Source organism: Cetorhinus maximus, chromosome 8, assembly GCF_964194155.1.
Source record: "Cetorhinus maximus chromosome 8, sCetMax3.hap1.1, whole genome shotgun sequence".
Lineage (NCBI taxonomy): Eukaryota > Metazoa > Chordata > Chondrichthyes > Lamniformes > Cetorhinidae > Cetorhinus > Cetorhinus maximus.
The window spans coordinates 17774004-17846092 of NC_135886.1; the positions used below are offsets into that span (position 1 = coordinate 17774004).

The 72089-nt window shown below is 44.2% G+C and overlaps 1 protein-coding gene and 1 pseudogene across 2 annotated transcripts; both read right to left on the reverse strand.

Annotated features, from left to right (window-relative positions):
* Positions 1-9388: 9388 nt before the first annotated feature.
* On the reverse strand, positions 9389-53242 carry LOC144683472 (acidic mammalian chitinase-like). 2 transcript variants are annotated; one of them, XM_078546520.1, is made up of 7 exons: positions 53092-53242; positions 27761-27885; positions 25668-25794; positions 25366-25551; positions 24260-24376; positions 22600-22738; positions 9389-9523 (listed from the first exon to the last, which is right to left on the reverse strand). In XM_078546520.1, the coding sequence occupies exons 1-7, from the start codon at positions 53230-53232 to the stop codon at positions 9462-9464; spliced, it is 897 nt and encodes a 298-aa protein (XP_078402646.1). In that variant the 5' UTR covers positions 53233-53242; the 3' UTR covers positions 9389-9461. The 2 variants fall into 2 exon arrangements, with proteins under 2 accessions (XP_078402646.1, XP_078402645.1); XM_078546519.1 differs by lacking the exon at positions 9389-9523 and adding an exon at positions 20219-20304 and having other exon boundaries at positions 53092-53232.
* LOC144684033 (acidic mammalian chitinase-like) lies at positions 10229-16534 on the reverse strand (annotated as a pseudogene).
* Positions 53243-72089: the final 18847 nt, after the last annotated feature.

A 72089-nucleotide genomic window follows, 5' to 3' on the forward strand; every position in this document is an offset into this window, starting at 1 on the left:
AATTGATCTTAAAGGGATGGTCTCTGCAAATTGAGTTGTCATATCCATAACAGTATGGACATACTGGTGTCCGGCTTTTGTTTTTGGTAAGGGCCCCACACAGTCTACTATCATCCTACTAAATGGTCCCTCAAAAACTATTACGGGAATTAGAGGTGCTGGTTTGATTGCATGTTGTGGTTTTCCCGCCATCTGGCAGGTATGGCACATTTTACGAAACTGCACCACGTCCTTGTGAAGACCCAGCCAGTAAAATTGCCAGTTTATCTGCTCTTTAAGGGACAGTGTCTTTTTAACATAATTCCTTCCAGAATGTCCTTAGTCCTTGAAGATGCACCATTTCCTGCGTTTTAAGTGTGCATGACATCACCAACCACAATCTTCAGTAGAATTTTCCGCTCCGGTACAAAGTCCTGTGGCAGGAGTGGGAAGGTGAAGGGACTTCTGCTGAAGAGCAAGGCAGGTAAGCTTGCTGAATCGCGCATGTTTAGCTCATTAAGTCGAGTCTTGTGGCAGGGCGGACAGGAACTCAGCCACCTTGCCATCATGTCTGGCACCATCTTTAAAAGGTATGCGGACAGCCCTTCATTAGATGCGCCAGGACACTTGCAGAAAGATGTGCAGCAGAAGGAAGCAACCTTCAGCCTCATGATTCAGCTTTGCCTCCCTGGAGACACTTCTCCAGGCCATCAAGGAAAAAGGCAGGACATCCTCTTTCCAAAGGATGGCAGCAGGAGGCACATCCAACTGACCAGGGTAGCCTGATAGCTGGTCGCCAGGGTGGTCAGTGTCCATGGGGTTCACAGGAAGACCACCCTGCAGTGCAGGGAAAGGGTCAATAATCTACTCTGCTCCGCTAGGATAAGTGGGCCTTCTACTCACTCCAAACTCACATCACTGTCATGAAGCTATTAATGTATTAATATTATTGGAAATTATTTTTCCTTATAAAATAGAGGTTTAGTCTGTGGGTGTGTCTTAATTGGATTAAAGCCAGCTAGTCTGGGTGCTTTGATATATACAAGTTTTGAGATGTAAGAGAGGTAGAGCACATTTGCATTTTATTGAATAAAACATTCAGGAAAGCGAGTGAAATCTGGCACCTAGCTAGCAGACACCAAGAAATATGTTTATATTACTAATAAAATTGACACTATGAAAGGGATTTTATTGTTGGAAGAGGTGAAGTTCAAAGGGGCTGGCGATACAATGAGAAGTTACATTCAATAAGCTGTTTTGGGTATAACAGTCAGCAGTTTTGTGTGTGCAGGGGCACAGGCAATGTAAGATCAAAGCAGCTGTAAGCCTCCAACTGTCTCCACAGGAACCAAAGTGAAAGGAACCTAATTTTGAATTTGTAAGGTAAAAATGCTTTGCCTGGTGTCTGCTGGAAGTCTATGGGTTGCTGTTGCCTTAATGGAGATTAGTTTGGGAATTTGTTATAAATTATGATAGTAGTAATTTGTAGCCATGTGTATATATTTAACTTGTGTAAATTAATAAATGTCTCATGTATTTTGACGTAAAACCTCTCGAGAACTGATGGCCTGATTTCTGAATTTACAGCTGCATCTCAAATATACCACTTAAAGTTATAGGTTATGACAGTTGTTTAAAGTTTCCCTCTGGGATTTTTAAATAACTCAGCTTTACCAACAGCTATGTCATAACATCACCACTCATTTTGTGATTCTGTCATGGGGCATAGGCGTCACTGTCAAGGCCAGTATTTTTTATGCCCATAACTAAGTGCCATGAGAAGGTGGTGGGGTGCTGCGTTTGTGAACTGCTGCTGCCCATGTGCTGTGCTGTTAGGGAGGCAATAGCAGGATTTTGACCCAGCCACAGTGAAGCCACAGCCATGGGGTGTGGAGCGGACGACAACTTGCAGGTGCTGCTGTCCCTATGCGCCTGCTGCCATTGCCCATTTAGCTGGTTGAACTCATTGGTTTGGAAGGCGATATCAAAGGAGCCTTGATGAGTTACTGCAATGCATCTTGTGCATGGCACACACTGCTGTCACTCTGTGTTGGTGGTGGAGGGACTGAATGTTGAAGGTAGTGGAAGGGGTGCCAATCCAGCATGCTGCTTTGCCCTAGATGCTGTCTAGCTTGTTATGACTTTCTGCAGCTGCACTCATGCAGGCAGCTGGAATGCACTCCATCACCCTCCTGACTTGTGCCTTGCACATGGTGGTCAGACTTCAGGGAGTCAGGGGGTCAGTTAGTAGCCACAGAATGAGCAGCCTGTGACCTGGTCTTTCATTAAACTTGCTCACCATCCATCTTTATGCAGGAGAAGACAGCCCACACTGGGAGGGAGGGAGAGCAGACGGGTGGTGGGATGTAAGAGCCGCAATCCTCACTGCATTCGCGCAGCAAGCTGCAGAGCTGGAAGGGGAGGATAGGAACCGTGCCTGTGCCGAGGGCGAGGTCGGCCTCACCCAACAATCCAGTGAGCAAGCATGCATTATTCTGAGACCTACGAAAATTCAAGGTGATCGATACGTGCAATGTTTGAGCCAGTCCAGCCAGCCACTCATTCTCTTTTCTCCGTTTCAGGTTCAATGAAGAAGAGGGGGAAGCCAGTCTCCTCCAGTGAAAAAAGCCCAAGCTCCTGTTGTATGATGTTGTATGTGCCAGCATGTCATTGTAATGGAAAGGTGCTCGGTAGAGCAAGAGTTAATGTGGGACTGGAGCATAACACTGCCCATGGTAGGATGCATAGAGTTACATGGTAACAGACTGAGAGAACAGTCCAGAAAGAACACTCTAGAAGCAACCGACCTACATGGCAGCAGCACCATGCATGACAGTAACCCAAGATCTGTACATAGTTAACGATTGACAATAAATGGTTCATGTTTGAACATCCAAGTCTCAAGATCTCATAATTGAGACACCACAACACAACATGGTAATCAGCGGTGATATACAACACCCCCAGGCCTATGAGGAGGAAAAAGAATTCTCAGCTGTAGAGCAATCACATCATCCACCTGCACTCTCTTCCAGCCCAGAGACACACACCTCGGTGGGTCTTAGATCTATTGTAGGCTGGGGTTCACACTCTGGGTGGTCATTTCACAGGCATGGGTCCGCAGCAGGCAGAGGCAGGAGCAGCCATGGTCTCTGGCACACAGAGGACTGCTAGAGATCAGAAACCTGTTAAATCCAAGCCTGATGATGAGCCTCTGGAATCGGCCATAGAGAAAATGTTGGAGGTACAAAGGGAAGCACGGGGACATAAATTAGAAGTGTTAGAGGCCCTCAACAGAGCAGCATGAGAAATGGAGGAGTCTGCCTGCATGGTCTCTGGTGTCAGGGCTGTGGCATGTGAGCACATTGAAGTCTCCATGGGGAGGGCCGTGGACACCATGGAGTTGCAGGTCCAGCACAAACTCTATCAGGAGTGCACTCAGACCTGCACTCTATCACTGTAGCCATGACTGCGTTCCAGCAGTGTCTAGGTGAGAGGGGGGACAGGGCACCTCGATCTTCCTCCAGCTGCCCGTTCTCCTCAAAGAATCAGCGAGAGGCCCTCAGGTACCCAAAGGGAGGAAGAGCATCAGCCGGACATCCCAGGGGCATCCAGCCAGGATACTCCAAGGATGTTCAGACATTCTCAATCCCCTCTGCCTGTGACCCAATCAGCTCCAGCCGCTCAGGCCAAGAAGGGTGCACCTGCCCCTGAGCAGGAGACCATAAGCAGCCCTCGGACCTCCAGACAACACCCGCCAAAGTCATCACAGACAGGAAGGCCAAATAGTCAACTGACTGCCTCCACCTGTGCTGCGGATGTCAGGGATGTACCTAGACGTGGCCGTAGAGTTGGAAAGCTTAATAAGTCCTGAATGCATACTGGTTGCATGGGTATATAATCATTGTATGTCGTTTGGGCACTTGTAAATATATGTCTACTTGCTCTGTTTGGAGATTTCCTGCATTCATTCTTGCTGCTAGTTGCTTTAATGTTCACGTACACTTCCTCCCTTCCAGGTGAAGGACATCCATGCGGACCAAGGATGGGTGCCCTGCCCCTTAATGCGTGACTGCACGTGGAACCATTACTCTTTGACAAGGGTGAATGCAGCCATGTGTGAGAAGCCTCCCTCGCACACTATTCCGCTTGCCTCCACCTCCCTTGAGACTATTAGAGAAATCTTTGCCTTGCCATAATAGAAAGGCTAACCACGAGCCTTTGTCGGACATGACAATGAAGTCGGGAGGATGGAGGTTTGCAGTTGCAAGTTAGCAGCCATTCACCAGCTTGCCCCTTGTGGGCATCCACCTCCCTCTCTCCCTTCATCCCTCACTCTGACTGCAGCCGAGGGCTAATGGATCAGAATGAGCAGCAGCCCAACACCTTGCTGCGATCTTATTGCTTTGAGACGTCTCTGGGCCTGACCTGCTGCCTTGTGGGCTTCATCGTGCCATTAGGATTTCAGATGACCACAGCAATCATAGCCATGCCTTCTATTCTTATTAGGGTATTCCTCTAATTGTCCAGTTGTGCTGACCTTGACCTCCACTCATCCAAGAAGACCCTTCTCCCTCTATCACTTCCCCCCAGACTTCATCTTCCAAACCCCCACCCACGTTCCCCATGCCTTCAAACTACCCACACCTCCCCCTGCCCCCCTTCCTTCAAGCACATGACATCTGCTGACAAGAGACTGCTGGCACCAGGGAGAAGAGCAGTCTGAATGAGAAGGCAGCATCTGGTAGCATGTATGTCCAAGGGGTATCCCTTGCCGGGCGTTTGCCAAGTCAGGTAATTCATGCTATCGGAGTGGAAGATTTCACAGCGGCACAAGGTACTGGTTTGTTGCCCAGCCAGTGAGCAAGCATGAGATGTAAAATATGTTCTTGACATTCACTAGGTGGAAAGGCCATCCACGATGAACCCACCTGGAAAATCAGGTGAGGAAGATTCCAACCTGATTTCCCAACGTCAAGAAACTGATTTTTAGCCTCCCGTCAGATATTCTACCCCCACCCACCATGATTCCTGCCACTGTTGGCACCGGAAAATTCCACCAATGATTCTCAATAACAGTTCACTAAACAGCAGTATGACAACAATTATTTTTGTAGTCCACGAATTTCCTCAAAGCTAGACTGATGGGTCATATGCTGACCCAGCTGATCTGAGAAAATATTACCATTGTCACAGCTTTTTTTCATTAGCGTCACTGGCTAGGCCAGTATTTATTGCCAATCCCTAATTGCCCTTGAGAAGGTGGTGGTGAGTTGCCTTCTTGAACCCCTGCAGCCAATGTGCTGTTAGGGAGGGAGTTGCAGGATTTTGACCCAATAACAATGAAGGAATGGCGATATATTTCCAAGTCAGGATGGTGAGTGACTTGGAGAACTTGCAGGTGGTGGTGTTCCCATATACCTGCTGCCCTTGTGCTTCTAGATGGCAGTAGTTGTGGGTTTGGAAGGTGCTGTCTAAGGAGTCTTGGTGAGTTCCTACAGTGCACCTTGTAGATGGTACTACATTGTTGCCACTATGCACTGGCAGTGGAGAGAATGAAAGTTTGTGGATGTGGTGCCAATCAAGCGGGCTGCTTTGTCCTGGTGGATGAAATTACCATATGATTTGTGCTGAAAGCCTGACCTTTGATGAAAATTGTAGTTGTTGCAATTGGCCTTAATTAACATAACATTGATAAATACATTTGCTTGCAATATACTGCCTCAAGGCATACATGAACAATGAAAGCGTGCAACATGAAAATGAATTTGTTAATGTGCTTCAAAACAAAATAAAAACAGAATTACCTGGAAAAACTCAGCAAGTCTGGCAGCATCGGCGGAGAAGAAATCAGTCAACGTTTCGAGCCCTCATGGCCCTTCAGCAGAACTGAAGCATAGTTTCAACAAGGCACTTCGTTCATTTCTTCAGGCAACTGATGTTGGAGGGACGCAAACTGGGCGACCGTTTTGCGGAACACCTGCGGTCTGTCCGCAAGAAAGACCCAAACCTCCCTGTCGCTTGCCATTTTAACACTCCACCCTGTTCTCTTGCCCACATGTCTGTCCTTGGCTTGCTGCATTGTTCCAGTGAAGCCCAACGCAAACTGGAGGAACAGCACCTCATCTTCCGACTAGGCACTTTACAGCCTTCTGGGCTGAATATTGAATTCAACAACTTTAGATCTTAAACTCCCCCTCCCCCCATCCCCACCCCGTTTCTTTTCCCCCCCACCCGCCTTTTTTTTCAATAATTTATATAGATTCTTCTTTCCCCACCTATTTCCATTATTTTTAAATCTAAAACTAAAACCTTTAGTCTTTCCACCCCACCCCCACTAGACCTGTACTTTGAATATCCTGTCTTGCATTCTTAATTAGCACTTTTCTCAGACAAAGACCACCACCTTCAACACCTCTTTGACCCTTTTGTCTCTGACATCTTTTAATTATCTGCTCACACCACACCCTCAATGTGTCTCTTCCCCCCCACCCACCTTAAACCAATTTATATTTCTCCCTTGTTGAAACTATGCTTCAGTTCTGCTGAAGGGCCATGAGGGCTCGAAACGTTGACTGATTTCTTCTCCGCCGATGCTGCCAGACTTGCTGAGTTTTTCCAGGTAATTCTGTTTTTATTTTGTTTTGGATTTCCAGCATCCGCAGTAGCTTTTAGCTTTTTGTTTTTATCTTGTTAATGTGCTTGTTTGTCATTATATTTACCAGAACTCAGTGTGATAATATAAGATAATGGGCGGAATCGTCCCAGATTTGTACTAAGCGTATTAGCAGGTGTGAAAAAAGACCTTTTACCCTCTGGCTGCAATGGCAGTTTTTCACGCCGTATCATCTGCTTCCCGCATGATTAATTATGCAGTCACAGGAAACACACTGTCGCACTGGCGGGCCACCACTAAATCGCCCTCCATACTATTACCTTACCCTTTCCTCACATCAGGATTGCAGCCCAGGGCTGCTCCAGTGAATGCCAAGAAGAGTTCAATAGCCCGTCACTGGAATGCCTTTGGAGGCCCACCGTGATGTCCTCCATGTCTGCTCTGGCTGCAGGACATCCAGCAATTGCCACTCCAGTTTGGGTGGTGGTGGTAGTGATGGTCAGTGCCAATGCCGTGCAGAAGATGTTGGCCACCCAGTGCAGAAAGAGGATCTCATCTGTGCCGCCAGGATAAGGCAACAATCTCATCATTGTAAACTTTCACAATCACAAGCCCATCAAACAAAAACTCACCAAGGCTCCTTAGACAGCAATTTCCAAACCCACGACCACTACCAGCTAGAATGACAAGGGCAGCAGATATATGGGAACACCAACACTTGGAAGTTCCACTCCAAGCCACTCACTATCCTGATTTGGAATTATATAGCCTGTCCTTCACTGTCGTTGGGTCGAAATCCTTGAACTCCCTCCCCTAACAGCACCGTGGGTGCACCTACACTACATGGACTGCAGCGGTTCAAAAAGTCAGTTCATCACCACCTTCTCAAGGGCAGTTAGGGATGGGCAATAAATGCTGGCCTAGCTAGTGAAGCCTACATCCCTTGAATGGATAAAAAAAAATTCACTGGCATCTCACTCCCTGTCAGCTCAAGGGACATCACCACTCACTCTCTCACACAGACACACACCCCCTTACATCTCCACCTGGGCTCATCTCCTCTGGAGGCTGCCGCTTCAGCCCTCACCATTTTGAGGCCACCTCCACAAATCAATATGTGCCCCCACACACACTCTGGGATACCCCCCTTCCCCAGTACTGCCCTTGCCCTGAAGCCCCTTCCCCTGCCTGAGGCCACTTCTTCCCCTTCTCCAAGCAAGTCCTTGCCCTGCAGCCGTTGAAAAGCCACCCCAGCCTTATGGCTGATCTGATATGTAGAGACCTGCCTGTGAGCCCCCTTAAAAGTGATGTGGTGCTGTCTGCAACGCCAGGCAATGATGACCAGAAGTGCTGCCCGGAGCAATCGCACCGACGTGCTTGGATGATCCAGCATGGGATTACGGGACCAGAAGATTCCGCCCTGTGTCTTAGGATCCACAGCTGTATTTTAATGTTATTAAACCAATTGTATTGATAAATGACTTGTTTATGAGCAAGCTTGTTTTACATTTAATAAACAAACTAGCAGAGAATCACACAAATGAATTCCTCAATAGAAACTGGTGCAAAGGTATCAACAAAGCACCTGAGCATGATAATTGTGTGATTTTGGAATCAGCCCCTAACACAGTAAACAATGACACTGCTTGGTATGTTAAAGCTGTCATCTTTTCCTTGGATTCCTTTGTTCTCTCTGTAACAATTTTTTCTTTCAGCAAACAAAATAAATTGCAAGATAATTGAAAAGAATAATGGATTGGACATTTTCGGCTGTTTTGTTTTGGGTTTTTAATTCCCTTTGTCTCATATTTGGTTGCACTCATGCAAAAACATTCAGGTGCTGGGGGGATGAATGCATAAGAACAATACTCTGAAGGTTAGGCCAATATTCCACCCACACAGGAGAAAGCAGAATCAAAATAATGTTGAAACCCAAAACACTCCAGAAACTCTGCACATTTCAGGAAAAGCAGCTCTTTTGATCAGTGCCCCATTCACCAGCCACATGTACCATCTACAAGATGCACCACAGCAACTTGTCAACCTCCTTTGACCTCTGCCAGCTAGAAGGAACAAGGACAGCAGATGCATGGGGACACCACCACCTGCAAGTTCCTCTCCAAGTCACACATCATCCTGACTTAGATCTAAATCGTCATTCCTTCACTATCACTAGGTCAAAATTCTGGAACTCCCGCCCTAATAGCACCTTGGGTGTACTTCCACTACATGGAAGTTCAAGAAGGCTGCTCACCACCACATTCTCACGAGCAGTTTGGGATGGGCAACAAGTAGTCACCTTGTCAATGACACTCACATCCAAAGAAAGAAAAAGAACAAACATTAGCAAACCCCTCAGGCAGGTGGGAATCTAACTGTAAAAAGCATTTTCCCATCAGAAATGAACTGCCAATTAAAAATTCTCCACCACCCCATATCTGCCCCACAGGCAATTAATTAACCTGCTATATAAATGATTAGTACCATTTTATCTTGTGATAAATATATTGGTAGGATGCGAGATATCAAAACTCAGTTGGTTCCACTCTCCTTCCTGTGTTGAAACCAAAATGCTTTCCCTGTGAACTGCTGGAATGACTGTAGATATCAGCGTGCTGTGCTTTGAGTTTGTGTCAAAGATTCAAATGTCTATTTATTCCTTAAACTGTTGGAAATGAATTCATGCAGGTGAATTCCTTTCAACTGAAATTGTTGGATATCATTCATTAACAGAAAATACCAAGTGAACTGTATTCTTGATGAATCAATGATTTTTATTTTGCTGTTTAAATGGCATTTTATACCTTCAGTTGAGACAAATTAGATGTGGTACATTAATGGTCTTTATCCACAATGATGCATCACCTCAGTAATTAAACTGAAGACCAGTTACAGCTTCACTGGTGCCCAACGAAGATTTATGGCAGGCTGGAAAAATAAAGACTATTTTAGTGTTCTCTTATTCAATGATAATATTTCAATATCACATCAGCAGCATAAAAATAAACAACTGATATATTGGGTATTTTTTAAATTATAATTATTTTCTTGTTTCCTCGCCTTTCTTCTTCCCCAACAACACATCTTCGCTCAACAGAACTGACCAGGACCACACGCAAAGACTTCCCCAATTCCACAACCAGGTTCTGAAACATTCATGCAAAAGCAGCTTAGGCTGAAATAAAACTCAGTAACCTTGTTTTGTGAAAATGTCATTGCAGATCTCTATGATACCAGAGCACTGCTGTGGGGACTGCAACAGTTCAAGAAGGCAGCTCACGAAGGGTAATGGAAGGGCAATAAAAGCTGGGCATGACAGCCCTACACCCAATGAACCAATAAAAATAACACCAATGTGAAAGCATTCCATCCATTTCAACCAAAACGAAACTAGGAAAATTAACCTAGATTCATTTGACATGCACATTGTGAGGATTTGTCGAAATTGTACACCCAGTGAGCTGAGTTTTGTTAAATTTTACACGTATATTTTGAACTCCTGATGCATTCCTTTAGGACTTCTAATAAAAGCTACATTGGTATTTTACACTACCTTAACGTTATTGTTTTCACAGAAAGCCTGCTTTAAACTGTTACTTAGGTTAGTAAGCAAGTCTACCTTCTGCTTTCTCATTATGCCCAGTTGCAACAGGCACATGAAGAATCAAAGACTAATCCAGCAGCACAATTTTTCAGGTAGGTCACTCCATTGTCACATTCATAAAATTTGCTCTTGTCCTTTGGATCAGCGTAGATGCCATTAGCTCTGCCGGCGCAGAAACCACTTCCGCCACTGCTGCCGCCACCAGGGGCCTGACTGGGAGGAACAGCTGGTGCCAGTGTTGTTTTAGATGGAACACAAGCTAGAAGGAAACAAAATCCACTAATTCATTGCTTGCTTCAAAATTAGTTGCAAACAAAGATAAACGTTGCAAAGACAAGGGCTGTCGCTGCATTGAAAATCATCAGCTCGAACTCAATTCCTTACGGTGTCAGGAACGAGCTGTTTGGAAATTCCGTTCAATAAGGGCTACTGAGAAAATCTTGTGACATGGCCAATTCTGTCTGGAGCCTATTTGCTTGAGCGAAAATTTTGAAGTGCAATTTAATTATAGATTTATTTTAAGTCAAGTTACACAAAATGTTATTGAACCCCCTCTGATTAAAAAATTGATAAATTTGGATCACAATACGTTTTCCTTTTAAATGACATTATAATACAATGCACATCTTTAATTTATTTAACTATCATCGGCAGACTGGATGCAACAACCAATACAGATTCATGACTTAGCCTGTTAATATTGTTACGAAGATGTGATATTTAAAATATTAATTTACAATGCCTTCAGCTGGATATTTATTAATTTATAATGTCGTCGGGTGGACAATCATGTGTATTAACCTTTTTTGAAATGGACATTTTTTTCTAAGCTAAGGACACTGGCTTACAGCAACTACTATATTGCATTTGAGAAGGACACAAGTTGCTTTTTATGGAGACCTGGAGATCTCAGAGAGAGGTCACATAATCCAGCTCTTGGGTGAAAAGATACTGAATTTTGAAGGTTCAAAGTGAGACTGCCTCAGGGGCAACAGCCTTACCCCATCTGTCTTTCTTCTGTTACCTCTCTCATCAAAGATGATCTGTTTATGATTTGAAATACCCATCAGAAGATTTTATTGCTGCAAACCAAAAGCTCCAAAAGGAGAATTCTGAATCAAAGCCACAGTCTCCAGGGAAAAACACCAGGAACTATTGTGGACCAGGGCCCTTCAGCTGCAAACAGACATCTGGTCAGCCAGTGATTTTTTTTTTCTCTGATTCTATTTGTTACTTGGCCAAATTTTTAATACCTGATATTCTGCAGAGTCTTACTTCCTTTTCCTTGCTTGTTGTGCGGAGGAGGGGGTGATGGCTTGCGCGTGTTGTATGTTGGTTGGAATGGCTGAGGAATGATCGCTGAGACATTGCTATGTCTAAACAGTAACTGGTTTATTAGATTTAATGAACTATATACAGATACACATAGCTAGGTGTTAGTCTGCTTGAAACTTTCTCACTCTCGACTCTTGGTCATGTGTATCTTGCATCATCGTTATGGGCAGTGCTGTTTATACAGTCCCACTCATTAAACCTAACAACGCTAATGCTACAGTGTGTGTTGTTTTTGCATTAGTGAGTACTTAGGCATTTTTTTCATTTTAAACCTTTTTTTAGTAATTTCTGCATCTTTACCTGAGTGAGTTTTAGCAATAAAGCTAATTCTTAATTCTGCAATTAAATATATATAAATTGGCAATAACATTTCTTCATTAAATTCAGACTCTGTTATAATCAAGTCAGGAATGGGACAAAGAGCAATCAGTTCATCCCAGCAACCTGGGTCGTAATGTTTATACATGTTTCAGTACTTTACTGCATGGCTCATCCTGTTTTAGGAATTTTATGATTGTAGACACTTAGCAATATTGCAGTAGTCAGTTTTCTGTGGCTCTAACAATGTTGAAATAGAAATACCTTTAGATACCCCAAATAATTGCTAAGTTATATTAGTTATTAGTGGTTGCCCCTGCTTACTTTGTGGTAGCAACAAGTAATCAGTCCAAGCCTAAGCCATCCTGACATTTACCTGCAGAAATTCCAAGCCCAGAGTGCAAGGCATTAATAAGAGGATAAGGCCCTTGGTTGCAGAAAGCACCAGAGAAATCATCCATAGCAAGAGTCCACACCATAGCTCCTCCAAAGTTGTTCTTTGTTAACCACTCAGCCTGAAAGACATTGTTCACAATTTTAATTCACAAATCCTTGTTTGCAAGTAATTTTTACCCAAAATATAACTTATGCTCCCTAGGGGTCAGTGTTGGGACCTTTGCTTTTCCTCATAAATAATAATGACCTGAACCTTGGTGTACAGGGCACAATTTCAAAGTTTACAGATGATACAAAAATTGAAAGCATTGTGCACTGTGAGGAGGATAGAGTTGGGCTTCAAAAAGACATAGGCAAGTTGGTGGAATGGGCAGACAGGTGGCAGATAAGGTAAAATGCAAAGAAACATGAAGTAATATATTTTGATAGGAAGAACTTGGAAAGACAGTGTAAAGTAAAGGGTATAAATACAATAGGGGTGCTGGAACAGAAGGACATGAGTGACATATGTATATGTAATTTAATGTGGCAGCACACGTTGAGAGAGCAGTTACTAAAGCATACAGTACCCTGGGCTTTATTAATAGTGGCATAGAGCACAAGAGCAAGGAGGTTATGTTGAACTTTTATAAGTCACTAGTTCAGTCTTAGCTGTAGTATTGCATCCAGTTCTGGGTACTGCACTTTAGGAAGGACACAAAGGCATTAGAGGGTGCAGAAAAGATTCACGAGAATGATAACAGGGAAGAGGAACTTCAGCTATGAAGATAGATTGGACAATATAGGACTATATTTTTTCGAGAAAAGAATACTGAGAGGAAATTTGATTGAGGCATTCAAAATCGTGACAGCTCTGGACAAAGTAGATAGGGAGAAATTGTTCCCACTTGTGAAAGGATTGACAATGCGAGGTCACAGATTTAAAGCAATTCGTAAAAGAAGCACGAGTGATTTGAGGAAAATAATTTCCGTGCAGCAAGTGGTTAGGGTCTGGAATGCACTGCTATCTCGGTTACAAAGAGGTGAGTTGACAGAAATATGAACTTTTCCCAACACTCTTGCACAAGGGACTGAATCAGAAATAAAAATGATGGTTAAAACACCATGAAACAAGATATATCATCTATAACGCAGGCTCCAACAATCCTATGTGTAATGGTGTCATGTTCCAGTTATTCAACTGATCGCTACAACAACATTATTCTAATGATGATTGCAACAAACTAGCTGTAAATTACAACAAATATTGCACCAAACCACCAAATAAAAAGTGTAGGACATCAGTTTATCCTTGTCTCCAAAGCTTTTCACATTGTCATATCCAACCCATACATCTCCTTTATGACCATATGGAACCACCTGTGGAGCATCCCATTCGGAAGTGCCAGTTTTCAACAATGTGCAGATCTGTGAGAAGAGTGAGACATTAGCATTCAAGTCATCAGCGGTCACAAATGATCAGTGATTTGCAATGCTCTCAACGTACATTGGCAATCATTTGCACATCACTTTCCATTAATGATTTATTCAACCATCATTTTCTCTCAATTACAATCCTCAAACTGGGAGCACGGTTCTTATTTGCTGTTGAAAAAATATTTTTATTCATAAAAAGCAAGTGATGACTAATATTACCCTTTATTAAAAGAGAACCAATGCTTCCTCATGCTGCACGTTTCCAATCCGGGGCACTGGAGGATCCAAAGAAGTATCTGGACTTAAATCAATCTCTTTAACCTGTGTAAAGTAGTAGCGTCAACACCAGCTTCTTACCATTCCAACAATGTGGAAATAAGGCATAGGTTGGCACACAAGCTGCTGAGGATTGACTGTAATCTTTGTACAAAAAACCCTGGAGCTTCCTGGGGGGAGGTTAAAGATGTAAAAGGTTATATCCTCCACTTTACCTCCTGGTGTATTTTCCAAAACTAACAACAATGGCCTGAGTGAGACAGTCAAATACCTTCCGATGATGGAGGGTGTGGCACCAAGTCTCTGTTCATCAGAGTATGATGACACATGTTTCAGCTCCAGTTCCTTTGGTACCTAAGCTGAGCCAGGCCATGTGTTGTGATGCTGGCAGAGGTAGCAGGATCTTCATACACGGGACAGATGATCACATGGGGGTGTCTTTGGTAAGGATGTCAGAATGAACTGCCTGTCTTTAAATCGGGCCATCCTGGATACTTTCATCACTTGAACTGCACAAGGGGAGCACATGCTTTTAAGATACATTTTAACATGTCACTTAATCTGCCTGAGGAAGTTTGTATGATTGAGATAATGCAGATGTTCTCACAGTAAAGCTTGAGTTGTTTTGGAGGATAGAATTCAGTACTTGGTTAGTATTTTCAAATATAAAATCTTATGGAATAAAGAAGCTGCATCAGTAGCAACACCTCATAATAGGCCAAGGTTCCAGTCTCTCTGGTGTACGGCCCAGCTGGTCCAGGACCTCCTGATGGGGCTCCAATCCCAGTGTCGGATGAGGTCAGTCTGAAGGTATGGCCATATGTAGCGAATCCAATGTTCAGTTTCTCTGCAGGAGCTCCCTGATCTTTCCAGTAATTCATTGTAAAATTCTACAGGAAAAAAACAAAAAGTATATGTTAGAAGGACTTTGAAAACCATCTGGCTGAAGATAGTTATCCACTAGAAATAATAAATATGATTGCATTCTATTTTAATGAACACTTACCACATTAAAGTGAATGTTGGTTTGTGTTTGTTATTTGGGAGAGGGTAAAGAGGGCTATTTTCTCCAGTGACGCTATTCCCGGATCCATGGTAATCGTATGTCATCACATTGAAAAAGTCCAAGGTTCCGTATAAGAGATCTGAGTTACACTGATATTTTGTTTACTAAATTAAATGGTAATTATCTAACTCATGAAAGAAATTAGCTCTGACAGTTAAAATTATACGAAACAAACAAGGGCCTTGCATTTAAACAGGACCTTTTATGGCCTCAGGATATCCCAAAGCAGCTCACAGTTGATGAATGACATTCAAACTCTTTCGAGTTATCAACAGTCACAGATTGCAACTCTTTCGAGTACAATCACAGTTCTTGGTTTCCGGGAGTGGGACATGAACCCACAACCCTCTGATTCAAAGGCAAGGGTGCTATGAACTGAGCCACAGCTGACACCTCTGAATGACATTCAACATGCACTCACTGTCACATTCAGGTAAATGACCAATTAGAGTGATTTAGTGCCGTTGACTGAGGAATAAATGTTAGCCAGAACACAGGGAGAACACTTACTCGAATAATTCCATGGGGGCTTTTACATCTATTTTGGAGCTCAGACTGGACTTCAGTTTAACATCACATCCGAAAGGCGGCAATGCAGCACTCCCTGAGCATGGCATTGGAGTGTCAACTGAGACACTCCAATTGAGTTGTGTCGTGAACCCACATTTGACTGATTCAGATGCAAGAGTGCTACCACCGAGCCACCTTGTGTGTTTCTATAGCATATTAAAACATTTGAGTTTATTTTAAAACCTGCCACCCAGCTTTTGCTGAAAAATGGAGACTAATGAAATGTCCGGGCCATTGACAGCCAGAAGCCTGCCCAACTCGATGTTCGAGCAAGCTTTGAAGCACACGGCCAACACTCATCTGAAACAAACAAGAGCCTTATTTAGATTCCTAAATGGGCACACACCCATCGTCGAACCCAAATGGAATCATTATGGATCAATGATGGAACCATTGACACTCAGGTTCAACCATGCGACTCTCTATTACACTGTCCCGAATGCTTGAGTGTCTCCTGAATGCAGCAGTGACCATAAATGGCCATGGTAAGTATGGTCTGCCCGGAGCACAATGCAGCAGAACTGTAATATATAACTTATACATCACAGCCCAACTGATGAGAGCAGGGCCTTTATATTCAGGGATCTAAATGAGAAAACAAAGAGTAACAAACTACAAGATGATCGAAGAGGAGGATTCAAAATGCATGGATACTTCTTATATAACTTAGAAATATATTTTACAGAAAAGAAAAGAATATGATGTTCTCCTTGTTTCCTGAAATACATTTATCTTTCAATCATAACCAGGAGAAAAATTTCAGAATATCTGGTCATCATCTCATTGCTGTTTCTGGGGTTTTGCTGTGAGCTTGTTGGTTGCTGCATTTTCAGGCATTACAACAGTGTCCACAGTACTCCAAAATACTATTGACTGGGAATATATTTGGGATGCCATGAAGCTGTAAAAGGAGGTACATAATTCAAATTCATTTTTCCATTACTCACCTACTTTTCATGTTTTACTACTCATTGAAAGAAAGAAGCATTTGTACAGCTTTCCCAGAATTTCCCAAATTGTGAATATAGCACAGTCAATAAACAAACTATCAAACCCAAACCATGGGGGCAAGAGTTCCTAGATTGTGTTCAGGAGAATTTTCTACAGCAGTACGTGTCCAGTCCAACAAGAAGGATGTATTGTTGGACCTGATTCTTGGAAATGAGGTGGGCTAAGTAGATCAAGTGTCAGTGGGGGAACATTTAGGAGACAGTGATCATTGTATCGGAAGGTTTAGGATGATGGTAGAAAAGGACAATGTGCAATCCAGAGTAAAAATAATTAACTGGGGAAGAGCCAACTTCAATGGGGCAAGAATGGAGATGGGCCGGATGGACAGGAACCAAAGGTTGGAAGCAGAAACTGTAGCTGAACAATGGGCTACCTTCAAAGAAGAAATGGTTCGGGCACGGTCAAGGTATATTCCCCAAAGTGAAAGATAGGACAAACAAATCCAGAGCTCCCTGGATGAAGAAGGAGATACAAGTTAAGATAAAGAAGAAAAAGTGTGCTTATGACAGGTGTCAGTTAGAAAATACAACTGAGAACCAAACGGAATACAGAAGGTGTCAGAGGGGAGGTGAAAAAGCAAATAAGAGAAGCAAAGAGGGATAATGAGAAAAGACCGGCGGCCAAAATAAAGGGGGATCCCAAAGTCTTCTATAGGCACATAAATAATAAGAGGGTGGTAAAAGGAGGAGTAGGGCCACTTAGGGACCACAAAGGGGATTTGCATATGAAGGCAAGGGGCATGGCTGAGGTGTTAAATGAATACTTTGCATCTGTCTTTACCAAGGAAGCAGATGCTACCTAGGCCACGGTGTCAGAGGAGGAAACTCTGTCACTAGAAGGGTTCAAAATTTATAAGGAGGAAGTGTTGGATAAACTGTTGGTGCTTAAAGTTGACAAGGCACTGGGACCGGATGAGATGCATCCAAGGATACTGAAGGAAGTAAGAGTGGAAATTGCAGTGCCACAGGCCATAATCATTCAGTCTTTCCTAGACTCAGGGGAGGTGGCAGAGGACTGGAAAATTGTAAACATTATGTCCTTGTTCAAAATAGGTTGTAAGGATAAGCCCAGCAATTATAGACTAATCAGATTAACTTCAGTGGTGTGGAAATTTCTAGAGAAAATTATTTGGTATAGAATTAGTCACATGGAAAAATGTGGGTTGATTAGGAGGATTCAGCATGGATTTATAAAGGGGAAATTGTGTTTAACTTGGTTGCTGGAGATTTTTGAAGAGGTAACAGAATGGGTTGATGAGGGTAATGCTGTTGATGTGGTGCACATTGACTTTCAAAAGGCAATGCCACACAACAGACTTGTGAGAAAAGTTATAGCTCATGGAATAAAAGGGACAGTAGCAATATTGGTACAAAATTGGCTGAGTAATAGGAAACAGAGGGTAATGGCCAATGGATATTTTTCAGGCTGGAGGAAGGTTTGTAGTGGAGTTCCCCAGTGGTTGATACTAGGATCCATGCTTTTCCTGATATGATCTTGTTCTTGGTGTACAGAGGACAATTTCAAAGTTTGCAGATGATACAAAGCTTGGAAGCATTGCAAAATGTGAGGAAGACAGTGTAGAACTTCAAAAGGACATACACAATTTGGTGGAGTGGGCAGATAAGTGGCAGATGAAGTTCAATGCGGAGAAGTGTGAGGTGATTCATTTTGGTAGGAAGAACATGGAGAGACAATATCAAATAAGGGGCACAATTCTTAAGGGTGTGCAGGAGCAGAGAGACCTAGGTGTATATGTGCATAGATCATTAAAGGTGGCAGGAGGGATGGAAAGAGTAGTTAATAAAGCATTTATTAATAGGGGCAAGAGCAGGGAGGTTTTGTTGAGCTTATATAAGATGCTAGTTAGACCTCAGTTGGAGTATTGTGTACAGTTCTGGGCGCCACACTATAGGAAGGATGTGTTCGCACTGGAGAGAGTGCAGAAGAGGTTTACAAGAATGGTTCCAAGGATGAGAAACTTGAGCTATGAAGATAGATTGGAGAGGTTGGGACTGACCACCTTGGAGAGGAGAAGGCTAAGAGAAAATTTGATAGAGGTATTCAAAATCATGAGGGGGCTGGATAGAGTAGATAGGGAGAAGCTGTTCCTACTTGTCAAGGAATTGAGAATGAGACGGCACAGATTTAAAGTGATTTGCAAAAGAAGCAAATGTGATGTGCGAAAAAACTTTTTCACACAGCGTGCGGCACGAGTCTGGAATGCTGTGCCTGGAAGTGTGGTGGAGGCAGGTTCATTCGAGGCATTGAGGCAATAGATGATTATTTGAATAGAAACAATGTGCAAGGATACGGTGAAAAACAGGAGAATGGCACTAATTCATGATACTCATTTAGAGAGCTTTTCAGAAATGAAGGGCTGAATGGCCTGCTTCTGCGCCGTAACAATTCTGTGATTCTGTGATATTGGCAAGTTCTATAATTGGAAAGGGCAAAAGAAATATCTGCTTTTGTGACCCCAGATGGTCTATATCAAAGTCAGGTGATGCCTATTGGTATGAAAATGCCCCAGCCACATTTCAACCACTGACAAACAAGGTGATTGAAGGAATCTGCAATTGTGCGGTCTATATTGGTGATTTGGCTGTGTTCAGTCAGATGTGGGAAGAATACCTAAAGCAGTTGGAGAAACTATTCAACCGACTACAGGAGGCTTATTTGGTTATGAATTTGGCTAAAAGTGAATTTGCAAAGGCAAAAGTCACGTATTTAGGCGACACTGTTAAAGATGATCAAGTGGCCTCACGGGATACAAAAATGAAAGCTATTGTGGAGTTGTACCATCTACAAGATGCACTACAGAAACTCATCAGCCTCCTTAGGCAGCATCTTCTAAATCCACCTGACCTCTACCAGCCAGAAGAACAAGGGCAGCAGACACGTGGAGACACCACTACCTCCAAGTTGGTTTCCAAGTCACACATCATCGCAACTTAGAACTAAATTGTCATTCTTTCACTATCACTAGATCAAAATCCTGGAATCCTTCCCTAAAAGCACTTTGGGTGCACCTCCACTACATGGACTGCAGCAGTTCAAGAGGGCTGCTCAGCCCCACCTTCTCAAGGGCAATTCAGAATGGGCAACAAGTCTTGTCAACAACACTCACATCCAAAGAAAGAAAGAAAAACAAACAAAAGTAATCCCCTTAGGCAAGTGTGAATTTTTCCATCAGAAAAGAACTGCCCATTAAAATCTCTGACCAATCCCATATCTGCCTCACGGACAATTAATTAATCCGCTATATAAATTATTAGTTTCATTTTTTTATGGGAAAACAAATGTCGGTAGAATGTGGGATACCAAAACTCAGTTGATTCTATTTTCCTTCCTGTGTTGAACCCAAAATGCTTTCCCTGTGAAGTGCTGGAATGATTGTAGATATCAGGGTGCTGTGCTTTGAGTTTGTGTCAAAGTTTCAAATGCCAGTTTCTGCCTTGAACTGTGTTGGAAATGAATTCATGTGGGTGAACTCCTTTCAACTGAAATTGTTGAATTTCATTCATTAAAAAAAAAACAAGCAAACTGTTTTCTTAATGAATCAATGATTTTATTTTGCTGTTCAAACTGCAATTTATATCTTCAGTTGAGACAAATGTGGTACATGAATGGTCTTTATCCACAAAGTAGTGTCACCTCAGTAATTGAACTGAAGACCAGTTACAGCTTCACTGGTGCCCAACGAAGATTAATAGCAGGCTGGAAAAATAAAGACTATTTTAGTGTTCTCTTATTAAACCATAATGTTTCAATATCACATCAGTAGCATAAAAAACTTCTATATTGTGTCCTTTTTAAATTATAATTATTTTCTTGTTTCCTCGTCTTTCTTCTTCCCCAGCAACACATCTCCACCCAACAGAACTGATTAGGAGCACACGCAAAGACTTCCGCAATTCCACAACCAGGTTCTGGAACATTTATGTAAAAGCAGCTTAGGCTGAAATAAAACTCAGTAACCTTGTATTGTGAAGCTGTCATTGCAGATCTCTATGATGCCAGGGGACTACTGTGGGGACTGCAATGGTTTAAGAGGGTGGCAAATCAAGGGTAAAAAAAGAATGGGCAATAAAAGTTGGACTTTCCTGTGACCCACATCCATGAACCAATAAAAATTACACCAATATGAGAACATACCATCCATTTCAACGCAACCAAAACTGGGAAAATGAAACGACATTCATTTGACATGCACATTGTTAGCATTTGTTGAAATTGTACACCCAGCGAACTGCATTTTGTTAAATTTTACCCATATACTTTGAACTCCTGATGCATTTCTTTAGAACTTATAATAAAGGCTGCATTGGTATTTTACACCACTTCAACATTATTATTCTTGACAGAATGCCTGCTTTGAACTGCTACTTAGGTTAATAAGCAAGCCTACCTTCTGCTTTCTCATTACGGCCAGTTGCAGCAGGTACAGGAAGGATCAAAGACTAATCCAGGAGCACAATGCTCCACATAGGTCACTCCATTGACACATTCATAAAATTTGTTCTTGTCCTTCAGATCAGGGTAGGTACCATTAGCTTTGCCAGCGCAGAACCCACTTCCGCCACTGCTGCCGCCACCACTGGCACCGCCTCCACCACTGCCGCCACTGCCACCACCACTAGGGGCATGAGTAGGAGGAACAGCTGGTGCCAGTGTTGTTTTAGATGGAACACAAGCTAGATGGAAATAAATTTCATTAATTCATTGTTCGTTTGCAAATTAGTAGCAAACAAAAGATAAACATTGCAAAGTCAAGGGCTGCTGCTGCATTGCAAATCTTCAGGTAGAACTCAATTGCTTATGGCATCAGGAACAAGCTTCTCAGAAATTCAGTTCAATAAGGGCTACTGAGAACATTTTGTGACATAACCAATTCTGCCTGGAGACTGTTTGTTGGGAGTGCAAATTTTGAAGTGTGATTTAATTATAGCTTTATTTTATGTCAAATTACATAAAATGTGTGGCAGATGTTACTGAACCCTGTCTGATAAAAAAAACTTTTTAAATGACAAGCCAAGAGTTCTAGAAGGACATTCTGAATCAAAACCACTGTCTCCAGGTAAAAAGACCAAGAACCAGCAGCTACTGTGGACCAGGACCCTTCAGATGCAAACAAACATCTAGTCAACCCGTGAATTTTTTTCTCTGACTCTACTTGTTACTTGGACAAGTTTTTAAAATGTGATACTCTTGCACTGCTTTTAGAGTTTTACTTCCTGTGTGTTGGGCAGGGGAGGGTGCTGCTGGGTTGTGTGTGCTGTATGTTGATTGGACTGGCTGAGGAATGATTGCTGAGACATTGGTATGTCTAGACAATAACTGGTTTATTAGGTTTAATGGACTATATACAAATATACATAAGTAGGTTTTACTTTGCTTAAGCTAGGAACATCCTCAATCTCAACTCTTGTCATGTGTCTCTTGTATCATCATTATGGACAGTGCAGTTGAGATAGTCCCAAACAGGAAAAACTTACAACCCTAACAAAGTTTTTGTCTTATTGGGTACTTGGCCATATTTGTTCATTTTAAACCTTTTGTTTGTCATTTCTGCATCTTTACCTGAGTGAGTTTTAGCAATAAAGCTAACTCTTTACTTCATAACTTAAGGAGCCTGGCTGGCCTATTTCTTGCACCAAGCTATACACAGTTAAATATATATTAAATTGGCAACAGTGCCTCTATTTTAAATTCAAACTCAGGAGTGAGACGAAGAGAGTAAACAGTTCACCCCTGCAACCTGGGTCGAAACAACATATTTACATGTTTCAGTATTTTACTGAATGGCTCATCCTGTTTTAGGAATTTTATGCTTGTAGACACTTAGCAATATTCTAACAATCAGATTTCTGTGTCTCTAACAATGTTGAAATTGAATTAAATTTGGGTACTCCAAACAATTGCTAAGTTATTTTAGTTATTAGCTGATGTCCATGCTGACTTTGTGGTAGGAACAAGTCATCAGCTCCAAGTATAAAGGATCCTGACATTTACCTGTAGAAATTCCAAGCCCAGTGTGCAGTGTATTAATGAGAGGATAAGGCCCTTGGTTGCAGAAAGTACCAGAGAAATCATCCATAGCAAGATCCCACACCATAGCTCCTCCAAAGTTGTTCTTTTTCAGCCACTCAGCCTGAAAGGCATTGTTCACAATTTTAATTCACAGACTCTTATTTGCAAGCAATTATTACCCCAAACATACCTTATGCTCCCCAGGGGTCAGTGTGAGACCCTTGCTTTTCCTGATATATATTAATGACCCAGACCTTGGTGTACAGGGCGCAATTTCAACATCTGTGGATGATGCAAAACTTGAAAGCATTGTGAACTGTGAGGAGGACAGTGTAGGGTTTCCAAAGGACATAGGCAAGTTGGTGGAATGGGCAGATGAGGTTCAATGCAAAGACACGTGAAGTAATTCATTTTGATAGGAAGGACATAGAGAGACAATATAAAACAAAGGGTACATCTTTAAAAGCGGTGCAAGAGCAGAGGTACCTGGGTGTATATGTGCATAAGTCATTGAATGTGGCAGGACAGGTTGAGAGCGCAGTTAGAAAGCATACAGTATCTTGGGATTTATTTGCAGGGGCATAGAGTACAAGAGCAAGGACATTCTGTTTAACTTGTATGAGTCACTAGTTCGGCCATAGATATAGTATTGCATCCAGTTCTGGGCACCACACTTTAGGAGAGACATGAAGGCATTAGAGTGTGCAGAAAGGATTCACGAGAATGGTTCCAAAGATAAAGAACTTTAGTTATGAAAATTATGAAGGTAGATTGGAGAATTTGAGACTGTTTTCCTGAGAGAAAAGAATGCCTAGAGGAGATTTGAAACAGGTATTTAAAATCATGAGCAGTCTGGACGGAGGAGGTAAGAAGAAACTTCCCACTCATGAAAGGATCAAAAAGGATAGGGCACAGATTTAAAGTAACTAGTAAAAGAAGCAAAAGTAGTATGAAGAAAAAGTTTTTCATGCAGCAAGTGGAATGCACTGCCTGAGAGTGGGTGAAGGCAGGTTCAATTGGAGCATATAAAAACTGTTACCTGAAAAGGAAGAATGTTCAGGGTTACAGAGAGAAGGCGGGGGAATGGCATAGGGTTAACTGCTCATTTGGAGAGCCAGTGCTACACAACTGGTCAAATAGCCTCCTGCTCCATAACAGTTCTGTGATTCAGTTATTCTGTGAAGATTTACAACACAACTGAATAAAAAAAGTGACTTCCAAAGTTTGGAAATGCCCAAAGGTCCTCTGCTACCTTTGTGTGTACACTGTTTCATTCAGCAGATATTCCAAATATCATTGATAATGCTATATTAGTATGTGGGAAGTGAGTTTGTTTCTGTCATTGAGCGTATCTTGGTTACAAAGACATGAGTTGACAACAATATGAACTTCACCCAAAACTCTTGGCTAAGAGGCTAAATCAGAAATAAAAATGGTGGTTAAAACACATAAAACAAGATATAGCATCCATAACGCATACTCGAAAAGTCATATGTGTAATGGTGTAATGTTCTAGTTATTCAACTGATCGATATAACAAGATAATTCTAATGCTGATTGTAACAAACTAGCTGTATATCACAACAAATATTGCACCAAATGACCAAATAAAATGTATAAGACATCAGTTTATCAAAGATACCTTGTCTCCAAAGCTTTTCGTGTTGTCATATCCAACCCATTCCCTCCCTTTATAACCATATGGAACCACCTGTAGAGCATCCCATTCGGAAGTGCCAGTTTTCAGAAATGTGCAGATCTGTGAGAAGAGTGAGACATTAGCCTTCAAATCATCAGTGCTCACAAATGATCAATCATTTGCAATGCTCACAATGTACACTGACAAGCTGTTTCATGTCACTTTCCCTTAATGATTTATTCAGCTTTTAATTTTCTCTCAAAGAAGGCCTTGTTCTTTTTTGCTGTTGAAAAAATATTTCTATTCATAAATAGCAAATGTTGAACAATATTACGCTTAATTAAAAGATAATCAATGATCCCTCACACTGCATGATTCCAATCTGAGGAACTGAAGGAGTCAAAGAAGCATCTAGAATTTACTCACACATATGAAAAAGAGATTGATTTAAGTAATAGCATCAACACCATCTTCTTTACCCTTCCAAAAATATGGAAATAAAGCAAGGGTTGGCAAACAAACTGCTAAGGATTGACTGTAATCTTTGTACAAAAAACCCTGGAATTTCGTGTGGGGAGGGAGGTTGAGGATGTAAGAGATTATATCCTCCACTTTACCTCCTGCTGTATTTTACAAGACTGATAACAATGGCCAGAGTTGGACAGTCAAACACCTTCCGATGATGGAGGGTGTGGCATTATGTCTCTGTTCATCAGAGTATGATGACACATGTTTCAGCTCCTGTTCCTTTGGTACCTATGCTGAGCCAGGCCTTGTGTTGTGATGCTGGCAGAGGCAGCAGGATCTTCATACATGGGACAGATGTTCAGATGGGAGTGTCCTTGGTGAGGATGTCAGAATGAACTGCCTGTCTTAAAATTGGGCCATCCTGGATACTTTCATCACTTGAGCTGCACAAGGGGAGGAAGCACATGCTTTTATGATACATTTTAACATGTTACTTAATCTGTTTGAGGAAGTTCATATGATTGAGGTAATTTCTCACAGTGAAGCTTGAGTTTTTTGGAGTGTAGAATTCAGTATTTGGTTGGTTCATATTATTAAATAAAAGATCTTATGGAATAAATAAGCTGCATCGGTATCAATACCTCATAATAAGCCAAGATTCCAGCCTGTTTGGTGTAGGGCCCAGCTGGTCCAGCACCTGATGTAAAGGCTCCAACCCCATGAGAGCTGGATGAGATCAGATGGAAGGTATGGCCATATGTAGGGAATCCAACGTTCAGTTTCTCTGCAGGGGCTCCCTGATCTTTCCAGTATTTCATTGTGTAGTTCTACAGACAAAAACATGGAAGTATATGCTAGAAGTGCTTTGCAAACCATCTGGTTAAAAACAGTTACCCGCTGGAAATAATAAATATGATTGGATTTTATTTACATGAACACTTACCACATTAAAGTAAAGGTTGGTATAGCCTCTGTTATTTGGGAGAGGATAAAGAGGGCTATTTTCTCCAGTGACACTATTCCAGGATCCAAAGAAATCGTATGTCATCACATTGAAAAAGTCCAAGGTTCTGTATGAGAAGAGATCTGAGTGGCACTGATATCTTGATTACTAACATAAATGGTAATTAAAAAAATATGCTCTGACGATTAATACTATCGAAAATAAACAGGGACTTGCACTTATATTGGACCGTTTATGGCCTCAGGATATCCCAAAGCAGCTCACAGATGATGAATGACATTCAACATGCACTCACTGTCACATTCAAATAATTGACCAATTAGAGTGATTTCGTGCTGTTGGCTGAGGAATAAATGTTAGCCAGAACACTGGGAGAACTCTTCCCTGAATAATTCCATGGGGACTTTCACATCTATTTAGGAGATCATACTGGACTTCAGTTTAACATCACACCTGAAAGACGGCAGTGCAGCACTCCCTGAGCATGGCATTGGAGTGTCAACTGAGACACTCCAATTGAGTTGTAGCTTGAATCCACAACTGTCTGACTTAGAGCCAAGAGTGCTTCCATTGAGGCACCACTAAGACCTCCGTGTGTTTCTATAGTATATTAAAATATTTATTGACTGGGAATATTTTTGGGATGTCCTGATGCTGCAAAAGGAGGTACATAATTCAAAATATTTCTTCTGTTACTCACCTTCTGCTTTTCCTATTTTACTATTCATTGAAAGAAAGACACATTTGTACAACTTTCTCAACATCACCCAACTTCTGAATAGAGCATAACTGGGATATTCCCAGCCAAGAACCAAACAATTAAGCCCAAACCATGCAAGAAGCTAAGCTCAGATTCGAGTAGGCAAATTCAACCTCTCTCTCTCTCTTCATCTCCCCTAAACTCTGTCTCTCTCTCTCTCTCTCTCTCTTTCACCCTGTCACTCCCTCCTCTCTCCCCTCTCCCTGCATTCACCCTCCTCTCCATCACCTTGCTTTAAAAACTGGCAGAATTAGATAAGTATTTTTTGGACAATTTCCTATCTCTTTTTCGAAATGCATTTCTACAGACACCACATGATGAACCAATCGTTATTGATGTCTAACTTTGAAATTGCAAACTGATAGGTAGTTTACTGTGTAGAGATTCAAAGCAGAGCCCAATTGTATCCTCACCTGATGACCAGGTGGGTGCACTTTAAGGCCTTAATTTTGTGCTCATCGGACGCGCTTGATTGGTGGGCCCGGGAGCAGACGGGAAATAGTCCCCCGACCGCAATCGGCCTCTGACTGCGGTTTCATGTTGACTGACCAATTAGTGCCCAGCCAGTGTGAAATGAGCCCAGAGAAAGGCTCAACACTGCTGGTGAACACTTCCAGTAAGCTCCCTGAAGGCAAACAGATGACCCGGGGAGCTACAGATCCCCAAATAATAAAAGACAGCACAAAAGTCCTGCTAAAACTGTCCATGCAGTACAATCAAGCACCTGAAAGCATACCTCATAAAAATGCTGTCCCCAGATTTTTCTTTTATTTGAAATCCTAACAGAGATGTCATCCCGCTCTTGGATGAGGTTTCATCAAAAATGCAAAGGCCGTCTGGCCGATTGGCCCATCCGCCACCCGTAAGGTTAGACGGGCCACAAAAAATCGCGTACAATTGGGCCGTTAATGAGCTTAATTGCCCGTTTAATACTCAGTGAGCGTTCTTCCAACCCGCCGCGCACGCCCGTGGATGAAAAATCACGCAAATGCGCGATGCCGCCAGGACACTTGCCTTACGTCATCTCGCACGATTTTATGCCCGTTCGGGTCAGGCCCAAGCCCACCCGGGGACGTAAAATTCAGGCCTAACTCAAGGGTTACAGGACAGAATGGCAACACCAAGGACAGACTTGGCACCTCTAACATTACTTCAGCTGGATACAGCCAACTCAACACCAACTGGAGATTGCACGGAGGACTTTCCAGGCCTGGGTGGTTCAGCTGCTAACTAGCAAAACCTGCTGAACTAACAAAGAAGTACAAAAAAATTCTCTATATACAAAGTCATGTGCAACTAACATGGTACTTACTGTCCAAGCTGAGGAACCTCATATCTGAGATTAACATAACCAGGGGCAGCAGAAACTGCAGCTGAGAGCAACATTCTTGGTTTTCCAGAGCTTTTCGCCTCAGCTTCAAAGGCTGCCACAATTTCCTAGAAGTTGAAAATGAATAAGATTTCTCTTAACAACAGATCCTCAACAAATTCAGGGTTTCAAACACAGACTGAAGGATCTTCCGGCTTCACAAAATATACCCCTGGCCAAGTATCACACAATAATTTATCTAATCCCGGGTATAGTCCGAGGTAGGACCAGATTTAAATGGTGCCTAGATCGATAACTGCTATTGCACACTAGCCAGAACAGCGATTAATGAGGATGCTATTGAATTATTTTGCTCTGTGAACTCATATGTTTCACGTTTGAACATTCCATTTTCATGTGTCAGAAATTCTGTGGGAAACTGTCTTTTAAAACTGTATCTCTAAGTAATTGGTTAGGTTGGAGATCAACCATGATCTCACTGAATCGTGAAACAAGCTGGAAGAGCTCAAAGGCCTACGCATGTCCCCAGGTTCGGTGCTCTTGGTGAGGACCTTGAAAGGAAATTTAAATTTACAAAAAGATGCTTTATTTTAGCTAGTAGACTAAACATCTTATTAAGTACATTTGGTCCCACCTGTGCCAACACGGTGAAGAGATGTTTGTCTGCAGGATATTCCCAGTCAATATCCAAACCATCAAACCCATAACCGCGCAGGAAGCTAATCACAGACTTTATGAAAATTTGTCGAGTTCCTGCTGAGGAAGCCATAGCGGAGAATCTAGAGGAGAGTAGAATGTTAAACAAGGTCAGAACACGTGTATTTTCGTTTCAGTAATTACCAACTGAACCTTTAAGAAGTTTGAATCTTTTACAATTTCAAAATATACCAGGAAACCGAGTATAATTTACAAGAATATGATTATGACATGGTGTTGCATTGATGCTCCTCTTGATAATCAGATGAGTCAATGTTCTCTGGGTGTATTAACTTAAAATAAGTATTTGTAAAAATGGTGCATTTGATCCTTTCAAATATCATCTTATAAATATTCTTTGAATTAAATTTTACAGACAGATGAACATAGTCACAGTATGCTCATTAACAGGCAATCGATGTACTTAACAAAGATCACACAGTTATCATTTCCAAAAGTATCTCTTTGACCCCAGCTTATTTTACATTATTAGCAATTGGAAAAGAAGCACATTCCGCCCAATGCTAAAATAAAATATTTTTATCTTACTTCTGAGTTCCAAAGTTCCAGCCTCCGATGGACAGGAGTGTCTTAAGGTTTGCATTTCTGTTGTAAGAATGAACAAATTGTTCTTTTAGAATAAGGAACATAAGCAAATGAATTTATCAACACAACAGCAACTGCTGAAAACCATATTGTCCTAATCTTTTTACTGCTTTCTCCTTTAGGTGCTAAATTTTAATTGAACAGAAATGGCTCAGTGCGGAATATACATTTGACAACAAGATGTGCCATAGGAAAGAGGATAAGGTTCATGTGAGGATGTCCCACTAACAATAACACAATCTCTTTATTTTATTCTTTTATGGGATGTGGGCATTGCACTTGAGAAGATGGTATTAGAAGGTCTCGTGGTGCAGTGGGCAGTGTCCCTGCCTCTGAGCCAGAAGCTCTGAGTTAATGACCCACTCCATGAATTGATGACCAAGGCAAGTGTATTCATAACACAGCCAATCAGATTTGATCCCAGTTCTGGCTGGGGTAGATTGGGGAAATGCCTTCTTGTCCTACCCATGGTGGAGGTCACGACACTGTGGTATGGTCCTGTCTTTGGGCAGAGGCCTGAAGGAGAAGTTGGCAGAGATCTGGGGCAGTAACTCCCACGGTGCTGTTAGGAAGACAATTCCAGAATTTTGATCCAGCAACAATGCAGGAACAGCGACATAGTTCTAAGTCACGATGTTGTGTGGTTTGGAGGGGAACTTGCAAACGGTGATGTTCCCAGGCATCTGCTGCCCTTGCCCTTCTAGGTGGTAGAGGTCACGGGTTTGGGAGGTGCAGTCCAAGGATCCTTGCTTCGTTGTTGCAATGTGTCTTGTATAGAGAACACACTGCTGCTACTGTACATCAGTGTTGGAGGGACTGAACATCTAAGTTGGTGGGTTGGGTGCTGATCAAGCAGATTTGTTTGTACTAGATGGTGTGGAGTTTCTTGAATGCTGAGTCTTAGATCCGCACTCATCCAGGCAAATGGAGAGTATTCCATCACACTCCTGACATGTGCCTTGCAAATGGTAGACAGGCTTTGGGGAGGCAGGAGGTGAGTTATTCTCCTCAGGATTCCCAGTCTCTGACTGCCTTTGTATAGTGTCTATACAGCTGCACCTGTTCAGTTTGTGCTCAATGATAAACCCAATATTTTGATATTGAGGCGGGGGGGGCAGGGTGTGAGGGCGGGGTGCAGTGAAGGTGATGCCATTGAATGTCTTTAATTTTTCCAGGGCTTCTTGATGCCACAGTCAGTCAAATGTTGCCTTAATTACAAAGGCTGTCACTCTCACCTCCATAAATCCTGCTAGGCAAGATGAATATTGCAGCTTTGAATGAACATCAACAACAGAGCCCTGTCAGCCATAGTTACCTGGTTGTCCTTTAAGGCAGGAAAGGACAAATGGCAAGGGAGGAGTTTAAAAACAGGGATCACAAAATCCCTTACTATTAGGCTACAAAACAGGGAGTAGTGTCAATTTTTTGAAAATATTTAACACACATTGATCAGTGCTTTTTAGCTGGCTGGAATAGTTAAAATGCAAATTCCATCTCACTCACTCTGAGTTGCTGAACAGAGTGGAAATTCCAGCACTCTCCGAAGCCCAGTGTTTCTGCCCATATGCAGGTGTGTATACACTGCACTTTGCATGAGGCACATGGCATCCTGTGCACCAGTGTACTCTGAGACTCGGATGCATGTGCAAAATTTAGCACATATGGCAAGTATAGTTGCATACTAGTTAAAATAACTTGTCAGTTTAGTCTGCCAACTCAAAGGCTTTTGCAATGTTGAATGAATATAAAGTGTTTTTTGTTTATATGGCACAACATGGTGATGTCATGATTGCATCAGGCATTGTCAGACCCATTGGGCATTGACTCATCTCTGCCAATGGGAGACAAATCAACATAGCCCAATTTCACCCATATATCCGCTATCAGACTGGGTCAGTTGTGTTATATTTACATATAATTGGGCACAATTTTTCAATGTTGACCAGAATGTAATTAGGACCTCAAACTATATTTAGCACTGCAGGTTCATTCTCAATATTTATAGAATAATAATACTTGTTTTTAAGGCTGTTGAATGAGTGGTAGAGAGTCAGATCGTTCACAGCAGTGGTGGTGATTTGATTGTCCTTCATCCCAGCAAAAGCGTAGATCAGATGTGTGCACAAGCAAGGGTCCACATTCTCTGGCAAATACTTCCCCGCTCCTGGTCTGTACTGAGCCCAGTTTGTAAAATAACAAACCAGTCTGTAGGCAGAGCCTGAGAGTGAGGAGAAAAGAAAATCAGGACAGAGCTTCTACTCATTACATAAAATTTTAAAAATGCTTGAAAAGCACAAAGACTCACCCAGTTCCAGGCACGCCAACACGACCACCGCTGGAATGAAGAATATAGGATAAGTGTTAAATTATGATCAAAATATGCTGAAAGGTTCAAGGGTTCACAACAATCCTATTATATGAATGAATAGAAACCCTTAAGACTCAATCCTTGGCCAGACTCTTTTCCTCACCTATTTGCTGCCCTTTAGTGAGGTCATCAATAGACATGGGCTCAGGATCTACATGGGCATTGAAAACACCCGGCTCGACCTCATCAACATCTTCCCCTCCTCTCCCCTGTACTGTCAGATTATTTGGCCAACAAACAGCCTTGGATGAACCACAATGTTTTGCAGCTAATCAATGCAAAACTTAATTAATCATCTACAGCCCCCATCCTCAACTTTACCGCCAACTCCTCCCTGTTTACTGTCTCAGACTGAACCAGATGTTATGACCTTACACAACAGCAGCAGATTTCATTAAAATTATCCTCCAAATCATTACTTTACCTCAGATACTTAGACAGCACCTTCCAACTCCATGACCACTATCATCTAGAAGGACAAGGGTGGCAGACACATGGGAACACCACCGCCTGGAAGTTTTCCTCCAAGCCACTCACCATCCTGACTTGGAAATATATCGCCGTTCCTTCACTGTTGCTGGGTCAACATCCTGAAACTCCCTCCCAAACAGCACTGTGGGTGTACCTACACCACATGGACGGCAGCAGTTCAAGAAGGCAGCTCACCACCAACTTCTCAAGGGCAATTAGGGATAGGCAATAAATGCTGGCCCAAACAGTGATGCCCATATCCCATGAATGAATTTTTAAAAAAAACTAACTTTTCAAATGTTCCTTTTAGCTGTGGTTCGAAAATATTAATGTAAAATAGTTTAAATGACAAAAACTGCAAAATTTACTTTCAAGTTGTCACGCAATTGATTATGTTTAACAAACCAGCCGTATTGAACTCTACAGATGATCAATTTTCAAATGCATCTGAAAATATTAGAATGATATTAAGCTTTCCATAAAATTGAAATATCAAGCGCTACAACTGATGTCAATGTTAACACACCAAACTGGAATAAGCAGGCAAACTGAGAAAGAACAAGTTCATGTACAATGTAGAAAAGAACATGTACAAGCAGATGATGCCAATTGATTACTCATGGAAATACTTCAGTGAAATGAATAGAAATTGATATGCCAAATAACTTTCTGCCTGCACCCTTGCAAATGAATTCTCCTGGGGCAAATCATCCATTACCAATGTAGCTGTGTGGCATTCCTTCGCTAATTTAACCATTTAATCATAAGTCAGTTAAATTGCTAAAAGTGCCAGGCAAAGTAATTTCTTGCAGTCCTACTCCTACCGCTCAGTATAGTCTAACTATATTCATTCTCATTAACTTCACCATTTGTTAAAAACGTGAGGATTTGTTAAAAACATAAACCTGAGAATTAACTTGGACCACGATTGCTCACCTGCACACTTGTACTTTGATGCTATTTTGCATCACAGCACAAACATACAGAGGCATGTTACTGTCAAAGAGCATTTAGTGGAGGAACAGCAGGTGGACTTTCCAATAGGTTGTTTAAGGGCCGTTTGAGTTTTTTTCAAAACATGCACTTGACTGCAAGCTACACAACAATTAGGCGTCTTCAGATAATACAGCAAAGAATCAATTCCTTTATAATTAGGCTTGAACTTGAGAAGGGAATCTCCTCTTTGTTCTATTCCCCACTTAAATCCTAAGGCTTCATTTACAAACAAAACTTACAATATTCTAAAGGTCGTGTGAGAAGTGGTAGAATGGCTCCCTTCTCTTTCTATGCCTCAATTGATCACAACAGGGTTTTTTTTAAGAATTTGCTTGCCAATTCAATGAATGTTTTACTGTTTAAGTGCGGTGACTGTAAAAGACACACACAGACAGATTTTCTTGTAAGTTTCATAAGGAAAGGAAATAGTATTTATTGTACTTTACATACTTTATTGTGTATTGTCCTCCAGATCTAAATAATTAATACACACGCTCCGTCTCTCATTCACACATGGGCTGGAATTTCCCATCCCACTTGCAGCAGGACCCAATGCAGGAAACTTGACGAGGCAGCCAAAACTCCATTGACTTTTGTGGGAATTTCCCGGCCATGCATTCAAGAGTTCACACACACATACACACACATACACACACGTGCGCAAACACTCATAAACACAGACACACACTCACAATCACAGATGCACAAACACATAGGGCAAAATTTTATGTCCCACAGGCTGGCACGCGCCCAAACCCAATCGAGTGTAAAATCACGTGAGATGATAGCGGGGGAGCATCGTAACATCATTGCACACTCATGCAAAATTTCGGTCAGCGGGCGTGCGCAAAGGTTGGAAGCGCACCCACCAACAGTTAAGAGGGCTATTAAGCCTATTAACAGCGTAATTGCTTCTGATCATGGCCCGTCCAACCTTATGGTTGGCGGACGGGCGAATCGGCCAGGCGGACTTCCCGTTTTTCATCAAAACTCATCCAAGGGTGGGATGAAATCTCCGTTATGAAATAAAATTAAGATATCTATGGACAGCATTTTTATTAGGTATATTTTCAAGGGCTTGATTGTGATGCATGGACATTTTTTGGGAGCTTTTTAAACCTTTCTTTAATCATTTGAAGGTCTGCAGCCCCCTGAGGTAGCTGTTTGCCTTCAGGGAGCTCACTCGCAGCGCTCACCCTCGCCCACGGTGATGTTATCGCCCTCCCTCTTCCCGCCCCCACCCCGGCAGTGCTGAGCTTTGGAGCACATGTTTCACGCTGGCTGGCCGTTAATTGGGCAGCCAATGTGAAATCGTGGTCGGGGGCCGATCGCAGTCGGTAGTCTATTTCCCGATCGGTCCCGGGCCCGCCAATCACGTGTGCCCACCCAGGCTAAATTTCAGACCATAGACTCAGAAGTTAATTACAATGTAGGAGGGTGGATTAAATTGTTTAAGAGTCCAAAACAAGTCAATTGTATATGTAAATTGATGGTTTAGATGGTTTCAGACTGGGCTTGATGGTCTTTCCAGATTCGGTGTCAAGGAATTTCAAAGATGTGGGTGGAGGATTTCTGCCTTTTCTTTTAGCGTTTCTGGGGTCAGCAGCTGCTGCATTAATATTTAAGATGCTGCCTGAGGTCTGTGGCTGGTCAAAAAACAAGCCTGCAGGACAGCTGGAGAGAGAGAGAGGGAGTCAACTGGGGTTCTCTCTGGTCTCACTCTGACTGGCCTGGAAAGAAGCTGTTTCCTAGAACACAAAGATGGTTAGGTTGCTCATGACATGATCTCCTCTCACAAATTAATATCTTATCCAAACCGTTTTGTGACATCTTTTTTTTGTGACATGGTGCCAGCCATGTTGTGGTATGGGTTCTTTCTGCTGGGAGGATAGCTCATTCATGAGATCCTGCAGAGTTTTATGTTTAAACATGAACACTTTATTGCTAGTCTTTAACTATTTACAGGTCCCAGGTTAATATCTTGCATGGAGTTATTACTGCCATGCAGGTAGGTTGCTTACAGAGTGCTGCTCTAGAGTGTTCTGTGAGAGAATACCATGTGACTCTATACATTACATTGTGTGTGATGTTATTCTCCAGTCCCATATTAACCCTTGCCCTGACAAGCACCTTTACATTACAATGGCATGCAGGCACATTTCACAACATCCCCCTCTCTTCTCCAAAGAAAACTTTCCACCTTTCCAATGGAGTATTACAATACAATTTTTACTCGCTATACCTGCTCCCCAATCTCAAGTCTCCGACTTTATAAATTCAGAGGCTTGAAAGTTCTGTCATGTTTGGAGGAATGGTAATAGTATTTCATGTTTCTGGTACTTGGCTATCTCCATTTGAATCGCTTTTTGAGCTCCTTCAGCTTGCGTTTCCCTTTATTAACAACTTGTCCGCTTTTGTCGGACACTGTGGATTTGTCCCATTCCTTCCACAAGGAATGTGCACAGTCATCTAAATTGATTATCTCTAGTGGGATACTTCTGGACAGCCCGGCTCCTTACTGTGGGTTTGTAATTTGTAGGGTACAGCTCTGTGAATGTTCAGCCATCTTAGGAGCTGCTGTTAATTTACTAAAAATGCTGTTATTTAGCCTTTTTAAACTTATCCACTAGTTTCAGCCCACTCAGTAAATAAAGTCATTTTCAATATAAAACAGGGTTTAAAACACCTCCCCACCAGGGCAAATGAGCATTTCATTGCAATTATTTTCTTCAGAAAAATGGAAATTAATAGAAACAAATTCATTTTCAAACGTTCATTCACATGCACATTAAACACTGTGGCTGAATTTAGTACAGCCTAAACCCAGCCTCCAATTATCCACAGCTCTTGGGATGGTTTTGTGCTGAATCAAACTATAGATAAAACATCAGGTATCACATTGCTTTTTTTCCTGAAATGCGTGTTTTCTTTAAGTGATACAATCACAGAAGCAGACTCCTTGCATTATGAATTTTGAATTTTTTCACAGGGGTTAATTTGTTGTTATATGTGTAGGTTAAGGTCTCTATAGGTCCATTTTGGACATATATTACAAATTGCTTGACAGTGAGTAGCAGACCTAGAGTTTCCTTCTGTACAGTGGAGAACCTCTTTTGGTGTCTTTTCAGTTTCTTTGAGAAATACCCAAGCGGCGTTTCGATTCTTGATTCATCAACTTGGAGCTGAACTGCACCTACCCCTATGTCACTAACATTAATTGCCACTTTAAAGGGTTGGCTAAAGTTCAGAGCTGCCAGCACCAGTTCATTTGTTAATATGGCTTTCAGCCTCTCGAGAGCTGTTTGCCACTTTTCTGACCACACTACCTTTGCCTTTTTCTGCAGCAAGTCTGTCAGTGGGGTGGCTAAAGTGGTAAAGTCCTGGTCCAGCATGCGACAGAACCCACACATCCCCAAGAATCGCACTATTTCCCATTTAGTCCTGGGAAGGAGAAACCCATCATTGCTCGCACTGTCACTGCCCTGGACCACACCCACTCTTGACCCCTAACGTGCCCTAACTAGCTTACATGAGCTTTGCAAACTCACTCTTTGTGAGGTTTACCACTAAATTAGTAACAGTAACATTCAGAATGGGGCTTCTAACTGGTCTCTAGGTTATCCCTCCAGGTGTCACTCTATACTAACAGATCATCCAGGTATGCTACACAATTGGGCAGGCCAGCTGCTACCTGCTTCATCAGTCTTTAGAATGTGGTTGGAACACTTCTTAACCCAAAAGGCATAACTCAGGATTGGGAAAAACATCCGGTGCGAAGAAAACGAGATCTCTTTAGCTTGGCTGGTGAAGGAACCTTGCCAATATCCTTTTAATAAGTCTATCTCTCTGATGTAAGTGGAGTTTCTTACTCCGTCAATACAGTCTTCCAGGCGAGAGGTCTGGTATGAGTCAGCTCTGGTCACTGCATTAACCTTTCTGTAATCAATGCAGAGCCTGGTTGAGCCATTGGGATTGGGCACAAGTACAACTGGGGAGCTCAGGCTGCTGTGGCCCGGCTCCATCAGGATGTGATCCAGCACGGACTTAATTCCTTCCCGAAGCTGGAATAGTTCCTCGGGACCTAAGGGATAGGGATTTTGCTTTCTGAGAGGGGTCTCTCCTATATCTACATTGTGTAGAGCTAGTCCTGGCTTATTCTTACAGATCCCTTTAAACTATGTAAGCAGCTTTGTTAAGTCTCCTCTCTGTTCTGCATCTAAATAAGAGAGCACAGTGTCTACCCTCCCACGTTTTTCAGTGTTGGCTAACCGGAAGGTAGGGGATTCAATTTGGGAATCGTCCAGGCTTCTTCCTCCCAATAACTCATCCTGTCTGTTCCTTTCCCCTCCTCCTCACTACCTGGCATACCTTTGCCTATTTGTTCCCTTCCTGAGTGTAATACCGCTCCAACGTGTCGACGTAACACATCCTTTGCTTTTTCCTACAGCCTGGGGTGTCAATTAAATTATTCGCTTCACCAATCCTCGTCACTCCACTGTAGGAGCAACTGAACCTGGCTTTCAGTTTCACCCTCTGTATTGGCAGTATAACACGTTCACTTGGTCCCTGGTTTATGTGTTCAAGCCTTAGTTTGTTTATCTACCTGGCTTTTCATAATTTTCTGTCAGGTTTTAAAGTGCTCCTGAGACACAGCACAGGTTCACATGAGCCACTGATGGAACACGGACACATGGAGTGGAGTTTTCCATGCCCACTGGCGTCGAGCATGTTCGGTGGCGTGAGCAGGCAATATAGAAAGAAGACCAAAGACCAATTTCACGACATCGTGAAACCAGTTTGCGATCACCCACTCAGCCCACCTTTGGCAGTCCACATTCCCCACCATCGGACATCGGGAACCTCATTGTAATACATCAACATATCATTATTAAGCCAGCCTGATGGACCCATCCCCCCCCGGATTATCCACCCACATCGGCAGGAAAACACGCCGATGCAGAACATGTCTTGACAAATGTGACATGCAGGGGTCAGGACTTACCGCCAGGGCCTTTCTCACATCGTGGACATCCCAGAAGCAGAAGGTGCTGGGGCCTGACAGCAACAGCACACAGGATGGCATGCTGGGTGGCATGCTGGGTGGCATGCTGGGTGGATTGTCATGGACATGGCTGTGCTGCAAAGCAGCTCATACAAGTTGGAAAGTCACCTTTGATGCTCACTACAGATGATGGTCAAGTGGATGGGAGAGGAAGGACCAGGGTCGACTGGGAGAGGAAGAGGTGTCGGGGGGGTGAGGTTAGAAGCGGGGAATGAAGGTCTCGGCGGGGAAGCTGGGATGGGGGAATGAAGGTGTCTGGGTAGAGGTTGGGGGCAGGGAGGGAGTATGGGGGGTGGAGGGGATAATGGGGGAGAAGACAGCAACTGTGGAGGTAGGTGTAAGATGTAAGGGAGGCAGAGAGAAAACAGGGAATTTTAGACCAGTCAGCCTGACGTCGGTAGTGGGGAAAATTCTCCAGTCCATTATAAAAGATTTAGTAGCTGAGCACATGGAAAACAGTGGCAGAATCGGAAAGAGTCAACATGGGTTTATGAAAGGAAAGTCATGCTTGACAAATCTACTGGAATTTTTCGAGGATGTAACTAGTAGAGTTGATGAGGGGGAGCCAGTGGATGTGGTTTATTTGGACTTTCAGAAGGCTTTCGGCAAAGTCCCACATAAGAGATTGGCGTGTAAAATTAAAGCGCATGGGATTGGGGGTAGTATATTGAGATGGATAGAAAACTGCTTGGCAGACAGGAAACAAAGAGCAGGAATAAACGGGTCTTTTTCCGAATGGCAGACAGGACTAGTGGGGTACCGCAGGGATCGGTGCTGGGACCCCAGTTATTCACAATATATATTAATGATTTAGATGAGCGAGTTAAATGTAAAATCTCCAAATTTGTAGATGATACAAAGCTGGGTGGGAGGGTGAGCTGTGAGGAGGATGCAGAGATGCTTCAGTGTGATTTGGACAAGCTGAGTGAGTGGGCAAATGCATGGCAGATGCAGTATAATGTGGATAAATATGAGGTTATCCACTTTGGTAGCAAAAACAGGAAGGCAGATTATTATCTGAATGTCTATAAATTGAGAGAATATGCAACAAGACCTGGGTGTCCTTGTACACCAGTCACTGAAGGTAAGCATGCAGGTGCAGCAGGCAGTAAAGAAGGCAAATGGTATGTTGGCCTTCATAGCCAGAGGATTCGAGTACAGGAACAAGGGTGTCTTGCTGTAATTGTACAGGGCCTTGGTGAGACCACACCTGGAATATTGTGTGCAGTTTTGGTCTCCTTATCTGAGGAAGGATGTACTTGCTATAGAGGGAGTGCAGCGAAGGTTTACCAGACTGATTCCTGGGATGGAGGGACTGACATATGAGGAGAGATTGAGTCGGTTAGGATTATATTTGCTGGAGTTCAGAAGAATGAGGGGGGATCTCATAGAAACCTATAAAATTCTAACAGGACTAGTCAGAGTAGATGCAGGAAGGATGTTCCTGATGGTGGGGGAGTCCAGAACCAGGGGTCACAGTCTGAGGATACGGGGTAGACCATTTAGAACTGAGATGAGGAGAAATTACTTCACCCTGAGAGTGGTGAGCCTGTGGAATTCATTACCACAGAAAGTAGTTGAGGCCAAAACATTGTATGTTTTCAAGAAGGAGTTAGATATAGCTCTTGGGGCGAAAGGGATCAAAGGGTGTGAGGAGAAAGCGGGAGCAGGCTATTGAGTTGGATGATCAGCCATGATCATAATTAATGGCGGAGCAGGCTCGAAGGGCCGAATGGCCTACTCCTGCTCCTAGTTTCTATGTTTCTATGTAAGAGAAGGAGTTCAGAGAGTCAAAGGTATGCGGAGAGGGGAGGGAGTCAAGGGGGAGGAAGAAGTGAAGAGAGCGGAGGGAGTAAGGGTGGAGGAAGGGGTAAGGGCGGAGGAAGTAGTCAGGAAGGAGGAAGGAGTAAAGCTGGAAGAAGAAGTAAGTGTCTGAGGGATCAGGAAGGGGGAAGGAGTAAGGAGTAAGGCTGGAGGAAGAAGTGAGGCTGGAGGAAGAGGTAAGACTGGAGGAAAGAGTTGGGAGGGAGGAAGGACTAAGGGTGCCAGAAGAAGTAAGGATGCCTGGGGGAGTCAGGAAGTGGGAGGGACTAAGCGAAGGGGGAATCCAGGGGTGTGGGAGGACAAAGCAGGGGGGAAAGGGTTCTGGGGAGAAGGAGAAGGAGGAGTCTGCGGGAGGTAAAAGGTTCTAAGGGGAAGGGGTCCCGGGGGGAAGGGGTCCAGAGGGGGGGGATGTCCAGGTGAGCGTGCAAGGGAAGGGTCTGATGGGTCCATGACTGCCTCTTGGGGAGTGGTAAGGGTGGGCACGGTGCGAAGGAATGGTGAGAATGACCGATTGCAGAGTGAGGCGGTAGGGTGGGAGGGTGAAGGTTCGACAGTAGCAGTAGAAGGGACAATGAGGGTGGTTGGTGGGGACTCAGAGGCAGACACAGACCCTTGGGGTAGGAAGGAGGGGGCTGGGGAGGTTAATGTGGATGGGGGTGGGATTTTCAGGAAGGAAAGGAATGTGCACGTTCACCTGGACATCTCTGAAGGAAAAGGGTTATGGTTGGTAGGTCATAGAGCGACGTGGAAGGTGATGGCGGAACATCAACTGTGATTGGGGGAAGGAAGTGGGTGACTGTGGGAAGGTTAAGGACAGGGGAGCAAAAGTAAAATTGAATTAGCACCAAGCTGTCCAAATCAAAAGTGAAACGGCTGTTGTAGTGGGTGAGGTCAGGTGCTGCATGGGAGTGTGTTCACTGCATGTGCGGAGATGCGAGTGCGCGGAGATGCGACTGTGCGGAGATGCGAGTGCGCGGAGATGCGAGTGTGGGGAGATGCGACTGTGCGGAGATGCGAGTGCGCGGAGATGCGAGTGCGGGGAGATGCGAGTGTGCGGAGATGCGAGTGCGCGGAGATGCGGGTGCGCGGAGTTGCGAGTGCGGGGAGATGCGAGTGTGCGGAGATGCGAGTGTGCGGAGATGCGAGTGCACGGAGTTGCGAGTGTGGGGAGATGCGAGTGCGCGGAGTTGCGAGTGTGCGGAGATGCGAGTGCGCGGAGTTGCGAGTGTGCGGAGTTGCGAGTGTGCGGAGATGCGAGTGCGCGGAGTTGCGAGTGTGCGGAGATGCGAGTGCACGGAGTTGCGAGTGTGGGGAGATGCGAGTGCGCGGAGTTGCGAGTGCGCGGAGATGCGAGTGCGCGGAGATGCGAGTGTGCGGAGTTGCGAATGTGCGGAGATGCGAGTGCGCGGAGTTGCGAGTGCGCGGAGTTGCGAATGTGGGGAGATGCGAGTGTGCGGAGTTGCGAATGTGGGGAGATGCGAGTGTGCGGAGTTGCGAGTGCGCGGAGATGCGAGTGCGCGGAGATGCGAGTGTGCGGAGTTGCGAGTGCGCGGAGTTGCGAGTGTGCGGAGTTGCGAGTGCGCGGAGTTGCGAGTGTGCGGAGTTGCGAGTGTGCGGAGTTGCGAGTGTGCGGAGTTGCGAGTGCGCGGAGATGCGAGTGTGCGGAGTTGCGAGTGCGCGGAGATGCGAGTGTGCGGAGTTGCGAGTGTGCGGGAGATGCGAGTGTGCGGAGTTGCGAGTGTGGGGAGATGCGAGTGTGCGGAGATGCGAGTGTGCGGAGTTGCGAGTGTGCGGAGTTGCGAGTGCGCGGAGATGCGAGTGTGCGGAGTTGCGAGTGTGCGGAGATGCGAGTGCGCGGAGTTGCGAGTGTGGGGAGATGCGAGTGCGCGGAGATGCGAGTGTGCGGAGTTGCGAATGTGGGGAGTTGCGAGTGTGCGGAGTTGCGAGTGTGCGGAGATGCGAGTGCGCGGAGTTGCGAGTGTGCGGAGTTGCGAGTGTGCGGAGTTGCGAGTGCGCGGAGATGCGAGTGTGCGGAGTTGCGAGTGTGCGGAGTTGCGAGTGCGCGGAGATGCGAGTGTGCGGAGTTGCGAGTGTGCGGAGTTGCGAGTGTGCGGAGTTGCGAATGTGGGGAGTTGCGAGTGCGCGGAGATGCGAGTGTGCGGAGATGCGAGTGCGCGGAGTTGCGAGTGTGCAGAGATGCGAGTGTGCGGAGATGCGAGTGTGGGGAGATGCGAGTGTGCAGAGTTGCGAGTGTGCGGAGATGCGAGTGCGCGGAGTTGCGAGTGCGCGGAGATGCGAGTGTGCGGAGTTGCGAGTGTGCGGAGATGCGAGTGCGCGGAGATGCGAGTGTGCGGAGTTGCGAGTGCGCGGAGATGCGAGTGTGCGGAGTTGCGAGTGTGCGGAGATGCGAGTGTGCGGAGTTGCGAGTGCGCGGAGTTGCGAGTGCGCGGAGATGCGAGTGTGCGGAGTTGCGAGTGTGCGGAGTTGCGAGTGCGCGGAGATGCGAGTGCGCGGAGATGCGAGTGTGCGGAGTTGCGAGTGTGCGGAGTTGCGAGTGTGGGGAGATGTGAGTGCGCGGAGTTGCGAGTGTGCGGAGTTGCGAGTGCGCGGAGATGCGAGTGTGCAGAGTTGCGAATGTGGGGAGATGCGAGTGTGCGGAGTTGCGAGTGCGCGGAGATGCGAGTGTGCGGAGTTGCGAATGTGGGGAGATGCGAGTGTGCGGAGTTGCGAGTGCGCGGAGTTGCGAGTGTGGGGAGTTGCGAGTGTGGGGAGATGCGAGTGTGGGGAGTTGCGAGTGTGCGGAGTTGCGAGTGTGCGGAGTTGCGAGTGTGCGGAGATGCGAGTGCGCGGAGATGCGAGTGTGCGGAGTTGCGAGTGTGCGGAGTTGCGAGTGTGCGGAGATGCGAGTGCGCGGAGTTGCGAGTGCGCGGAGATGCGAGTGTGCGGAGTTGCGAGTGTGCGGAGTTGCGAGTGTGTGGAGTTGCGAGTGTGCGGAGTTGCGAGTGTGCGGAGATACAGGTCAGCTCAGATGGACAACTGAAAGCACAGGCAGCTTTCAAAATATTCAGGACATTGAGGTGAGGGTGATACAGAAAAGATCCACGTGTGTGGGAGAGTGCCTGCACGAGGAACCAAAAGGCCCTGCCGCACACACACTTCTCCCTCCAGAATCACTCGTGGGCCGGCTGCCCGCTCTGCGGTGACAGAGGAAGAGGTTGAGGGGCTCACAGGCAAAGGGGACTCGGGAGGGAGAGGGCAGCCTCTGAGATTGCTGAGTGGATGACACAGAGGTGCCCAGCTGCCGGTCCTCCTCCCCTCGTTTGCCCGAGGGCGCCGGCCTGACTGATCGCTGAGGGGAAGGAGCACCTGGAGGGACAACGAGGTGTCCATTTCCCTCTCAGTGCAGGGACTCGCCATGGCTCTCATGTTGGAGTGCAGGTCTGCACACATCTCCACATTCTGCTGGACCAGGGTCTCCTTGGCGTCCACCATCCTCCCTATGGAGACCTCCATACACACACAAATGGGCAGCACTTGATCAGAGAGCCATGTGTGCACTCCTCCGATTCTCGTGCAACTTTGTTGAGGGCTTCCAACAGCTCTGTGTGATGTTTCCCCACCTTCAGCTGACTCTCCAGGATGAGTTCAAAGGTCTAATCCAGAGGTTCATCATTGACTCGGACCTCACAAATGCCTCTTCCCCAGCAGTCCTGTGAATGCCGGGGAGCTTGGCTGAACCTACCACCCCCTGCTGCAGACACGTGTTCATGCGGTGATCACCAGACTGAACACGAGCCTGCTCTAGATCTAGGTCCCAGCAAGGCGTGTGTCTCTGCGCTGGTGGAGGGTTTGGGTAAGCGCTGCGATGGGTCTTCCAGGCTGCTTATTTCCAGCTCTTCACTGGAGGAGGTGTCCTCCTGGCTGGAGGTGAGGACCTCGATGCAGCTGACTGGCTACATGAGGGGCCGGTCACTTGGCAGAGCTCCCTGTGAACCAAACTAGAGATAATTAGTGCATGGCACCAGAGTCAAAAGCAGGAGAGCGAGCACTTACTGTTGCTTTGAGAGAGGGATGATGTGGTGCAGGATCCTCAGATGGGTGTTCACTGCCAACCTCACCATTGCCACAGGCACGGCCCACATTCTCACCAGATAGCACAATGGCACACTCCTTAAAGTGAGTGAGGACCTCATGTGGGCCACTCCACCCCTGGTCTGGGACCCCTCCCTGCTGATGTGAGCAGGATTCTCCTGCACGAAAACAAACGGAGAGAGTGTGAGCGGGACACATGGCACTGCGTGGACTGGTTGTGTGGTAAGCGGAGCCATGGACAGGAATGAGGGTGTGAGCTCGAGAGGAAATGAGCCTAATGGAGATGTGAGGGTGTGTGAGCCTTCAGGTGTGAGATCCCTGTGGATGTGTGAGGGGTTTGTGAGTGTGAGTTGAGAGTGATGAGGAGAGTGAGTTAACAAAGAGGGATGGTAGGGTAAGCTGCTTATAATTCCAAAAGAAGTCATTTGTACAAAGGTCCTGTTGACTGATGCTTTGGTTGGTTTCAGACTGGGCTCGATGTTCTTTTCAGATTCTGCTTCAAAATGACTCAAAATCTTTATGGAAGATTTCCATCTTTTCTTCTGGAGTCAGAAGCTGCTGTGTTGATATTTAAGAAGCTGCCTGCAGTGTGTGGCTGGTCAAAAAACAGGCAGGGCACAAACTTGCAGGACAGCTGGAGAGAGAGAGGGGCTGCCAGATGAGAGGCCTTTCTGATCTCACTCTGATTGGCCTGGAACAAAGGAGTTTCTTACAACACAAAGAGTGTTAGCTTGCTCATCACATGATCTCCTCTCAAAAAACAGGCTAATTATCCAAACATGGTCATACTCAGCTGGTTTCAAGTCCATTGTTTAAAAATTATTAAATTATATGGCTGGTGGAGTTCCTTACTCAGTCAGGGTCCATTGTCCAAAGTGATCAATTTAATGGTTTGGTCCACACCTAACTGAATAGACTGGTTAGGTCTGGATGCGTTGTGAATGGTTCTGGAGTTTGGTCATTCATCTATGTTAATTCTCAAGGGCTATTTCTAAGCCCGGCTCCTTGCTGATAGGGTATGTCAACACAAATGTTCAACCATCTTAGGAGCTGCTGTTTAGGTCACTTTTAAAATGCTGTTGTTCAGGCTTTTTAAACCTATATGCTGGGTTCAGCCCCTCAATAAATATAGTCATTTTCAATATAAAACAAAGTTTAATAACAATAGCAAAGGTAATTAAATGGTAAAACAGGCTTACCTGTTCCAAGTAGAAGCTTTGCCATCTTGCAGCTGGCGTGTTGTGGGCATCAACTCTCTTTTATACACTGAGTTTATCATTTGTGGTAAATAATTCCATATGTCAATAGATTTATCACTGGAAAACAATCAGTCACAATGGGAAAATAACAGTTCTTATCTTCATAATATTATTTTCACCTTCTTGTGAGTAACAGCTTATCTCCTCTACAATGTTATCTAGATTGTCGACCTTCATTGTAACCCCAAACCTGTTCTTGTACTATAAACGCAGGCCAAGAAATTGGTGGGGAGAGTCAAGAGACCAATGTTCTGCTAACGTGGGAACAGGAAGAGTGGGAAAGCTGAATGCTTCAGGTCCAGGAAGGTATGGATCTTCCTGTTGGTTAGCGTCATGTTGGGCTGTGTGAGTTCAGCACAAGGTGAGTGAACTGCTGGGTAATTCGAAAATCAAAAATTGATCTTGCAAGACAAGCAGAACTCTAACTTAAACAAACTATTTCCACCTTACAATGTTCCTGACATGAGCTTCTGGCATCAGCGCAACCATTTTAACCAATAGGGTTCACTGTCAACCAGAAAGTTGCAGACTGGGGAGAGACAGTGGCACAGTGGTGATCTCACTGGGCTAGTAATCCAGAGGCCCAAGCAAATTCAGATCCACCACAGCAACTGGTCAAATTGAAATCTTACTAATAAATCTGCAATATAAAGATAGCTTCAGTAATAGAAACTATAAAGCTACCATAGATTGTTGTAAAAATCCATCTGGTTCACTAATGTCCTTTAGGGGAGGAAATCTGCCATCCTTACCTGGGCTGGATGACATGTCACTCCAGGCACACAGCGAAGTGGTTGACTTTTAAATGTCGTCTAAATTGGGCTGAGTCAAGGGCAATTAGAGATGGGCAACAAATGCTGGCCTTGCCAGTGATGCCCACATCCCATTAAAGAATAAAAAAACGTGCTTCCTTCCTCACATGTTTGGCTACAGTAGGCTGTGTATTGTCTGAAGAGCCTCCAATCAACGCAGAAGAAGCCTCTGAAGAGGAATCTGGAGGCATTGAAGTCCCGTCACAGCCTCCACCAGCGCAGAGACACACTCCTCGGTGGGACCTAGCTTTACAGTAGCCTCAGGATCACAATCTGGTGAGCACATCGCACTGTCTGTTCCGCAGCAGGCAACGGCGGGGACTTCCCAAGTGTTCTGCACTCGGAGGACTGCTGAAGACCAGAACATTGCTGAGTCCAAGTCAGATGATGAGCCTCTGGACTCGGTCATGTCACAGTTGCTGGAGTTGCAAAGGCAAGCTCAGGAACATCAGGAAGGGATGTCCGCTGCACTCCTCAGATTGTAAGGCATGATGGAGGAGTCTGTCTGCCTTCAGGCTAAGGTGATAGCAGGCATGTCAATGCACCGAGGTCAACATTGGTAGAGTGGCCACGATGGAGACCGTGGTTCAGGACATCGCTCCTGCACTGCTGCGTGGGCTGAACTCCATTGCTGATGCCATAGTTCGCCTCCAACAATGTGTACACCAGAGGGGTGTCAGGCAGCTCGATCTCACTCCAGCTACCCCTGCTCCTCAAGGAGTCAGCCTGGAGCCCTTGGGCACCCATGAGGAGGAGGATCAGCAGGTGCACACTCTGGGACCATCCATCCAGATGACCCCAAGAGTGTCCGGCCCATCCAACTCCCCTCTTCCTGTGACCTCAGTGGCTCCAGTTCCACAGGATGAGGAGGGTGCCACTGCCACACAGCAGGATCCTGAAAGCAGGCTGGGGCCCTCCAAGTCTCGGCCCTCTAGAGGACGCTCGCTAAGGTCATCATAGACAGGGCGTTGCAGTCAGCAGGCTGCCTCCACCTCCGCTGTGGATGGCCGGGCAGCACCAAGACATAGCGGCAGGGTTAGGAAACTTAAAATTTAGTTGCACAGCCTGGGCATGGGTTTTAATCACTTGTACATACTGTTCACTATTGTCAATAAACTCCCAAGAATGTCTCCCTGCCTATGGCTCCTTGTTCTGATGAGCAGTGCTCATGTCACTCAGATGTGAAATCACCCACGGTCTCTGTGGGTCATCCCTATCCCCGAGGAGTCATCCCTGCAGCTTCTGTGGACCCTGGAAGACGTCAGGGATCTGTGACCGACTGAGAATGTAGGTGTCCTGCACACTCCCTGGAAACTGTGCACAGACCTGCTGGATGCTTTTGCGGTGGTCACACACCAGCTGCACATTCAGCGAATGGAATCACTTGCGGTTGACATAGTTGACTTGCTTGTTGTGACGGAGATCTGAGTGCCACATGAATGCAGTCAATGGCACGCTGCACCTGTGGGAAACCCGAGATCTGGGTAAATCTAATTGCTTTTGCAAGCTGGCTGTCCTTGTCCCAGGTGAAATGGACAAAGATGTGTGCCTTTGCGAAGGTGGCATCCATGACCTCATGGGTGAATTTGTGGGTGGAGGCTTGTGATATCCCACAGAGGTCACCTGTGGAGCCCTGAAAGGAGCCCCTGGTGTAGTAATTGAGTGCTACTGTCACTTTCGCGACCACTGGCAGTGGATGCCCTCCATGTCCCAGTGGCACCAAATCCTGCAGTAGCTGGCAGATGTGACCGACCAGTTCCCTAGACATGTGTAGTTTTTGGCGACACTGGTTCTTAGTCATCTGCAGGAATGAAAGGCGGCATCGATTGTACCTGGATTTAGCTAGGCACCAACCAGCGATGGCTCGGTGTGGCTCTTCTTTCTCGCCATATTGTCCACTCACCTCATCGGACACATGCGACGCCATCGGACACATGCGACGCCATCGGGCACGGAAAATCCTGGCCCGTGATTCTAATGCTGATTATGACAAACTAGCTGTACATTATAACAATATTGCACCAAACCACCAAATAAAAAGTGTAGGACATCAGTTTATCAAAGATACCTTGTCTCCAAAGCTTCTCACGTTGTCATATCCAATCCATACATGTCCTTTATAACCATATGGAACCACCTGTGGAGCATCCCATTCGGAAGTGCCACTTTTCAAAAATGTGCAGATCTGTGAGAAGAGTGAGAAATGGGCATTCAAATCATCAATGGTCACAGATGATCAGTCATTTGCAATGCTCTCAATGTACACTGACACCTTTTCCACTTCATTTTTCTTTAATGATTTATTCAACTATCATTTTCTCTCAAACAGAGGGCACTGCTCTTTTTTTGCTGTTGAAAAAATATTTTTATTCATAAATAGCAAATGCTGACTGATATTACTCTTAATCAAAAGATAATCAATGATCTCTCACACTGCATGTTTCCAATCTGAGGCACTGGAGGAGCCAAAGAAGCATCTAGAATTTACTCACACTCATGATAAAGAGATTGATTTAAGTAATAGCATCAACACCAGTTTCCTTACCCTTCCAACAATGTGGAAATAAGGCATAGGCTGGCACACAAACTGCTAAGGATTGACTACAATGTTTGTACAAAAAACCCTGGAATTTCATGTAGGGAGGGAGGTAAAAGATGTAAAAGGTCATATCCTCCACTTAACCTCCTGGTGTATTTTCCAAGACTGACAACAATGGCCAGAGTAAGACGGTCAAACACCTTCCGATGATGGAGGGTGTGACACTATGTCTCTGTTCATCCGAGTATGATAACACATGTTTCAGCTCCTGTTCCTTTGGTACCTAAGCTAAGCTATGCCATGTGTTGTGATGCTGGCAGAGGCAGCAGGATCTTCATACATGGGACTGTTAGGAAATAGAGATACTTTAAGTAAGTTATATTTGTATTTTTGCGGGTGTTAGGAATGAGTTTTATCTTTAACGTTTAAGTTTGATTTGTATTTCTGAATCTGTGTGTTAAGAAAAGGTCAAATTGAGTTTTAGTTTCACTTTAAAAGGTGTCTGCATTTCTAATGTGAGTTTTACGACTGTTGCAGTTAAGTTAAACAAACAAGAGTAGAGAAACTGGTCTGTTGCCTAGCAAAGGGGGTTCAAAGAAGCAGGTCCCTCCCACAGACACCACAGAAGAAACTACAAACAACAGTTTGATTTGGAAGCTGTTTGAGTCCAGTTGATTTTGAAAGTAGCTGCCAGGGAAGACTGGAGCAAAGGGGACAGATAGCCAGTCCCAAGCTAAAGAAAAGACCCCAAAATCCAGGGAAATGAAACAGGAGAAAGTTCCAAGTAGACCTTCTAGTCAATGGAAAAATAGGAATCGGGAAAGACCCTATTCTGTGGAAATGAAAGTAAAGAGCAGAAAGAAAGGCTCCAAGCTTCAAGCTAAAAGGAAGCAGATTTAAAACAAGAGGCCAGAGGTCCAAAGAGATCTATAACTCGTTGCTAAGGACCTATGAAGCAGTGGTGTACTGTTGATGGCTGAGCCAATGAGAGACAGTGCATGGAAGGCAGCTTGAATGCATGTCATGACCTAGCGGGGAGGGACATCAGAAGGAGAGTTCAAAACCCTAGAGGTGAACCCTTGCAGAAGGCTTCTGAGAGAAAGCGTTAGTTTGGGATAAGATTCCAAAGCGAGTTCCTGGAGAGCGGAGAGTGGAAACCCTTGGTGTGGAGCACAGAGTGCAGTGAGAACAGCTGGCTCATGGTGGGACAAGCGTCTGCGGGGAGTTGATGAGGGATCCATAGCATCTGTTTGGGGTGGCATCTGTCACTTGGTTTCAGAGTGTGATGTGTCTGAGCACAGCGTGCATATTAGTTTACATGGACTGCATACTTACTGTGAACATTAAAGTTTAAGGTAGCTTTTGTAACTTGTATTATCCTTACAAATCTGAGTACATCTGTAAAGGTATAGTTGCGGATGAAGGAGTATTGTAATATAGTTCATCTTTTCTTATTTAATAAATGTTTTATTCTCTTGTTAAAGGTTCATTAGCTGATTCCGGTTACTCTGTTCATTAGCCCCTCTCCACGTATCTAAACAAACAAAATTAAAAGTTAGGATCTAGCCAACTGGGTTTGTCTCTGAGATCAGGCTTGTCCAGGGGTAAGCTCAGCTGGGATCATAACAGGACAGATGACCAGATGGGTGAGCCTTTGTTTAGGCTGTCAGACTGAACTATCTTAAAATTGGGCCACCCTGGATAATTTCATCACTGAACTGCATGAGGCTAGCATATGCTTTTGAGATATATTATAACATGTTACTTGATCTGCCTGAGGATGTTCGTATGATTGAGGTAATGCAGATGACCTCACAGTAAAGCTTGAGTCTTTTTGGAGGGTAGAATTCAGTGCTTGGTTAATTAGTATTTGCAAATATAGGATCTTATGAAATAAAGAAGCTGCATCAGTAGCAATACCTCATAATAGGCCAAGCTTCCAGTCTCTCTGGTGCATGGCCCAGCTGGTCCAGGACCTCCTGATGGGGCTCCAATCTCAGTGTTGGATGAGGTCAGTCTGAAGGTATGGCCATATGTAGCGAATCCAATGTTCAGTTTCTCTGCAGGAGCTCCCTGATTTTTCCAATAGTTCATTGTAAAGTTCTACAGGAAGAAACATGAAAGTATATGCTAGAAGGGCTTTGAAAACCATCTGGTTGAATATAGTTATCCATTGGAAATAATAAATAGGATTGGATTCTATTTTCATTAACACCTACCACATTAAAGCAAAGGTTGGTATAGTGTTTGTTATTTGGGAGAGGATAAAGAGGGCTATTTTCCCCAGTGACGCTACTCCCAGATCCATGGTAATCGTATGTCATCACATTGAAAAAGTCCAAGGCTCTGTATGAGAAGAGATCTGAGTTACACCGATATCTTGTTTACTAAAATAAATGGTAACTATCTTAATGATTAAACAAATGAGCTCTGAGGATTAAAACTATAGAAAATAAATAAGGGCCTTACATTTATATAGGACCTTTTATGGCCTCAGGATATCCCAAAGCAATTCACAGATGATGAATGACATTCAAACTCTTTCGAGTTATCAACAGTCACAGATTGCAACTCTTTTGAGCACAATCACAGTTCTTGGTTTCCAGGAGTGGGACATGAACCCACAACCCTCTGATTCAAAGGCGAGGGTGCTATGAATGACATTCAACATGCAGTCACTGTCACATCCAGATAAATGACCAATTAGAGTGATTTACTGCTGTTGGCTGAGGAATAAATGTTAGCCAGAACACAGGGAGAACTCTTCCTTGAATAATTCCATGGGGGCTTTTACATCTATTTAGGGGATCAGACTGGACTTCAGTTTAACTAGCCAGCTAAGGCACTTCAATTGTGGCTTGAATCACAACTGTCTGACTCAGAGCCAAGAGTGCTACCACTGAACCACCACTAAGACCTCTGTGTGTTTCCAAAGTATAATAAAACCTGCCACCCAGTTTTTGCTGAAAATGGAGACTAATGAAATGTCCTGGCCATTGACAGCCAGAAGCCTGCTCAACTCAACTGTTCAAGCAAGCTTTGAAGCACACGGCCATCACCCATCTGAAACAAACAAGAGCCTTATTTAGATTCCTAAATGGGCTCACATACCCATTATAGAACCCAAATAGAATCATTATGGACCAAGGGTGGAATCATTGACACTCAAGTTCAACCATGTGACTCTCCCCACTGCTTGAATGTCTCCCAAATGCAGCAGTGACCATAAATGGCCATGGTAAGTGAGGTCTGCCCAGAGCACAATGCAGCAGAATCTGTAATATATAATTTTTACATCACAGTCCAACTGCTGAGAGCAGGGCCTTTATATTTAGGGATCTAAATGAGAAAACAAAGTCAAAGAATAACAAACCACATGATGATTGAAGAGGGGGATTCAAAATGCATGGACAATTCTTATAAAACTTAGTAGTAAAGATAAGTGTTAGATGTTCTCTTTGTTTCCTGAACGACATTTATCTTTCAATCATAGCCAGAAGAAAAATTTCAGAATATCTGGTCATAATCTCATTGTTGTTTCTGGGATTTTGCTGTGAGTTTGTTGGTTGCTGCATTTTCAGGCATTACAACAGTGTCCACAGTACTCCAAAATACTATTGACTGGGAATATCTTTGGGATGCCCTGAAGCTGTGAAAGGAGATGCATAATTCAAATTCATTTTTCTATTACTCACCTGCTTTTCATGTTTTACTACTCATTGAAAGAAAGAAGCATTTAGACAGTTTTGTCAGCATTACCCAAGTTGTGAATATAGCATAAGCGGGACATTCCCAGTCAATGAACAAACTATCAAACCCAAACCATGCAATAAGCTAAGCTCAGACTCAAGTAGTCAAATTCAGCCTCTCTCTCTTCATCCCCCCTGCACTCTGTCCTGTGTGACTAACGTGGATACTTACTGTCTAAGCTGAGGAACTTCATAGCTCATCTCAATGATACCCATCCCAGCAGAAACTGCAGCTGAGAGCAGCAGTCTTGGTTTTCCAGTGCTTTTCGCCTCAGCTGCAAAGACTGCCACCATCTCTTAGAAGTTGAAAATGAATAAGATTTCTCTTAACAACAGATCCTCACCAAATGGAGGGTTTCAAAAGCATACGAAATAATTTTCTGGCTTCATAAAATGTATCCATGGCCAAGTATCATAGAATAATTTATCTAATCCCAGGTAGAGTCAAGGTAGGACCAGGTTTAAATGGAGCCTAGATCAATAGCCATTTTTGCACAGTAGCCAGAACAGTGATTAATGAGGATGCTATTAAATTATTTTGCTGTGTGAATTCATATGTTTCACATTTGAACATTCCATTTTCATGTTTCACAAATTCTGTGAAACTGTATTTTAAAACTGTCTCTCTAGTGTGTCTGTACAGTTAGTTAGGTTGGAGATCAGCCATGATCTCACTGAATGGTGAAACAGGCTGGAAGAGCTCAGTGGCCTACACTTGTTCCTATGCACCTTGTCCTTGGTGAGGTCCTTGAGAGGAAATTTAAATTTACAAAAAGGTTTGAAGGATGCTTTATTTTAGCTAGTAGACTAAACATTCAGTTAAACACATTTGGTCCTACCTGTGCCAACACAGTGAAGAGATGTTTGTCTCGTGTCCCAGGATATTCCCAGTCAATATCCAAACCATCAAACCCATAACCACGCAGGAACTTAATCACAGACTTTATGAAAGTTTGGAGATTTTCTGATGTGGAAACCATAGTGGAGAATCTAGAGGAGAGTAGAATGTTAAACAAGATCAGAACACGTGTATTTTGGTTTCAGTAATTACCTCTTGAACATTAAAGTGCTTTGTATTTTTTACAAATTGACAATATACCAGGAAACCAATAATAATTTACAAAAACATAATTATATGGTGTTACATTGTGACTTTTTTTTATTCATTCATGGGATGTGGCCATCTCTGGCTAGGCCAGCACTTATTGCCCATCTCTAATTGCCCTTGAGAAGGTGGTGGTGAGCTGCTTTCTTGAGGTGCTGCAGCCCATGTGGTGTAGGCACACCCACAGCGCTGTTTGACCCAGCAACTGTGAAGGAATGGTGATAAATCTCCAAGTCAGGATGGTGAGTGGTTTGGAGGGAACTTCCAGGTTGTGGTGTTCCCATGTGTCTGCTACACTTCTCCTGCTAGATGGTAGTGGCCATTGGCTTGGAAGGTGCTGTCTACGGAGACCTGGTAATTTCCTGCCATGCATTTGTAGATGGTACACACTACTGCCACTGTGTGTCGGTGGTGGAGGGAGTGAATGTTTGTGGATGTGGTGCCAATCAAACGAGTTGCTTTGTTCTGCATGGTGTCAAGCTTCTTGAGTGTTGTTGGGTCTGTACTCATGCAGGCAAGTGGAGAGTATTCCATCACCCTCCTGACTTGTGCCTTGTAGATGGTGGACAGGCACTGGGGAGTCAGGAGGTGAGTTATTCATCGCAGGATTCTGAGCCTCAGATTTGCTCTTGTAGCCATACTATTTACATGGCTAGTCCAGTTCAGTATCTGGTCAATGGTAACCCCCAGGATGTTGATAGTGGGGCATTCAGCAATGGTAATGCCATTGAATGTCAAGGAGCAACAGTTGGCTTCCCTCTTGTTGTAGATGGTCATTGCCTCGCACTTGTGTGGCACAAATGTTACTTGCTACTGTCAGCTCAAGCATGGATATTGTCTTGCTGCATTTGGACATGGACTGCTTCAGGAGTTGCGAATAGTGTTGAACATTATGCAATCATCAGCAAACATCCTCACTTCTGACCTAATGATGGAAGGAAGGTCATTGATGAAGCAGCTGAAGATGGTTGGGCCAAGGACACTACCCTGAGGAACTACTGCAGTGATGTACTGGAACTGAGATGCTCGACCTCTAACAACCACAGCCTTTGTGCTAGGTACGACTTCAACCAGCGGATTTTTCCCTCTGATTCCCATTGACTCCAATTTTTGTCAGGGCTCCTTGATGCCACAGTCGGTCAAATGCTGCCTTGATGTCAAGAGCAGTCACTCTGACCTCACCTCTGGAGTTCAACTCTTTCGTCCATGCTCGAACCAAGGCTGGAATGAGGTCAGGAGTGGCCTTGACGGAACCCAAAATGAGCATCAGTGAGCAGGTTATTTCTAAGCAAGTGCCGCTTGATAGCACTGTTGATGACCCCTTCCATTATTTTACTGATGATGGAGTAATTACTGATGAGGCGGCAACTGGCCGGGTCGGATTTATCCTGCTTTTTGTGTACAGGACATACCTGGGTCATTTTCCACATAGCCAGTTGATGCCAGTGTTGTAGCTGTACTGGAACAGCTTAGCTAGGGGCGCAGCCAGTTCTGGAGCACAAGTCTTCAAAACTATTGCTGGAATATTGTCAGGACCCATAGACTTTGCCGTATCCAGAGCCTTCAGCCATTTCTTGATATTACGTGGAGTGAATCGAATTTGCATCTTTGCTGCTGGGGCCCTCCAGAGGAGGCCGAGATGGATCATCCACTTGGCACTTCTGGCTGAACATGTTTGCGAATGCTTCAGCCTTATCTTTTTCACTAATGTGCTGGGCTCCCCCAGCATTGAGGATGTAGATATTTGTGGAGCCTCCTCCTCCAGTGAGTTGTTTAATTGTCCACCACCATTCATGACTGGATTTAGCAGGACTGCAGAGCTTAAGTCCGACCTGTCAGTTGTGGAATCATTTAGCTCAGTCTATAACTTGCTGCTTATGCTGTCTGGCATGCAAGTATTCCAGTGTTATAGCTTCATCAGGTTGACACCTCATTTTTAGTTATGCCTGGTGCTGCTCCTGGCATGCCCTCCTGCACTCTTCATTGAACCAGGGTTGATCCCCTGGCTTGATTGTAATGGTAGGGTTGGGGATATGTCAGGCTATGAGGTTACAGATTGTGTTCGAGTACGATCCTGCAGCTGCTGATGGCCCAAAATGCCTCATGGTTTCCCAGTCTTGGGTTGCCAGATCTGTCCAAAATTAAACCCATTTGGCACGGTGGTAGTGTCACACAACACGTTGGAGGGTATCCTCAATGTGAAGACGGGACTTCGTCTCCACAAAGACTATGCGGAGGTCACTCCTACCGATACTCTCGCGGAGAGCTGCACCTGCGGCAGGCAGGTTGCTGAGGATGAGAAAAAATATGTTTCTCCGTCTTGTTGGTTCCCTCACCACCTGTCGCAGACTCCGTCTTCCAGCTATGTCCTTTAAGACTCAGCCAGCTCGGTCAATGGTGGTGCTACCTGGAGATAGACATTGAAGTCCCCCACCCAGAGTACATTCTGCATCCTTGCCACCTCAGTGCTTCCTCCAAGTGGTGTACAACATGGAGGTGTACTGATTCATGAGCTGAAGTTTGGGGGCCGGGTGGGGTGGTGCAGTACATGGTAATCAGCAGGGGATCTCCTTGCCCATGTTTGACTTGATGTCATGAGAGTTCATGGGGTCTGGAGTCAATGTTGAAGATTCCCAGGGTGACCCCCTCCCAACTGCCACCACCTCTGCCTGGATGGTGGTGGTGGTATCTGGGACATTGTCAATAAGGTATGTTTCCAGAGGTATCACTATTTAAGGCTGTTGCTTGACTAATCTATGAGACAGCTCTCACAATTTTGGCACAAGCCCCCAGATGTTCATATGGAGGACTTTGCAGGGTCGACAGAGCTGGGTTTGCTGTTGTCGTTTCCAGTGTTGATGCCGGGTGGTCTGTCTAGTTCCACGACTTTTCAGCAGATTTCAGAGGGCACTTAAGAGTCAGTCGCATTACTGCGGATATGGATTCACATGTAGGCCAGACCAGGATGACAAATTTCCTTCCCTAAAGGGCATTAGTGAACCAGATGTGTTTTTATAACAATCGACAGTGGTTTCATGATCATCATTAAACTTTTAATTCCAGATCTTCATTTGAATTCAAATTTCACATCTGCCATGATGGGATTCGGTCTCCAGAGCATTAGTCAAGCTCTTGGGATTACTAGTCCAGCAACAGTACCACTATTGCCACCACCACCGCCTCCCCACTGCACATGATAATCAGTTCAATGAATCTTCACTGGGTGTATTAAATTAAGAATTTGTAAAAATGATGCAATTATTCCTTTCAGATGTCATCTTATAAATATTGTTTGAATTATATTTTACAGACAGATGAACATAGTCACCGTATGCTCATTAACAGACAGTCTGTATATTTATCTAAAACTACACACTCATCATTTCCAAAACTATCTATTTGACCCAAGCTTATTTTCCATTATGAACCAAAGGAAAAGAAGCACATTTATCCCACTGCTAAAATAAAATATCTTCAACTTACTTCTGAGTTCCAAAGTTCCAGCCTCCGATGGACAGGAGTGTCTTAAGGTTTGCATTTCTGTTGTAAAATTGAACAAATTGTTCTTTTAGAATAAGGAACATAAGCAAATGCATTTATTAACACAACAGCAACTGCTGAAAACCATTATTGTCCTGATCTTTTCACTGCTTTCTCCTTTTGGTGCTAAATTTTAATTGAACAGAAATACCTCAGCACAGAACATGCACTTCACAACATGATGCACCACGGGAAAGAGGACCTAAGGTTCAAGCGGGTTTATGGACATCTCTAGTAAGGCCAGCCTTAGTTGCTCATCCCCAGTTGCGCTTGAGAAGCTGGTAGTAGGAGGTCTTGTGGAACTGTGGATAGCATCCCTGCCACTGAGCCAGAAGCTCAGGGTTCAAGTCCCACTCCAGGATTCGATGACCATGGCACATACAATCATAATGCAGCAATCAGGCTCAGTATTAACTTGTAAACCTTTCCAACATAGCCAAAGACAGGCAGGGAGAGATTCCTGGTCAGCCATGTTATGGAAAGAAGTTGAAGCCACTACCATCACCTCCAGGCTATATCATGCATGCAAAGGTGCATGGTGCCAGAGCAACTTGCCTCCTTGGGGAGTTGGTTAGCTCTCTTGGCTGGATAGCTGCTGTGGATGGGATTGGTGCCAGAGGATTTGATCCCTGTTCCAGCTGGGGTGGATTGGGGAAATGCCTCCTTGCCCTACCCATAGTGGAGGTCATGGCACAGTGGTCCGGTCCTGTCTTCAGGCAGAGACCTGAAGAACAAGGAGCTGGTAGTGATCCACCTTCTTCAACTGCTGCAGTCCGTCTGGTGCAGTAACTCCCATGGTGCTACTAGGAAGGGAATTTCAGAATTTTAATCCAGCGACAGTGAAGGAACAGCGATATAGTTCCAAGTCAGGGTGTTGCGTGGGTTGGAGGGAAACTTGCAAATGGTGATGTTCCCTGGTGTCTGCTGCCCTTGTCCTTCTAGGTGGTAGAGGTCATGGGTTTGGAAGGTGCAGTTCAAGGAGTCTTGGTTTGTTGCTGCAGTGTGTCTTGTATAAAGTACACATTGCTGCCACTGTACACTGGTGTTGGAGTGAGTGAACATTTAAGTTGATGGATTACGTGCAGATCAAGCAGACTCCTTTGTGCTGAATGGTGTCAACTCTCTTGAGTGTTGAGTGTTAGAGCCGCACTCATTCAGGAAACTGGAGGGAATTCCATCACACTCCCAACATGTGCCTTGTAGAGGGTGGACAGGCTCTGGGGAGTCAGGAGGTGAGTTACACACCTCAGAATTCCCTGTCTCTGACTGCTCTTGGTCCACTGTGTTTATAAGGTTGGTCCAGTTCAGTTTGTGCTCAATGATAACCCCCAATATTATGATCATGGAGGGGGGGTGGGGTGGGCAGGGTGTGAGGGAAGGGTGCAGTGATGGTGATGCCATTGAATGTCTTTAATTTTGCCAGGGCTCCTTGATGCCACAGTCAGTCAAATGTTGCCTTAATTACAAAGGCTGTCACTCTCACCTCCATAAATCTTGCTGGCAACATGAATATTGCAGCTTTGAGTGAACATCAGCAGCAGAGCCCTGTGGCAAGTCACCTGGTTTTCTTCCAAGACAGAACAGTGCAAATGGAAAAGAAGGAGTTTAAGAACAGGGGGGCCCAAACCACTTACTATTAGGCTACAAAAACGAGCAGTAGTGTCAATTTTGTGAAAATATTTAACACACATTGATCAGTGCTTTTTAGCTGGCTGGAATAGTTAAAATGCAAATTCCATCTCACTCACTCTGAGTTGTTGAAGTGTTTCTGCACATATGGAGGTGTGTATACACATTGCATGACACACATGGCAGCCAGCGTACTCCAATTTAAGATGCAAGTGCAACATTTAGTACATGTGGCTAATATAATCTAACTGCCACTAATTAAAATAACTTCTCTTTTTGATCTACCAGCTCAAGGGTTTTGAATTGCAATGTTGAATGAATATTAAATGTTTTTTTGTTTATAAGGCACAACATGGTGATATCATGATTGTGTCAGGCATTGTCAGACCCATTGGGTAATGACTCATCTCTGCCAGTTGTACACTAATCAACATAACCAAAGTTCACCCATACATCAGTTACCTGACTGAGTCAGCCATGTTACATTTACATAAAATTGGGCATAATTGTTCAATGTGCAACAAAATATAATATGTCAAGTCTAACTTAAAATATAACTTTGTCAAGTCTCCTCTCTGTTTTGCATCTAAATAAGACAGCACAGTGTCTCATCTCCTTTGCATTTCAGTGTTGCCTGGAAGGCAAGTGGTTCAATTTGGGAATTATTCAGGTGTCCTTCTCCCTCTTACTCATCTTCACTGTTCCTTTCGTCCTCCTCTTTCCTCACTGCCTGGCATAGCGGTGCCTGTTTGTTCCCTTCCCGGCTGTAATACCTTTCTAAAATGTTGACGTAGCACATCCTTTGCTTTTTACTACGGTCTGGGGTGTCAATTAAATTATTCACTTCACCAATCCTCGTTACTACACTGTATGAGCCACTGAAACTGGGCTTTCAGTTTCACCCTGTGTATTGTCAGTATAACACTATCACTTAGTCCCCTGGTTTATATGGTCAAGCCTTGACTTGTTTGTTTGTCTGTCTATTAATAACTTTCTATGAGATTTTAAGGTGCTCTTGAGACACAGCACAGGCTCTCTCGAGCCGCTCACAGAACATGGACACATAGTCTAACAAGGAAGTCTTTTCCCTTTGTTCTAAAAACTTCTTGATTAGTTTCAGAGCTGACCTCTCACCTCTTGTCCATAAACTTAATCAAAGGGACTAAAACCAGTAGACTCATTTGGTGAATTCCTGATAGCGAACAGGGGGAATCCCAGCCCTTTATGCCTGTCATGGGAGTACTCACAGCCATATACCCCGATCATAGTTACAGGGTCTGGTGGTACAGTTGCAGTGCCCGTTGTGACTGTGGGTGGTAGACTAAGGACTTTAGCTGAGTTATGCACAGATTATCCATGATCTTTTGAAAAATGCCAGGCATAAAACCTGTGCCCTGATCCGACTGGATTTGTACAGGCAGCCTGCATTGGGTAAAGAATTGAATTAGCCGCCCAAACCACGACTTTTGCTTAGATGGTTCTCAGGGTAATGACCTCTGGAAATCAGGTAGCCACATCCATGATGGTGAGAAGGTATTGGTAAGCCCTTATTGTTTATTGGAGGGGTCCCACAACCTCCACCAGCACTTTGTTGAATCGTTTCTCCAAAGATGGTATGGGAATTAGTGGTATAAAAACAGAAAATGCTGGAAAAACTCAGCAGCTCTGGCAGCATCGGTGGAGAGAGAAACAGAGTTAACATTTTGAATCTCATATGACTCTTCGTTGGAACATGTAGCAAGTTTTAAAGAACTCCACCACATCCTTGTGGATGTGTGGCTAATAAAAATATGGCTAATGCGGGCTTGGAGTTTTCGGATAAGGACATGTCCAGCCATTGGAATTTCATGGGCTATCCTCAATATTTCCTCCCAGTATCTCCGAAGCACTACTAACCGGTGGACCATTGTCTACCCTTTGTCCACAGGTCTCTTATTCATCAACAGGAGTACATTCTTTAAATAACAGCGCTCCTGAACCCCCTCTGCTTCACCTTCAGTTGGGCAGTCCGTGCTAACTGTTTTAACACGGGTGTTGCCTTGTTGAGCCTTGACCAAGGAAGACTCCTTATGCTTCATCTGGCTCACCTAAATTTCCAAGGAAAGTTTCAGACAGCCAGGATACAGAGTTATTCTTCTGCGGTGCTGGTTCAGCTTCCTCTGATAGAGTTTGTTTGGTCATGAACCAGGTCACCATACAGTCAGGGAAAATGCCAGGAAGCTTCTCCCATAACTGCTTTGTCTCCCCTAACCTCGTTCAGCCTCTCTGAGACCACTGGGGAAGCTAGCACTTAAACCCTGCCAGGTCATTACCTCAGACCAGGTCAATCCTGTCCACAGGTAAACTAGGCACAGTCCATATGGTGACCGGTCTTCAAATAAGGTCGCACATCAGGTGCACTTGATACAAAGGTACTGGCATGTATCTCCCCCCAATAACTTCCACTAGCACTTTCGCACTCTCAGGTGGGAAGGTCATACCTTTTCCGAGCAAAACGATGTGTGGCCCCTGTATCCCTGACTTGCTTCATTTGAGGGGGATGGGGTCACTTCTCCTTTGAACAGAAAATCCTGGTAACATTTAGGAATTCGGTCAAATTCTAATGCACTCACGGCAATACGCTTACATGGATTCACTACCCCATTTAGAGCCAGTCTTGCCTGCAGTGCTTTCTGTCAGGGCCCCTTTGACTGCACTGGTCTGGTGTACCCTGACAAAAGGTACAGATTTTCCATTTAATTTCCAGCAGTCAGCTTGGAGGTGACCTGCTTTGTTAAAATGAAAGCACACAGGCTTTCAGGCATCGCTCCTGTTTTTAACACTTACTTTTTCAGTCTGAGGAGGGCCACCGTGCTTCCATTTTCACTTTCTAACCTGTGGCTGCTTATTCTCCTATCACTCTTTCACCTTCTGTCCTTTTTGTTTCTTAGGTGGCAATTAGGGAAGGACTTCCCTTGGGAAAACAGTTGTGGACAGGCCTATAGTCAACCATAATTACTGCTTGATTGGCTTATCTGACCCTCTGCACTTCAACATGAGCCCTTTTGGCAAGGGGGAGTGAGTTTTTTAGTTCCTCAAGGAGAATCAGAGGCTAGGAATCATGCAACGAGTAACTCACCTCCTGACTCCCCAAAACCTGTCCACCATCTACAAGGCACAAGTCAGGAGTGTATTGGAATACACCCCACTTGCCTGGATGAGTGCAGCTCCCACAACACTCAAGAAGCTGGACACTGTCCAGGACAAAGCAGTCCCCTGGATTGGCACCACATCCACAAACATTCACTCCCTCCACCACTGACGCACAGTAGAAGCAGTGTGCACCATCTACAAGATGCACTGCAGGAATTCACCAAGACTCCTTAGACAGCACCTTCCAAACACATGACCACTACCACCTAGAAGGACAAAGGCAGCAGATAGATGGGAACACCATCATCTGGAAGTTCCCCTCCATGTCACTCAACATCCTGACTTGATATCGCCGTCCCTTCAATGTCGCTGGGTCAAAATCTTGGACCCCTCTCCCTAACGGCACTGTGGGTGTACCTACACCACATGGACTGCAGCGGTTCAAGAAGGCGGATCACCACCACCTTCTCAAGGGCAACTAGGGATGGGCAATAAATGCTGGCCCAGCCAGCGAAGCCCACATCCCGTGAATTAATTTTTTAAAAATCACATCACTGAGGTTGTCGTATGTGGGATCTATCTGAAGCACCGATATCTATCGGTTGAAAGTGAGTTGCTTAACACTTTCAAACTCAATATAAGCTTGCTCAGGCCGCTCCTGGGAAGTTTGGAATTTTTGGCGGTACGCCTCCGGTAACAGCTTGAACACACTCAGGATGCCACTTTTGTTCATCTCATAGTTTGACAAGCTCTCGTCGAACAATAGGAAATAAACCTCATGGGCTATCCCATTAACCTGCTTAGCTGTATTAGGGTCCAAACTCTGCTGACCACTTCAACTTCATTGCAAATTTTCCGAATGAGACAAAAATGCTTCCATGTCCCCTTCATTAAACCTTGGTACCAAGTGTGAGTACTTTAAGAGCTCAACGCTCAGTCCAGTGTTACAGTCATTTGCTTTAATAGTGACATCTCCACTGGATGCAGCCAACTTTTCCCTAGTCAGTTCCATCTGCCTTAGCTCCTGGTTTGTTTGTGCCTTTAACTCCTTTCAAACCTTTTCCACTAGAAGACTCTCTCTCTCTCCCTTTCCTGGGATTCTCACTCCTCCTTTCTTTACTGTCTCTTCTTTCTTTTTCCTAACGTTCCCATTCCTCTTTTTCCTTTCTCTCCTGTCTTTTTCTTTCCCCTTTTTTGCTTGAAATTCTAGCTCTAGTTTCCGCTGCTCCAGCTGTATCTTTGCTAATGTTAGCCTGTCCGTTTCAGATTCCATTCCTCCTGTTCTTCAGGTTCAATTGAAATGTGGGTGGCCAGAAGTTTGAGGATTTTGGGTTTCCAAGATTTTGGGTGTACACTCACTTCTAAATGTCTAGCTAGACTCCCTAACCCTTCAATGGATAAGGCTTTAAAAGTGTCCCAAGTTTCTTAATTCTGTCCTATGAAGGTACTATCCCTGAATGTAGACATGTTAAGTATTCTAGGACTGTAAACGACAAGCAAATCTGTACGGAAGATTTTAAATGATTCAAAATTGAATTGATTTCCCACTTCCAATTCAGCATTGTCCAAGAATCCAATCGCAGACACTGCCCCTAAATTTCTGTTAATGTCAGGTAAGCAGTTGTAAAATGACTCCCCTCTCTTTCCACCCCGAGGTTGACCACAGCAGGGGTTTCTAAAGAATTTGTTTGCCAATTCAGTGAGTGTTTAACTGTTTAAGTGCTGTGACTATAAAAGACACACACAAACAGTTTTTCTCGTAAGTTTTAAAAGAAAAGGAAATAGTGAGCAGGATGTTTTGGCCCTGAAACCAATGGGCATCATCACAGGCAGGTGGGAAAATTTGACGAGCCATTAACTTTTAATGGCTCTCTGTCCCACCCGTGATGATGCCTGCCGCTGGTGAACCAGGAAGATCCCCCCCCAGTATTTCTGCAACTTTGACTGAGACATGCATTCAAAAGTTCACACACACAAACCCACACACACACACACACGCACACACACATACACACAAGCACGAGTAAGTTACAAAGTGGGAGGGTAGATTGAATTGTTTACAAGTCCAAAAAAGGTCAATTGTACACAATCCTGTAGATCGATGGCTTGGACGGTTTCAGGCTGGGCTTCATGGTCTTTCTAGATTCTGCGTCAAGGCAATTTAAAGATGTTGATGTATGATTTCTGTCTTCTTCTGGATTCAGCAGCTGCTGCATTAATATTTAACCGTGTGGCTAGTCAAAAAAACAGACAGGCACAAGCTTGCAGGAAAGCTGGAGAGAGAGGGGGTGCCAACTGAGCATCTTCCTGGTCTCACTCTGACTGGCCTGGAAAGAAGCCATTTCTTAAAACACAAAGAGGGTTAGTTTGCTCATCACATGATCTCCTCTCACAAACCAGCCAGTTATCCAAACATGGTCATACTAAGCCAGTTTCAAGTCCATTGTTTAAAAGTTATTAGATTATATGGCTGGTGGAGCTCCATTTTCAGTCGGGAACCATTATCCAAAGCGATTGATTTAACGGCTTGGTCCACACCCAGCTGAATACACACATTATGTCTGGATGTGTTGTGCATTGTTCAGGAGATGGGTCATTCATCTAAGCGGATTGTCTCTGGTTTGCTATTTCTAGACAGTCCGGCTCTTTACTGGTAGTTTTGTAATTTCTAGGGTACAGCTGTGTGAATGTTCAGCCATCTTAGGTGCTGCTGTTTAATTCACTTAAAACGCTGGCGGTTTCAGTCCATTCAATAAATCAGGTCATTATTGATACCAAACATAGCTTTATAATCATATCAAAGGTAATTAAAAGGTAAAACAGGCTTACCTGTTCCCAGTAGAAGCTTTGCCATCTTGCAACTGATGTATTGTGGGCATCAGCTCTCATTTATACACTGAGTTTATCATTTGCGGTAAATAATTCCACACATCATTAGTTTTATCACTGGAAAAGGATCCATCACAATGGAAAAATAATGGTTCTTATCCTATCTTCATAATATCATCTTCATCTTCTTGTGAGTAACAACTTATCTCCTTTACAATGTCATCTAGATTGTCGACTTTCATTGTAATCCCAAACTTGTTCTTGTCCTATAAACGGAGGCTAGGAAATTGGTGGGAGGTTGATAGGCCCAGGTTCTGTTAATGTAGGATCAGGAAAAGTGGGAAAGCTCTATGGTTCAGGTCCAGGTAGGTATGGATCTTCCGATTGATTAGAGTCATGTTGAGTTGTGCGAGTTCAGCACATGGTGAGTGATCTGCTGGATGATCACATCGTACCCTCTTTCCTTTAAGTATCTGCCTGCTCAAAGTAAGGTCATTTTTGGATTAACATGCATTTTATACATTTTCCGTAAAGGAAACGTTGATTGGAAGCCGTGTGCAGGTTGTCTGCCTAAAATAGAAGTTGGGTGCCTCACATGTCAAAATTAGGGTCTCAACATGGGCTGTAGGATCCCAATTGAAATGAATCTACACCTATGTGGAATTTGATTCTTCCAGTTGTCCTGTGGAGCCTACAGAAGAAATGTTGACCTAGTACCAGGAAAATACTGGTAGTCCAGCCCTGAACCTACCTCTTTCACTTCACCACCACCAGTAGGCAGACCTGGCATCGGTGCCACCCAGCATTGGCTAGGGCTACATTGAAATTCCTGATTGGGGTGAGTAGCTTTACCATTTAATGCAAATGAAAGTGAAGACCCCATTTCAATAGGGCACAAGATCCGTCGGCACTTACTCCATTGGATTCCTTATATCAAAATAACAATTTTTCAAATTTCACTTTCTAATCTGAGGAATAATAGTGATTTGAGGTTCAGAGGTTGCAATAATTTCTCAAATTTATGAGGGAAATATAAATTTAATCCAATAAAGCTGATATCGGATATTTTATTTTCGATACCTTAATCTCATTATTCTAGACTGGCAATTATTTCGACAACACTTCTGCCCCTGTTAAAATCACAATTACAAATTGCTGAAAAATACAAATGCTGGACTGTATTGAGTATCAGAATAGTGTGAAGTCATTTTTTTCCCCCCAGAATCATTCATCATATCTCTGCTTATTCTCTTCCATCAATCAATCTCAATTGTTAAACAAAATTATTTTGAAATGTTAGGGCAGAATTTTCCATGCCCGCTAGCGTTGGGTGTGTTCAGTGGCATAAGCGGACAATATGACAAGAAGGCCAAAAATCGATTTCACGACATTGTGAATCCAGCTTGCAATTGTCCGCTCTGCCCATCAATGGTGGGCCGCGTTTCCCACCATCAGATGTTGAGAACCTCATTGTAATACATCTGCATATAATTATAAGCCCAGCCTGCCGGAATCATTCCTCCACGCTAGGTCATCCAAGCATGTCGGCAGGAAAACACTCCAACGTGTTTCACAACAGCATATATAAGGCGTGCACTTGGTGGGCTGCACTTCACTTGGGACTTCAAAATTTTTTTGCCTACCTTGCTTCAGGCAGCACTCGCGGTCATCAGCGCCAGGCTTCGCAGGCAGCACCACATCACTTTTAGGGGGATCATGGGCAGATCTCTACCTACCAGATCAGCCATATGTGGGTGGCTTTTCAAAAGCTGCAGAATTAGGGCTTGCTTGGGGAAGAGGAAGAAGTGCCCTCAGGCAAGGGAAGAGGCTGCAGGGTGAGAGCTGTACTGGGGAAGGAGGATATCCTAGGATGTGTGTGGGCGCACAAGTTGATCTGTGCAAGTGACCTCAAGATGGTGAGTGCTGAGAAGAAAGTCTCCAGAGGAGATGAGGTCAGCTAGAGATGTGAGGGTGTGTGTGAGAGAGTGAGTGGTGATGTGCCTTGGGCTGGCAGTGAGTGAGATGCCAGTGAATATGTGATGAGCTTGAGTGTGTGAGTTTAGAGTGATGTGAGGGTTGCCTTACTCTGGCGATACAGATGGGATCATTCATCCTCTATCTGCATTGGATGGCCAACCTCTTCTGTACAACTTCAGCACTGACCACATCTGCATTGCCTACCAAGCTGGAGTGGTAATGTTGCTGCCCCTCCTGCAACCAGAGCAAGAATACAGAACACCACAGCAGACCTCCACGGCCTCCAAAAGGCGCTCGTGGGATGCGTCTCTAAATTGGGGACTATAGTCTTCTTGCCTTTCAGGGCCATGTCTTCTTTGCAACAGTCCTGGACTGGAAGCACTGAGAGGTGTGCACGTATCTATGCTTTAAGTGTGGTGCCCAGCATAATGAAGCAGCGAGGTGACAGAGTGGTGGGCAAATTGGAGCCCACCCATCATCGAAACAGTGTGTTTCCCGGGAATGCATAATTAATGCAGTAGGATTGGGACAATATGGCGCAAGAAGCTGCCATGGTGGCCGGGGGAAGGGGGGGATAAAACGTCATTCTTCCCTCCCACTACCAAACGTAGTGCAAATCTGGGACCATTCTGCCCATAGTTTTGTTACAGGTACAGAGCCGCCAAGGAAATTAAATATTGTCCTCAAGATAATTTTTGGAGCTAACATGTACACTAATGTATTAAAGGGTTTACAATTCAAATCTCTGTCCTGACTATGAGAGAAGTGCTGGGAATACATTGATGTGCCATCTTTTATGGAAATGATCATTTGCTCTCCGTAATTTTCTATAAACCAATTAGAAAATTATTATTATTATTTGTTTAAATGGTGCTCAAATCTTATTCTCGGAAAAATAACAGGAGCATGGTGATAAAAAAATACTAAAAGCCCCAATATAGAAATGTACAACTGTTTGAAAGTTTAATACTGAACCAGTCTTTCAAAGGACCATTACAATATGGGCGCTCTATTTAGTTTGCCTGCATTACTTCAAGATATCAGCAGACTGCAATCCATTGAATCAGTATAAGTGAATGCTCCAGATATATTTACATCTAACAAAGTTAAGGAGGAGCTGTGTGAAATGTTGGGTGGGATTAACATAGTGAGAGAGGAAATATTAAGAAATTTAGCATCTTTGAAACTGGATAAGTCACCAGTTCTGGAAGATCTATATCCCAAGCTATTAAGAGCAACAATGGAGGGAGCAGCAGAGGTTCTGACTAACATTTTGCAATTTTCCCTGGCTACAGACATGGTACCTGAGGGTTTGAGGACTGCTAATGTTGTGCTGCTGATTAAAAAGGGAGGAAGGGATAGACTGAGTAATTAGAGGCCGGTAAGTCTAACCTCAGTGGTGAACAAGATCCCACATGGCAGATTGGTCAGAAAAGTAAGAGCCCGTTAGATCCAAGGGGCAAGTGGCAAGCTGAATCCAAAGTTGGCTCAGTGATAGGAAGCAAAGGGTCCTGGTCAACAGGTGTTTTGTGTTCAGAAGGCTGTTTCCAACAATGTTCTGCATGAATTAGTACTGGTCCCTTTGCTTCTTGTAGTATATATCAACAATATATGTAGAGGAAAATGATTAAAAAGTTTGCAGATGATACAAAAATTGGCTGTGGTTGACAGAGAGGAAGAAAGCTGTAGACTGAAGAAAGATATCAAGAGACAGGTCAGGCGGACAAAAAAGTGGCAAATGAGATTCAGTCCAGAGAAATGTGAGGTCATGCATTTGGGAAAGGCAAACAAAGCAAGGGAATACACAATAAATGGTAGATACTGAGAAGTGTAGAGTAGCAAGGGTCCTTGGAGCACGTGTCACAGACCCATGAAGGCAGCAGGCAGGTAGGTATGTTGGTGAAGAAGGCATGAGGAAAGATTGCCTGCACTGGGGTTGTTTGCTTGCAACATACAGCCTCAAAACATGAATGAACTATTAAGGAAAATGACAATGAATTTGTTGATGTGCTGGTTTGTCATTGCATTTACCAGAATTCCGCAAGCATGACCCAGACCTCCCTGTCGCTTGCCATTTCAACACTCCACCCTGCTCTCATGTCCACATGTCCGTCCTTGGCCTGCTGCAATGTTCCAGTGAAGTTTAACGCAAACTGGAGGAACAGCACCTCATCTTCCAACTGGGCACTTTACAGCCTTCTGGACTGAATATTGAGTTCAACAATTTTAGATCATGAACTCTCTCCTCCATCCCCACCCCCTTTCCGATCCCCCTTTTTCCAATAATTTATATAGATTTTTTTTTCCTACCTATTTCCATTATTTTTAAATGTATTTCCATCCATTGTTTTATCTCTACCTTTTAGCCTATTTTGATCTCTTCCCCCCACCCCACCCCCACTAGGGCTATCTGTACCTTGCTCGTCCTGCTTTCTACCCTTAATGTCACCTATTAGCACATTCCTTAGATAATATCACCACCTTCAACACCTCTTTGCTCTTTTGTCTATGACATCTTTTGGCTATCTCCACCTATCACTGGCCCTCTATCCAACTCTACTTGTCCCACCCCCCCACCCTCCCTTAAACCAGCTTATATTTCACCTCTCTTCTACTTTTACTTAGTTCTGTTGAAGAGTCATACGGACTCGAAATGTTAACTGTGCTCCTATCCGCAGATGCTGCCAGACCTGCTGAGCTTTTCCAGGTATTTTTATTTTTGTGATAGTGCAAGATTTTGCCTTAAGTAACCACAGCTGTATTTTAATATTATTAAATTGATTGTTGTGATAAATTACTTTTTTATGAGAAAAGAGGTTTTATGGTTAATAACTAAGTTAGCAGAGAATCAAGTAAATGAAAATAGCCTGACTATTTCTCACTAGAAACTGGTGCAATGGTGTCAACAAAGAACCTGAGCATGATAATTGTGTGATTTTGAAATCAGCCCCTAGACACAGTAAACAATGACACTGCCTGATATGCTAAAGCTGTCATCTTTGTTCTCTGTAACCATTTTCTCTTTCAGCATCAAAACAAAGTAAATTGAAAGGTAAGTAAAATAAATACATTTTTGGCTATTTAGTTTTGGATATTTAATTCGCTTTGTTTCATATTTAGTTGCCCTCACACAGAGATGTTCAAGTGCAAGGGGGTGGAGATGAATGCACAAGCACAATACTCTGAAGGTTAGGCCTATATCCCACCCACACAAGAGAAAGCAGCATCAAAATAATCTTGAAGATCCACAACACTCAAGTAGCTCAACATGATGCGGGACAAAGCAGCTTGTTTGATCAGTGCCACATTCACCAACTTAACTATCCACTCCAAAACAAAAACAGAATTACCTGGAAAAACTCAGCAGGTCTGGCAGCATCGGCGGAGAAGAAAAGAGTTGATGTTTCGAGTCCTCGTGACCCTTCAGCAGAGCAGGGGTTCAGCAGGGGTCATGAGGACTCGAAACGTCAACTCTTTTCTTCTCCGCCGATGCTGCCAGACCTGCTGAGTTTTTCCAGGTAATTCTGTTTTTGTTTTGGATTTCCAGCATCCGCAGTAGTTTTTTGTTTTTAACTATCCACTCCCCCTCCACCAGCGGTGCACAGTGCCAGCTACATGTACCATCTACATTAGGGATTGGCGACAAGTAGTAGCCTTGCCAATGACACTCACATCCAAAAAAGACTGGAAACAAAAAGATCCCCACTTGCAGGGGGGAATCTAACAGAAAGCCGCATTTTCTGATCAGAAATTCACTGCCAGTTTAAATATCTGCCCCACCCTATATCAGTCCTGCAGACCATTAATTGATCCTCTTTGTAAATTGTTAGTTTCAGTTTTTCTTGTGAAAATAAATGTTGGTAGAATCTGGACACCAAATGTCATTCCTGTGTTGAACCTGAAAATGCTTTCCCTGTGAAGTGCTGGAATGACTGTAGATATCAGGGTGCTGTGCTTTGAGTTTGAGTCAAAGTTTCAAATGTCTGTTTCTGCCTTGAACTGTTGGAAATGAATTCATGCAGGTCAATTCCCTTCAAATTAAATGTCTCCAAATGTCCAAATTTGCAGATGACACAAAGCTGGGTGGGAGGGTGAGCTGTGAGGAGGATGCAGAGATGCTTCAGTGTGATTTGGACAAGCTGAGTGAGTGGGCAAATGCATGGAAGATGCAGTATAATGTGAATAAATGTGAGGTTATCCACTTTGGTAGCAAAAACAGGAAGGCAGATTATTATCTGAATGGCTATAAATTGAGAGAGGGGAATGTGCAACGAGACCTGGGTGTCCTCGTACACCAGTCGCTGAAGGTAAGCATGCGGGTGCAGCAGGCGGTAAAGGCGGCAAATGGCATGTTGGCCTTCATAGCCAGAGGGTTCAAGTACAGGAACAGGAATGTCTTGCTGTAATTGTACAGGGCCTTGGTGAGACCACACCTGGAATATTGTGTGCAGTTTTGGTCTCCTTATCTGAGGAAGAATGTACTTGCTATAGAGGGAGTGCAGCAAAGGTTTATCCAACTGGTTCCTGGGATGGCAGGACTGACATATGAGGAGAGATTGAGTCAGTTAGGATTATATTCGCTGGTGTTCAGAAGAATGAGGGGGATCTCATAGAAACCTATCAAATTCTAACAGGACTTGTCAGAGTAGATGCAGGAAGGATGTTCCCGATGGTGGGGAAGTCCAGAACCAGGGGTCACAATCTGAGGATATGGGGTAGACCGTTTAGGACTGAGATGAGGAGAAATTACTTCACCCAGAGAGTGGTGAGCCTGTGGAATTCGTTACCACAGAAAGTAGTTGAGGCCAAAGCATTGTATGTTTTCAAGATGGAGTTAGATATAGCTCTTGGGGCGAAAGGATCAAAGGATATAGGGAGAAAGCGGGAGCAGGCTATTGAGTTGAATGATCAGCCATGATCATAATGAATGGTGGAGCAGGCTCGAAGGGCAGAATGGCCTACTCCTGCTCCTAGTTTCTATGTTTCTATGTATGTTTTTTTCATTCTTTCACAGAGCTCGGGCATTGCTAGCTATGCTAGAATTTATTCCCCAACCCTAATTGCTCTTGAGAAGATGGTGGTGAGTTGCCTTCTTGAATATCTTCAGTCCATGTGGTGTAGGTACACCAACAGTGCTGTTAGGAAGAGAATTCAAGGATTTACACCCAGCGACAGTGAAGGAATGGCATTATAGTTCTAAGTTGGGATGGTGAGTGACTAGAAGGGTAACTTGAAGATGCAGTGTTCCCATGTGCCCGCTGCCTTGTCTTTCAAGGTGGGAGAGATCCTGGGTTTGTAAAGTGCTGTCAAAGGAGCCTTGGTGAGTGGTGGCAGTGCACCTTGCAGATAGTAAACACTGCTGCCACTGTATGTCAGTGGTGGAGGGATTGGATGTTTAAGGTGGTGAATGGGTTACCAGTCAAGTGGGCTGCTGTGTCCTGGACAGTGTCAAGCTTCTTGAGTGTTGCTCAAGCTGTATTCATCTGGACAAGTAGAGAGTTACCCACTCATGACTTATGCCTTGTAGTTCGTGGACTCAGGAAGTGAGTTACTTTCCACAGAACTCTCAGCCTCTGACCTGCTCTTGTAGCTACAGAATTTATATGCTGGTCCAGTTCAATTTCT

What these genes read in the sequence shown, in the direction of transcription:
- LOC144683472 (XM_078546520.1), bottom strand. Translation starts at nt 53,232, where the DNA reads ATGGTTTCCACATCAGAAAATCTCCAAACTTTCATAAAGTCTGTGATT. An exon ending in GAATCTTGGCTTATTATGAG is followed by an intron (nt 24,377 to 25,365) that starts GTATTGATACCG and finishes CTCTTCTCACAG; the next exon opens with ATCTGCACATTTCTGAAAAC. An exon ending in TGGGCTTGGAATTTCTACAG is followed by an intron (nt 9,524 to 22,599) that starts GTAAATGTCAGG and finishes TTATTTTTCCAG; the next exon opens with CCTGCCATAAATCTTCGTTG.